The 69,546-nt window shown below is 47.0% G+C and overlaps 4 protein-coding genes and 2 long non-coding RNA genes across 7 annotated transcripts; 2 read left to right on the plus strand and 4 right to left on the minus strand.

Moving 5' to 3' along the window:
* The first annotated feature begins 2,029 nt into the window (after positions 1-2,029).
* Positions 2,030-6,640, plus strand: LOC146889287 (rhox homeobox family member 1-like). Its single transcript, XM_085684356.2, has 4 exons — positions 2,030-2,125; positions 2,798-3,163; positions 5,044-5,089; positions 6,387-6,640. The coding sequence occupies exons 1-4, from the start codon at positions 2,100-2,102 to the stop codon at positions 6,501-6,503; spliced, it is 555 nt and encodes a 184-aa protein (XP_085540482.2). The 5' UTR covers positions 2,030-2,099; the 3' UTR covers positions 6,504-6,640.
* A 16,489-nt stretch (positions 6,641-23,129) lies between these two features.
* Positions 23,130-29,463, plus strand: LOC125410674 (homeobox protein orthopedia B-like). 2 transcript variants are annotated; one of them, XM_048450307.3, is made up of 4 exons: positions 23,136-23,385; positions 23,544-23,898; positions 25,356-25,401; positions 29,232-29,463. In XM_048450307.3, the coding sequence occupies exons 1-4, from the start codon at positions 23,319-23,321 to the stop codon at positions 29,280-29,282; spliced, it is 519 nt and encodes a 172-aa protein (XP_048306264.2). In that variant the 5' UTR covers positions 23,136-23,318; the 3' UTR covers positions 29,283-29,463. The 2 variants fall into 2 exon arrangements, with proteins under 2 accessions (XP_085540512.2, XP_048306264.2); XM_085684386.2 differs by lacking the exon at positions 25,356-25,401 and having other exon boundaries at positions 23,130-23,385.
* A 6,477-nt stretch (positions 29,464-35,940) lies between these two features.
* Positions 35,941-41,490, minus strand: LOC146889289 (uncharacterized). Its single transcript, XR_015000205.1, has 3 exons — positions 41,309-41,490; positions 38,640-38,855; positions 35,941-36,181 (listed from the first exon to the last, which is right to left on the minus strand). It is a non-coding gene; the product is annotated as an uncharacterized LOC146889289 (long non-coding RNA).
* Positions 41,491-53,449: 11,959 nt separating this feature from the next.
* On the minus strand, positions 53,450-54,925 carry LOC146889288 (uncharacterized). The gene is made up of 3 exons (XR_015000187.2): positions 54,781-54,925; positions 54,558-54,592; positions 53,450-53,582 (listed from the first exon to the last, which is right to left on the minus strand). It is a non-coding gene; the product is annotated as an uncharacterized LOC146889288 (long non-coding RNA).
* Positions 54,926-56,878: 1,953 nt separating this feature from the next.
* On the minus strand, positions 56,879-61,243 carry LOC148117243 (rhox homeobox family member 1-like). The gene is made up of 3 exons (XM_087902829.1): positions 60,357-61,243; positions 58,430-58,475; positions 56,879-57,132 (listed from the first exon to the last, which is right to left on the minus strand). Exons 1-3 carry the CDS (start codon positions 60,743-60,745, stop codon positions 57,016-57,018), a joined length of 552 nt encoding a protein of 183 aa, XP_087758955.1. The 5' UTR covers positions 60,746-61,243; the 3' UTR covers positions 56,879-57,015.
* Positions 61,244-63,899: 2,656 nt separating this feature from the next.
* Positions 63,900-67,456, minus strand: LOC148117244 (uncharacterized). Its single transcript, XM_087902619.1, has 4 exons — positions 66,653-67,456; positions 66,016-66,475; positions 65,414-65,459; positions 63,900-64,147 (listed from the first exon to the last, which is right to left on the minus strand). Exons 1-4 carry the CDS (start codon positions 66,732-66,734, stop codon positions 64,052-64,054), a joined length of 684 nt encoding a protein of 227 aa, XP_087758745.1. The 5' UTR covers positions 66,735-67,456; the 3' UTR covers positions 63,900-64,051.
* Positions 67,457-69,546: the final 2,090 nt, after the last annotated feature.

Below are 69,546 nucleotides of genomic sequence, written 5' to 3' on the forward strand. Positions count from 1 at the left end.
ACACTGTGTGTGCTTTCCCTCCCTCTCTGCGCCTTCGGGGCAATAGGAGGCACACTGCCCAGAGTCCTGCTGCTTGAAAGAGAGAGGCAAAGCCATCCACCCAGGCAGAGGGAGGATTCTGTCTCCGTTCTTCCATTCCGGCTCAGGGAACATATCCTCCCAGCCTGACCTGCGCTCAGAGACCTTGACTGTTGTGGCTTCTGCTGCATTTTGTCACCTGCCTCGGAGAACCCTCGGTACTCAAGATTTAGGAGTCTTTTCTTCCTAGCAGCCCTATGATATTAGTAAACAAGGTTGAACCCCTAGCCGTGCGTCAGCACATGAGGAAGGAACACGCCTTCTTTCCCTATGTGAACCTGCAGGTCCAAATAAACCAAGTTCAACTTAGTGACATGCAGAGGTATGGCCTAGGCTACTAATTCAAACTTGCTGCATGGCGGGGTCCCAATGCCTGGTCTCCTGTCCTGTTTTCTCTGTTTTCTCTGGATTTCTTTGAGTGCACCAGGGAACTCGTCTGCTGCAGATTTGTGCTATGTAGCTTCTGGGTCTCAAAGATGCCTCCCGGTGTGATGATCTGAGAACCCTTCTTGTAGTAGCAGGTATCAGTTACACTAGGGGTGGGCCCACAGCCCTAACCTGAGGTCTCCCCGTTTCACATCTAGGAAATACTATTTTTGCACAGGTAGACACTGGTCCTGGCTCTAAGACTATTCCAGCAGTCTTCCTCACATCCCTATGCCTGTGACAAAGGGGTAGAACAGAGATGTCACATTTAGACCTGTCTGCTCCCCAATGTCTTCCGGGCTGCCCCACGTTGGCCAACTGGGTGAGCAGCTACTCACCGTCACCTACTGCGATGAGCTGAGCAGGGGACATGATGGCCACGGTGCTGTACAAAGCTGGCAGGCACAGCTGCCTTGGATCCCCTGTTTGTCTTTGCTCAGGAAGAGGGGGCAGGGACTCTAGGAGGAATGGAGCCAGAGCACAGCTCCTGCCCCCAGGCTGTGCAGGGCTCCTTTTGCTCACTGCTCATCCTATAGTGCCTGGGGAATTGGAAAGAACTGAAAGCACTGTCAGCCTTTTAAGGGAGGATTGGAAGCAGGGGTTACCTGGGGCTTCCTTCATACTGTCTCTGGAGAGCTGAGCTCCCAGCTCCTTCCAACTTCAACTGTTTCTCCATAGGAAGTAGAGTTCCAACACTAGTGAGGAGTTCTCCTCCTCCTTCCTGATCCCTCCCCCACCCTGTCACCCCACTGTGGCAGCTGCCACTACCACCAGGGCCCCTTCTCCTAGCTGACTTCATGATGGTATTTTGTAATCATTTTTATCTTGGGATAATCAGCAAGAACTTATGGTGGGGACCAACCTGGGAAAGCACAAAGAGAGAAACAGAGCAAGAGAGACAGAGACAGACAGAAAAAGATAGAGAGACAGAGACAGAGAGACAGAGAGACGAGGGGGGTTCACTGAGGACCTGGGAGACATAATGGATGTCCCAGCAAAAGATTATTTTCTTGAGATTCATTTGGGTACTTGACACCAGTGTTCCAGGTACCACATATTTTCTGCGGACCTGCCCGAGAGCCTGGCTGCCACACCCAATGGCATTTCACCAGGGACTGATGCTCCCTGAACTGAATCTATAGATGGCCGCTTCTGCCTCAGCCGATTTCAGATTCTCTTCCTATAGTCCTCAGTGTGACACTGAGGTTTGCTGCTGACGCGCTTCCCGGGGAGACAGGAGGAAACCCCGACTGAACAAACCCCTACTGCGCCCTGCTGAAGCTGCCTAACCTTTTACTCCTTGTGTCTTAACCATCTCTCCTGGATTCTGGACTGTTTCACCTCCATCTGGAATGTCTAATATCTCCAGGAGGTTTCCTCCCACATGGAACGCCTTATCTTGGAGGAAATTGTCACACACGTGTATCCAGCAGCAGGGGCAGAGCCTATTGAGACATGCTTCAGGTGACCACATGCCGGCCTCAGGTTCTGACTGGCCTGCCTATCAATTAGATGTGGTGCCACTCTTCTGTAGCTTGCGGTGCTGCGCAAGGGACCGGGTCAAGTGGGTCTGTGAGAGCGCGCCTTTACCAAACATGGGCAGAGATTGGGGGATGTCTGGGTAAGCACGTGTTCAGAAGGGTTCCGAGTCTCCCACCCACGGACTGCACGTGGATGGCTGGGATCTGTGTCTAAGGGAACGAGCTCTCATTGATACTTTAGAAGAAAAGGCTTTCTGCTGTTCACTGAGGAAATCCTGTAAACAGCTTCTCCAAGCTATCCAAACTTGAAATAGCACTCCCTCCTGAAGGCACCATGCTGTGTTTCTAGTGACTTCCCTTGGGTATTTGGACTCACTAATGCCAGAGTCCCCACTCTCGGGGGCTCCTTGTGAGTTTTTCCCTCTTCCGCACTCCCCAGGCTAAAATCAGCTTGCAATCTCCAGTAGCCCTTTCCCCTGGTCTTCTGTAGGGTCTACGAGCAGTGGCCTGGGATGCGGACAGATCAAAGCAGATATCCTAGGGGTAAAATTCAGCTTCTGCACATTCCCTTTCTCCCCCTACCCCATCCTCGGGACCACGCCCTAGCCCATTCTCACCACACAGGCACACCCACTGGGGTAGGATTCAGCTAGAAAGCCAATAGTGGTCTTGCAGGAGGAGCACCTGAGCCTTTGTAGCCCCATCCTGCTGAAAGCCCCCAGGGCAAGGCTGCTGCCAAAGGCTCCAGCAAGGTGCAAGTGTCTAGGCTTCTGTAGTGCAGCAGCGGCCATGGCGCACCTCTATAATTACAGTGACCGCTTCTACTCTCACATGGAGGACTATGAAGAGGACGGCAGCCCCCACCCTGAACAGGGGGCAGCAGCTGAAGTGGGGGGCAGCTTCTGTGAAGGAGCTCTGAGCCTGGACCACAGTGAGAACCAACAGGAAAACCTGACCCAGGGGGACCACATGAGCCCTTACGATAACCTGGGTCCCGAAGGTGACCAGAACAGCCAGGAGCCCATGGAGGTGGATCCAGAGGAGCCAGCCCTCGAGCTGACTGAGGTTCCAAGGCGCCGGCGCAGCCGACCCCGAATCCAGTTCCACTTCACACAGTGGCAGGTGCGGGAAATGGAGACTGTTTTCCAAGAAACCCAGTACCCGGATGTACTCACAAGGTATGTGCTGACACCAGGAGGCACCCTGACCTTCAGGGGCTAATGTTTATGTTGACCTGGCCTTTACCCCTTCTTGGCCCTGTTGTCCCCGTTCATTTCCAAACCACAGGTAGCTTCTCCCCCATGACTGGAGTGGGGAAGTTCTTTGTGGTGGTGACCGGAAACAGGTGTGCTTACTGCTTCTGACATTCTTGCTCTTCATTTTCAACCGGGGAGTGACATGGATGAATGAAAACGTGTTGGAATGAAACTGTTCTGATGCTTTAGAATTCTGCAGAGTCAAGAATTTTTTTGGTTTGTCTCACAGGGCTCTAGAAGTCTGTTCCTCTTGACAAACTGTATCAAAATTCCCCCTTTCTTCCCCTGCAGACCTGGATATCTTCTTCCTTGTGAAACAGGAGAACTCTAAAGGCTCCTGGGATTGAGCTCAATGTCCTTTTCTGCCTCATTCGTCACAGCTTTCTGGCGTTTCAGATGTAGTTTCTACTGTTGCTCAGATCCCTTCGGGTCCCAGTGTCACCCCAATTGAATCAGCACACCCCACCATTGCCTTAGAATCTCCCCTCTTAGGAGTTCAGGGTTGCTTTTGCCTCCTGGCGATTGGGTGGGGTTGTTGTTCCCTGGGGTGACAAAAACCTCTTTCCCCTCTGGTCCTCTGTCCCTGCTACGTAAACTCTGAAATGGACTTACTGAACTGCTACGTAAACTCTGAAATGGAGCTACAGGACTGCAGTGTCAAACTGGACTGCTACGTAAACTCTGAAACGGAGTTACTGGACTGGGTGTTTTTTCTAATCAGTTCTTTCATTACCTAGGACATGAAGTGATATTCCCACCCACACTCTAGAAGCTTCCCTTTTCTCTCGCTCCTCAACAGCATTGGTTATTCGCCTCTTGATTTTTTTAGTTGCCCCACTGGGTAGCAGAATGTGGTCTTGTTTTTTCAAACATTTTATATACCGTGGTTGTCTTTCTCACTTTTTTCCTCATTTGTCGGTGGTGAGGGCTGAAGCCACTTGTATGATCCACAAGAAGTCCATTAAATCTTTGTTCCCCGCCACCATCTCATGACTGATTTTAAGTGGGCATTTGGGTTTCATTAATGGACTGTCTTTGGTGTCCTGGCTGAAATAAAATGCAGAATACAAACAAAGCTAACCGGGATCTTGAGGTCATCCTCTCTCTGGTCTTAAAGTACCAGGAATACAAATCTGAGGCCAGTTGCCCTGGCTACCAGCCTCCTCTTACTGATTGAGATAGGGTCTCTCTAATGTCCTTAAGGAGGCCTTGAATTTAACTAGAGCCCAGTCAGGCCTTTTATTGTGACCCTTCTGCCTCAGTTTCCCAATTAGCAGGACTTGCAGGTCGCCACCATTAGTTCTGGCTACACAGTCTTGATTGTGCCCCGTGATACCTGGAAGATTATATTTTTGATGCTCTCTATTTTATTCCATGCTCTCCCCCTCCCCTCTCCTGCCTGGTGTTTGCATTTGGAACTATAGGAAATTTACAAAAAAACAAAAAAACAGAGCGAGAATAAGAAAGATCCTGTTGTCATGTAGGCTTTGACATAATTCCTACATATTACTCTCTTTAAAATTTGCATAACATAGTGTATAGAATTCTGCCCTGGATGTTCATTTAAATTACAGCATTAAAATGATTTGTGTAAGCTAGTAAATGTTGTCTTGACCACCAATGTACAGCACAATATTTTAAATGCCTTGATGAGTGAATACTTTCAAAAATGTGCCTGGATTGCGTGCGAGGAGACCTTGAGTTGAGCAGGGAAATCAAGTCCAACAAAAGGACACACTGTTTCCAGTCTGTGACTTTTCTCAAAACCTTGATTACTGATCTCTGTGGCTTTCTCTCCACAGAGCGGTGCTTGCCAGAAACATGAATGTGCCTGAAGCCAAAGTGCAGGTCAGTAAATTCGAGAAAGCATGGGGCAAGGCCGTCCACCTAGAGCATGCTTCAATCCCGGACCAGCTGTCGTGGGTCTTTGTCAGTAGGTGAAAGTTTTCTGTCATTCTTATGACGGCAGGCCCTGCCTTCATCACTGAATGCTGAAGGAACTGCAGGCCACCTAGTGTTTCTTGCCCGTTCCTGGAAGGAAAGTGATTCCTGGTGGAGTCAGAAAAGCAAGGCAGACTTATGCTGCTCACACTCTGTGTGCAAAGCCCATATGCAGCTCGTATCCTGTGTGCTAAACCAATATGCAGCCGATTCTCTGTGTGCAAAGCTCAGATCTTTAAACAGCATGGATTCTGTAATCATATACATGTAGACTATATACCTACCGGTGAGGTCATAGATATTTTCCCAATACTTCCTGTTTAATTCCTTCACCATCATTGACCTTTTCATGGAGATTCTGTGGAGTCATGCCGGGGCTGAGGGTGCTCTTGTAATATTCAAGACGATGCAAGATCAAATAGGGCTCTCCAAGGGTTCAGTCGTATTAACTGTCTGAACGTTAGTCGTGCACACTTAGGTAAAGGAAAAGCTACTAGTTATCTGGACGAGAAAATAGTTTGCCCATAGCAGCTACACTCGGACCACCCGATGCAGGTTGTGGTAAGATTGGTGTGGAAATAGAGCATCATAGCCCGAGCGGTTGGACCTCTGCCTCTGTCAGTCTGCAGGAGACAGCAGCACTCAGTTTTAACTTGGGGGATTGCTTTCAATACACTTGTGCCTTCACCTGAACACCTTGCCAAAACGGTCCCAACAGCAGGAAAAGGGGGCAAGGGTTAACACCCTTGATATCTAGTCTAAGGAATGAAGCCTTCAATGGAAGCGATATGGAAACAGTTTGAGATGAGCCAGCATTGGTGAATAAGGTACCAATAAAAGTCCACCTTGGGAGTCACGTTAAGGGTGAACCTGTCTTGTGCCGAGTCTGTTCCAGAACGTGGCAGAGGGCTGCTCCTCTCCCTGTGTGATCCGAAGGAGCAGGCATGCTGTTACTTTCATAAAGTCATGGTTCCTGCCGCTCTTTTCCGTTTCCTGTGAAGAAGGTCTGGTTCCAGAGACCCTAGCCATGTCATCCAACACCAAACACACCTTCGTGCTTCTGCCCTGCGGGGCCGAGCATTTTGAAAGCAGCTCCTTCTGCTGTGTGGTTAGAACGGCAGTGACATTTAATGTGTCCCGATGAAGTGTCCCTTTCCATACAAGTACTCAGCTCGCTGACATGCTTCCTGTCCTCTGTTTTCAGGCTTGGTTTAACAACAGGCGAGCCAAACAGAGGGCCCGGGAGAAGAAAGCAATGCGCAGGAGTGCACCACGTGGGATCCAGGACCACATCTGCATGATGGATGTGGAGGAGCCCTAGAGTGCCATCCTTGCCCAGGAGACACATGGAGATGGGCTGTTTGGTGTCACCCCTTGCTTAGACATGGGAGAAAACCATGTTTCCCTGTACCTGTGACACGGGTATGACAATAACAATAAAGTCAAATTGTCCCTGTTTCTTCTTTCTGCTTTGTAGACTGTAGATGCCGAGTGTTCTCGCTATGTACGATTCAAACAGATTGGCACAGCCGACGTTCCTGAGGTGGCATGCCTTGTCCCCTGCAGTGGCCCCGGCAGTCACCGTCATATCCCTGGCCTCACTGGGTTTGCACAGAATGTGTATGGGTCCCTGTGTCTCACTGATGCTCCCCTCGCCCCATTGCGACCACTTAGGAGCAGAAACATGTTCAAGGGTCCTCATTGTCCACAGTAGGTGGCCAGGGCATTTTCAGACTGTACTGCCTGCTGACCACACTGGAGTCTAGTTCCAACCAGAATTTTCCAAAGGTAAATTACCGGTTTCAGAGGAGTAGGGAAGTGAGCGCTCATCTTCACTGTTGGGGTTCTGCTCACCCAAACTCACCATCTGTGGGGCACTCGTGGTAGTAGTACATTATATGCAGAAAGTTTTTTGTTGCTTCAAAAGAAACCAGAGACTCCAGGCATTCCTGGCTGGAGGGAGGCTTCCTCTTCTCCTAACCATGAGCCAACAAAATATATTTGCATGTAATTTTGAAACAAATATTGCTGAAATTTATCATTTGAATTAGGTCCATTGCTCACTGATTTTTAAGAAAATTGAGACATCAGAACGGGTTAATTGAAATGAATACGTTTTTTTGTTTGTTTGTTTACTTAAGGGTGTGTGCTTTGAAAAAGGCTGTCCTCAAACTCATCTCAGGAAGGATGAAGGAAGTGCTGATCTTGCATCTAACACCTTTGTGGTCAGATAACAGGCGTCACAGAAAGGGATTTCCACTCAGATGTAGGCAGTTCTAGGGATCTAACCGAGGGCTTAGAGTGGGCAAGGTTAACTGTCTGCTGTTGGAAATACATCCCCATCCCCAACACGATTATCTTTGCACAACTGGTCAGAATTATAAAGAAATCCTCAGCTCCTGGTAGACCTTGTCAAGGGTTGTTTCAAGTTATACCACAAAAACAAAGGGCTGGAAATAGACTTGTGCAGATTTAGAAGAGAGGCAGTAACCAGAAGTGTGAGGTAAGACATTGGATAGAACGGAAACCCCTCATAGGCACCAGGACCCCCAGATATTTCCACACCATGAAAAGGAATCGTCTTGCCATATGATAATTCTTTAATGCATTTCTAATCTCAGAATGACAAGGACATGCTGGGAAAACGTGGCTGCCATGGGATCAGACCGGCCACATACCAGTGAAGGTCTTGCTAGGGTACAGTTCTGGGATAGGGAACGGGACAAAGATTCCTCCTCTTGACACTTGGGCTATTCTGAGAGATCAGGAGAGAGAGAGAGAGAGAGAGAGAGAGAGAGAGAGAGAGAGAGAGAGAGAGAGAGAGAGAGATAACACAGGAGAAAGAATTTTTAAGGAACCTCAACACAGGCATACGATTCTCACAGCTTGCATCAGCACTCTTGAAGGCTGAACAGGCAAGATGAGCCCCACCGAGCAGCCTCAGAAGAGCCTCCCAGATTAACACATTACTTAATATCTGTTCTCGGCCAGGTACCAGGGACCCAGTGTTGGGCCCTAGACTAAGAGAGATTGTCCTCATATTTCCATAAGACCTCCAGAGCTACTGGCGGATCTTTTCTTCCTTCCCGCAAATGCCTTCACGAGGTGGACAGTCATTCTTGCCCTAGGAAGATAGTTCACCAGGGCAAATGGACTCATGGAGTAGCGAATTGGAAGGCCCCTTCTACACTTTACTTTTCCAAGGGTCATATCTTCCCTGTAAAGGCATCCTGTTCACTGAAGGATCAAACTGCTCTTCTTTAAGCACCTCAGGGGCTCAACCCATAGCAACCGTCAGTCATCCAAGAAATCCAGAAAGGAAAGCCTCTGATTGGATAAGACAACCCGAGTGGTCCCGCCTTAGAACCAGAAGGAAAAGAACCCTTCCTGGGTGAGATGCTCTCCCACCGGAACTGTAGGGCACTCCCTTCAAGAACCTGAAGAGGCAAAGTTCCAGCGACTTCGACAGCATTCCTGTCATGAAGCATGGGGACATCAACTACCTGCCTGACGAGGGACCTGATATGAAAAAATGGAAGTGTCAGTACATGCTAGGAGTGATGAGGCGGCCATGTCCGTGAGGGGATGTTGTCCTTCAGAGGCGGCTGGATAGGAGCTGCTCACTAGCGTGCGCACGGGCGTGCGTGGGCGTCGAACGTCTTGACAGCATGACTACTATGCACAACCCTGGAACCTGCCGCCTCATCTTGCTCTTTCCCCACTTTCAGGTGCTGAGGCACCCATGGTCTTGCCGGCTCGAGAGGTAAGAAATGAGGAAGAGAGTGGAAGCAGCCAGCCTGGGGCTGGAGCCCCAACAACAGAATTGGGAGGAGAGGAAGAACTAAGAAAGATGGGGAAGAGTGGAGAAGGTCCCTCTGTTGCTGTAGCTTCCGGACTCACAGATGAAGGGAAGCAAGAGGGTACTAGCCACATTAGCCAGGAGAGGGAGCATTCACCTCAGAAGCCAGTCCCCAAGAGCATAGGGGGCCCCAAGGCTGTACAGCCTGTGCCAGTGTTAGTGCCCCGTGTGAAGCATATGTCGCATATGCTGCCTCGAGCACAGTGTATATCAGTAAAAGTACTTGGTGTACAGCCTGTGCCCATTTCTGTACGCCTTGTAGAACCTATGGCGTTCACTGTGCCCCAGGTACGGCCTATGCCTGTCACTGTGCCCCATTTACAGCCTGTGCCCATTTCTCTACCCCGTGCAGAGCAAATGCCAATCACTGGGCCCCAGGTACAGCCTATGGCTGCTACCATGCCCCACATACAACCTGTGCCAATCAGTGAGCTGCAGACATGGCCTATGCCCATTACTGAGCCCCACGTACAGCCTAATACATTCAGTGTGACCCAGGTTCAGCCTATGCCTGTTCCTGTGCCTCATATACAGTTTATGCCAATCCCTGTGCCCCAGGTACTTCCTATGCCTGTGACACTGTCCCATGTACAGCCTATACCAGTCACTATGCCACACATACACCCTAAGCCTGTTGTATAAAAGTTACTGGGCCCCACGTCTGTTTTATAAAAGTTACTGTGCCCAAGGTCCAACATATACCAATTAAGATACCTAACATAGCACATATGCCAGTGCCTGAGGCACAGCCTATGCCTGTGAGGGTGGCCTGCACACAGCCCGTACCCATGAAAGTGCCCAGTGCCCAGTCTATACCAGGTAGAGAACCCAGTATCCAACCTATGCCAGTTGTGACACCCGATATACGGCCTGAACCAGTTCCAGATGTTGACGTCCATCCTGTGCCAGTGCTGGTGCCCCATCGCCGCCTCCATGACAGGTTCACATGGCTGCAGCTGCAGGAGTTGGAACGCATTTTCCAGAGAAATCATTATCTAAATGCTGAAGAAGGGTAAGCAGGTTGTGCGGCCTCAAGTCCTTTGAGGGGGAACAACCTGGTACATAGGGGCCTCTGGCTCGCTGTCACCTGTCCTTATTTTCATTTATTGAAGATTATTTGAAGATTTAGTCTTTGTCTTGGTGTCGGGGTGGGGGGAGCTGTGTCTCACATTTGGAGGTCAAAGGACAGACAGCTTGAAGGACTTGGTTCCTTCCTTCGAGGATGTGGGTCCGGGGCTCAAAATCAGTTCCTCATCCTGGCTGGCAAGCGGGCTTATCTGCTGAGCCATTTTGTCTGCCTCCTTTTTGTCCTCTGGAATGGAAATCCACCCACCCATTCAGGCCTGCAGGAGCCCTGCCTTGCTGTCCTAGGGTTCTGTGATGGGCGTGGGGCTCTTCTCAGGTAGTATTTAGCGGACCCAACACAAATGTTTACCAGTGCCTGTTGATCTAAGGAGGTCAGGACGGGACTGCCTGGAAAGCCTGAGATGTGGCTGGCACAACACAGGAAACACTCTGCCATTGTTGGACATCACATATGTTTGGACATCACATATGTTTGGACATCACATATGTTTGTCTTTCGCTGACTCACGGTAAACACATCGACACATTTCCCTTAATTGCTGTTTTTTGCATTTTCTGAAAATTTCTGCGCCCTCCCAAAAAATTTTCCTTAAAGATAAGCTTCAGTGCAAGTCGGTGGCAGCGCGTGCTTTTAGTCCCAGCGACTGGGAGGCAGAGGCAGGCAGATCTCCGTGAGCTCCAGGCCAGCCTGGGCTACAGGGTGAGTTCCAGGACAGCCAGGGCATTTACCCTGTGTGGAAAAGGAGGGAGAAAGGTATAAGCTTCAGTGTTGATCATGGTGATTTCTGCATTTCTCATCACTGAAAAAACCAGTGCAGTCTCTTGCTTCCTAGAAAACTATCTCAGCACCGGGAAAATCCACTGTGTTTATCAAACCAGTGTGTCTGTAGCCCCAGCATTTGAGAAGGACACTAGGTCACACACTCAAGGTCATCCTCAGTTACGTGCAGCCCAGTACCCAAGAGACCCTCTTTGTTGGTGGTTTAGGCCTGGGTTTTACTTTTTCTTTTCTTATCTTCTGGTTTTCTTATGCAGGGTCTCACTCTGTAGCCCAGAATGGACTCTAACTTTCAGGATGGCTCTAATTTCAGTCTTCCTCATGCCGGGAATCCAGGACTGTGTGGCCGTCAATGAACACTTTCGAGACATGTGTTTTGTGCCTGACATGATTTTAACATTTTGTTTCCCTGGCATGGGAGATGGTTCTGACCTGAGACCCAGAGAGAACCAAGTCCAGGTAGCTATGCTCTGATTCCCCATGTACACTGTGACCACGGTGATACAGAAACATTCATTCTCTCTCTCTCTCTCTCTCTCTCTCTCTCTCTCTCTCTCTCTCTCTCTCTCTCACACACACACACACACACACACACACACACACACACACAGATACACATACACACACACACACACACACCCTCTCACACACACACACACACACAGACACACATACACACACACACACACACACACACACTATATGACGCGAATGTAACAGGCCATGTCCTGATGGGCTACGTGTTGGACAGCTTTACATGTTAACAGAACATCAGGAATCGTCAGGCAATTTCCAAGAGGCCATCTTCTTTTGTGCTATCCTTCCAGGGCGGCAAAGGCCCTCACCCAGGAATTTCCTGTGAGCATTTGTTTTTGGAGCTCTTGCTTTGCACTGTGACATTTTTGAGGCAGTTTTATGCTCCACACAACCAGTGTTCAGGGCATCTCTCGGAGGTATTCTCGGTCTCTATTGTTGGTTTTCTATTGCTGACTAGCTCTGGACCTAGGTCTTTGACTATGGATAGCCCTTTCTGCTGAATTAAAGTCACCTGTACAAACTGGCCGTCCTAGAGGGCGGGCACTGAGACAAGTATTTTAATAAATGTAGAGTCTGTAACATGCTTTATTTCATCTGTGCGTCCAAATACTGACCTCCTGCTATTTTTGCTCTCAGAAAACAGTTGGCAAGATGGATGTGCGTGACGGAAGGCAAAGTGCAAGTGAGTAGTCTACAAAAGGCCACTGGACCCAGCACAGCCATTCGAGAATTTCCCTCGGGGCTGGGATATGCTTGTCCTGTCCCCAAAGTTGGAGTGCTGTTCTGACCTCACTGTGTCTCAAAACGACATTGAAAAGGTTCCTTTTAAAGTGTGTGTGTGTGTGTGTGTGTGTGTGTGTGCACGCGTGTGTGTGCGTGCGGGTGTGTTCCCACTTGTCACATGTATGTGAATGAGTGCCTATGGCAGTCACTAGAGGATATTGGGAGCCCTCTAGCTGAAGTTACAAAGGATTGCTAGCCAGCAGAGAGGGGAGCTGGGAACTGAATTCAGGCCCTCAAGAGCAGCAAGTGTCTTTCTCCTTGGGCCATTGCTACAGCCACATTGAAGTAATATTCAAACTTTGTGGTCTTTGTGGGTAGAAAATTAAACCACAAGCCTCACTGTACAGAACCAGCCCATTTTAATTCGAACCCAACTTCCTAATGGGACACTGATTAGAACAAAGCTACGTTCTCTCTTAAACATATATGTATTACACACACAAGTGTCCTGTGCTTAAATTATGAACACGTGTTCCGTAACTTACAAAATATGTAAATGTTCTATGTGTCTGTAGCTGTATTTGTAAGTTTCAAACCTGGGGCAGATGGCTAAGTGTCTATGTAGCATATCAAAGCCCACCTGGCCTCCAGGTTCTCCCTGCAGCCAAGCTCCCTACCTGCAAAAGGCCATTCTGGCTTGCACATCTTCCCTCCCTCCCTTTCTCCCTCCCTCCCTCCTTCTCTCCCTCCCTCCCTCTCTCCCTCTTTCCCTCCCTCCCTCCCTCCCTCCCTCCCTCCCTTCCTCCCTTCCTTCCTAAACCTCACCAGCTCAAGCTAGGTTCCCTTCCCAATATAACTGAATCTTTTTGGTTACCCGTCATTATGTCTTCTCTCCTTGGTTCTCTTGGATGCTGCACCTGTTTCCCCGTCTTTGTTCTACATCCCCTCACCCACTCTCTTCACATGGGACAGTTCAGTCTGGTCATGTCCCCTCTGGACTTCCACACATGTCCAGCCTCTCCCAATGCTCTCTGTATATCAGTAATAACCCTTCTTCATCATACCCAGGACCAGTCATTCTCCTTCCCTTTTAATTTCTTTTTTCCATTTGTCTGGCAGTGAACCTGGGACCAGTCATGTTCCTTCCCTTTTTATTTTATTTATTTATTGTTTATTTATCTGGTGCTGACACCACGGAGAGGCATAAATGAGCTTCCTGCTAGGGAACTCAGCCCTTCTTAGTCAAGCATCTGCTCTGACTCTTCTCAGTATGTGTGGATCATTTGATTCTGCAGACTTGTGCCACCCACAACATTTGATTCCACAGCCTAGGGTCTCTCCTTCAGCTGCTGCTCCCCTCTGCCTGCTTTCTAACTGCTGCTCTCATCTCTCTGGTGTCTGGCCTGCTATGTCCTCCATGTGGGCACTCTATACTCTATCCACGTCTCTATGGCTCCTTCAGCTGCTGCTCCCCTCTGCCTGCTTTCTAACTGCTGCTCTCATATCTCTGGTGTCTGGCCTGTTATGTCCTCCATGTGGGCACTCTATACTCTATCCACGTCTCTATGGCTCCTTCAGCCGGCTGCTCCTCTGGCCTGCTACACCCACGGGGACATCTCTCTTATTCTCCTGCTCTCTCCCCTCCTCTTCTTACTGGGTAAGTGTTACTCCAAGCTGCCTGCTAGTCTACTGTTACTATAAAAGCCACCATTCTATACCAGGAAGTTCCTCTTACGTCCACTGGGCTCCAATCACAAGGGCAAGGGACACCTTTCCACTGTGACTTGGAGCATGTTTGTCTCTGACAGGTGTCCCATTCCACTTGGGATGCCCTGGATAGATATTCTTCTCACTGAGCATCTTACCCATGTCAGTTACTGGCATTTCTGGACTCTGGCCTGCTACCCCAACTTGGATCTCTCTCCTACTGGTTCCCTTTCTCCTGTCTCCTCCCTTCTCCTCTCCCCACATGCCGCAGTTCAGTCTGGGCACACACTCTGAACTCTCCCAGATGTCCCTGCTTTCCCACGTATCTATTATAGACTTTGTCCTCCACCGAACCTAGGTGCAAGTCATAGTCCTACTGTGTTGCCTTCTTTCATTCAGTATTAACAATACGTTTATAAATAGGTTAACATGCACTCAAGTCCTTTAATGCTGGTATCCTTTAGATAGCGTTTCTCTGTGAACACTTCCTGGGATTATGACATATAAAGGATTCAAATCAGTGTAGCTAGGGGCACCACAATTCTGCACTATTTGAAACACTAAAAATTAAACATAGATTCTATTCTTACAGGGGTAACTTGGGTGAGAATAATTCACAGGGTGATCCCAGCACTCATAATGCGGATGTAAACTTGGTTAAAGAGAGGCTGATGGGAATGGGGGAAGCATAGAGTCCAAATGCCCTGTCCTCCTCCTGCTGTTTGAAGCGCCCGGTGAAGCCACACAGATTAGGGCACCCAGCATTATGATTGTCTGAAGCACACTGGTGCATCTGCCTGAAAATACTGCTAACATCCTCCAGTGGATTACTGTAGAGAGGGAGAAAGACATGCGACATCTGGACACTTGTCCAGGGACAATTTTGCAGTGCTGGGGTGGAAACCAGGGCCTCCCACATTCTAGGCAAGCACTGGACCCGGCGCCTGCCCCTCAGCCCCTCACAGAATCAGGGGCTGTGAGACAGCAGGTTCTTCTGTGCGGTATAAAATATAGGGCCTGCTAACGCCCCATGGTGTGTTTTCTGGTTATGTCCTGATTACTCTACTGAACAAATCCCTCTTCCCTCTCATTGTAGAGATGGTTCAAGAAGAGGAGAGAGCAGTTCTGGAGAGGGCAGAACCTGTCGGGGTCGAGCAGGGCTCCTCCTAGGCCCCAGTCCACTTCTCTGAAGACAGTGCACAAGCCATAATGTGCCACCCTTGACCTGGAACCACTTGTGGTCGCATTTGGTCTCCCACTCACGTTATTCCATCTTTCCTCCCTAAGAACTTGTACTTGAAATAAATACCTTGTCAGCTCATCTGCTTCATGTGTCTTCTGCATAAGGATGGTATGCGGGCCAGTTATCAAGGACATTTGTCCAGGAACAAATGCCAATTAAATGCCATTTAAAACAAGTGCCAAAGGTCTCCTTCTGTGGGGTGACATCGCTGAGTGAGCATCAGTAGGCCTTTTATATCCTACATGCTTGTTAAGTGGTATAGCATGTTCCCATTGATGCATCCATTCCTTTACGTCCTCTATCACGATGTTTGCATCCTCACCCTGACCACATTGCACCAGAGATGTGCAAGAGGGACATGAGGAGCAGGGCAGTAAGCAACATCTCTTCAGGACTTCTGCCTCACGTCCTGCCTCAGTTCCTAGGCCGGCTTCCTCAATGATAGACTGGAAGCTCTAAGAGGAAATCAAACCATCCCTCCCTAGTTTGCTTTTCTACGTGTATTTTAACATAGAAGAAGAAAGCAAACTAATCTGGGCCCAAATAAAAGAAATGGACTGAAATCCAATCAAAGATTTATTGTTTGTTTGGGGGTTGTTTTTTTTCTTTTCTTTATTTTTCAAATTTAACACAATTTCTTCAATGAATCGTTGGTAATTTCACAACATATATCCCAATTCGTCTCGCCTCCGAGACTCTCCACATCCTCCCTTCACCCATGCAGTACCCCCAAAACAAAATTTTAGAAAATTAAACTAATCCAAAGAAAATAAGTAAACAAACAAACAAAAAACTGAAAACAAACAAAACGGCCCCTCCTGTTCCTCCATCTCTCCTGCCTCTCTTCGTTCTTCCTGGACACAGTGGAAACCTTACTGTGTCACACCGTAGACTTTTTTTGTCCCATCAGCTTTATGGTTCACGGCCTCTGGTCTCTGGCAAACCATCATCACTGGCCCCTCACTGCAACTCCTCTGGGACATCTCGTGACCTCCCCGCACCACGGAGGTTCTGTATCTTCTCACGGGTACAGTCCCTTCACTTTCTACAGCAGGTCCTGGGTGGTTTAGATGTTAGGGTGTGCCAACGCCAGGCCTGGTTCTAACCCTGGGTGGTAGTTGAAGCGGTGAGTTCGGGCCAATGTGGTCATCTCCCTGCAGTGAGGGCTGGAGCCTGCTTCACTATGCCCATCACCCGTTCCCCCTTGTCTGTGGTGAAGGGTGGGGCCAGCTCTCCCATGAGTGTGGGGCCAGCTCTCTTGCTATACTTCCAGCAATTAGTAGGATCTGGTCTGCATGGCCCTTGGATTTCATCACGCACGGTTCCTCTGCCCCCTGAGGGGACATGGGCCACAGACATCAACACAGACCCCAGCTGCCACGGGATCGTAGACCTAGACGTGACAGGAACTCATCCACTGATTTGTAATGTTCAATTACCATGTAAGGATGGCCAACTTGCTGATTATTAGAAACATTAAATATCCATTAATTTATATTCTTACTTGTTTTGTTTCTGAATGAAAAAGACACGAAAAGGAAAGGCACAGGTGGGTGGTCACGGATTTCACAACAGGTTGAATGAAAAAAATAAAGAAATAGAAGGCAAGGACATGACTGATGCTAGGTACGGTGGGCCAGAAGGCTCATTGTAGATAAAAGGGAGAGTATAGCCAGAGGAGGGGCATCTGGAAAGTCCAGAGTGGACATGACCCTAGCTTGTGACGCGGGGGAAGATGGGACAGCAGCTGCTGAACAAGAGGGGCAGGCTGGGCTGAGAGACGGGCCAAGAGAATAGAGAAAGACTGGGTACCAAAATGCTGGGTAGAGGGGAGGCCAGGTGGGGAAAGGCAGCCCAGGACCTGAGCTGGGGAAGTTTAGGGAAGGGAAAGGGGTGCCAGTCAGGAGGGCCCTGTAACAGGGAGGGATTGAGGGATGCAGGAAGGAGCTGGCAGCCATTCTCCACTTTAATGTGTTAGATTGTCACTGCATCCTTTCCTCCTTGTTTGAGACCTAACAGTTTAGACACACACACACACACACACACACACACACACACACACACAGAGAGAGAGAGAGAGAGAGAGAGAGAGAGAGAGAGAGAGAGAGAGAGAGAGAGCTACATGCAAAAAGAAAAATAGAACCTAGGCCTGAAATCCCAGTATAAAGAGTCCCATGAAGACAAGCCGGGGTATGACTTTGTGTTTCTGACCTACCTGCCTCCACTTCCCAAGGATCGTGATTTCACATGTGCACCAGTATAAGCTGCTAGTTTTCACAGTTTTTAAATTTTATTTTTGAGACAAGGTTTCTCTGTGCATCTTTATGGTCCTGGAATTGACTCTGTAACCCAGACTGGTCTCGAACTCAGAGATTCACCTACTTCTGCCTCCTAAGTGTTGAGATTAAAGAAATGCACCACCATTGCAAAGCTGAAAACAGTATAAGACACATTTGATAATTTCTTTGAAAATATCAATATATTTTGAATATATCAATATATTTTTTCTTTTCATCTCTCTCTCTCCCTGAGACAACTCTGATCCCGGATATCAGTCCTCACATTCTGCCTTGTTTAAGACAGGATCCCCTTGTTTACTTTCTGCTACACACAACTATCTAGCTGTCCTGTGATCTTCCCAGCATTCTTTCATCTTCCGCTCCCATCTCGCCATAGTAATGTTGGGATTACAGATTCTTTCTACCCACTTTTAATGGGTTGTGGGGATTTGAATTCAGGTCTTCATGTCTGTGTGGCAAGCATTTACCCCTGAACCTTGCCCCTCGCCTCCCCACACTGTTCTTTCTGTGTGTGAGAATCTGCTGGGGCCACCACTTGCTACTGGCTAGCTGCTCCTGACAGATTCATGCCTAACAGGGAGGGGAGGCGCCTATTAGGATCTCCCAAGACCTCAAAATAGACTCATGAAATTACAAATAATCAAAAATATACAGTAGAATATTCTTGTTCTTCTTTTCAAAAAAAAAATTTCAGCAAAAAATTCCACCTCAATCTTAAAGTCAATTAACAATCTAAATGTGTATACTGTCAAAATATAACCAGTACCACCATACCTGCTGGGGAGCGCTTATCCAGCTATCAAACTGGGCTGCTCTGATGCCACCATGTCCTTTCTTCTGCTAAATTTCTGACTTTTATTCCTTTATGTTTCTAGCATAGCCTGCTCCCCTGAAAGTAGGCAAGAAAAGGCCACTCTGAGACACCATGATTAAACCTGTTGTCAACACAGAAAACAACAAGGAAGGCAACACAAGATTGCCTCCACATAAGTTAGGAATGTCATCTGCTTTAACAAAACCCAATATGTTTGGTTAGTCATGGCTTAGTATATAGCACCAGCTACAATCTTTAAAGCTTGTTTTTTTGACCAATCTTATGACCTTGCCATCAACCAGAGAAAGAGTTCCCCACAGATCCAAGATGGAATTGGCCAGTTCAGGCTTGTAATTGCAAAGTAGCTGGTACCAAGAGTTTCAAACAGCCCTGACTGAGTCTTGCCTTCAGGAGATGGGGCTATCAGATACGGTCTTTTGTAATTGTATCAAGATGTCTGTAGAATGTTTGAGAGTGCTGGTGTAGGCATTAGGATAATCTGGGTGGATGTTGAACCCGTCGTCCCTGTGCTCCAGGCAGCTTGGATAGCAAAATAGTGTCTGGTAACTGCTAATTAAGAAGTCAAATTGCCTGAGTCTCACTCTCCCTGATTAGTTCAGAAAACTGACTACCAGGAAGAATATTCACAAAGAGAAACCTAACAATTCTCTCAAACTAACAGCAACTGTAACACAGTTTAACACCTGCTTACTCAGATGGAGAGCCTGTTCTACTTCATTCCCCTAATCAGAACCTCTGTTAGGGATATGTTATCCTGTCCAGTGCTGGACCTGGGTTTGCAGTTTGCCATAGTCTTACAGAGTGTCTGGGAGCAAGTAAACCACCAGGGAATGCAGATTGCCCAAGGCTGAGAGCGCATCCTGCCGACCAGTGTGGCTGGGTTGACTCCAAGCTGGTTAAGGTAGTGCAACAGGTAAGAATGCCAACTTTACAGTATCTACAGCTACCTAAGGAGATAGGTCTCTGGGAATGCCTGTGGAGGGAGCTCAGAAGACAACTCTGAACCCGTATATCAGTTCTCACATTCTGCCTTGTTTAAGACAGGATCCCTTTGTTTATTTTCTGCTGCACACACAGGACTAGCTGTCCTGTGATCTTCCCAGCATTCTTTCGTCTTCCTCTCCCATCTCGCCATAGTAATGTTGGGATTACAGATTCTTTCTACCCACTCTTAATGGGTTGTGGGGATTTGAATTCAGGTCTTCATGTCTGTGTGGCAAGCATTCTACTCCTGAACCATATCCCTCGCCTCCCCACACTGTTCGTTCTTTGTGTGAGAATCTGCTGGGGCCACCACTTGCTACTGGCTAGCTGCTCCTAACAGCTTCATGCCTAACAGGGAGGGGAGGCGCCTATTAGGATCTCCCAAGACCTCGAAATAAGCTCATGAAATTACAAACAACCAAATATACACAGCAGAATGTTCTTTTTCCAAAAAAATAAAATTCACAGCAAAAAATTCCACTGGTCCTAAGAACCCCAGATGCCAGGCCAGATCTAGGAACCCCAGCACCAGCAGCTGTACTGGAGGCCAGGCTGGTCCTACATACACCAGAAGTCAGACCTGATCTATGGATCCCAGTCTTTACTCCCTCCCATGACTTTCATGTTCTGGTTAACAACTTCTGAAGACTTCAGCTTTACCAGAGGTCAGGCTGGATCTAATGACCCTTATGCCACCAAAACCCCAGAGGTGACACCCTATTAAGCTTGAAAGCATGCCACTCACCAGAACTCTGAGGCCTCGACTTTGCAAACTCTGTTTTAAAGCTTCATCTTAAGCCATGTAATGTTCGGGATCAGATCTCAGCTCCAGAAATGTGTTGCAATAGCAGAATCTGAATGGATACGCTGAAAATAGCCAGTTAAGGAGCTAGGAAATGGCCATAAAATTTAACAAGGTCCAGATATTCCTAGGAGGCATTCTGTCCTTGGAGATAACTTGTCAGTAATTTATAGCTCTTTGTCAGTGTTTCATGCTCCAAAATTGACCAGTGTTTTCAAAAACTACCTTCCCCTATGCCCTCCTTACCTAATCCCAAACGACAGAACATGAACTCTCCTGAATACAGCATTTCCCCCTTAAAAGTTCTGTCCTCCCTGGGCTTGCAGACACACACTTTCCTCACCCACTGCACCTAGGTGCTGGAAAGGGATGGTCCAAACTCGGGTTTGCAAAATAAAGACCCTCATGTAATTTCATCAGAAACCAGGCTCCATAAATTCATTTGAGGATTAGTAATTTAGGTATAATGGAACCCTTGTCCATTTAGGCCAAAAGACCAGAGAAGAAACAGATATCAAGAAACAAATCCCCCATCTAACAAAGACAAATGCAGGAATCAACACCTAGACCTATAATCACCCCAAATCCAGAAGCCTTAGTGTCAGCATTAAGAATGCAATCAATAACAGACGGGCAATATGGCATCACCAGAGCCCAGCTACCCCTAGAACAGCAAAACCTAAACAATCCAATGCAGCTAAAGCACAAGAAATTGCCCTTAAATAATTGCTGTATCTTCATAGAACTTGATAGAGTTCCTTGAGGAGAACTTGAACAAAGCCCTTAAAGAAATTGAGGAAAAGACAAACAAAAAGTAAGATGAAATTAATAAATTTTCATAAGAATACCAAGAAACAAACATTATAATCTATGTTTAACCTTAAAATATATTTTTAATTTTAATTTAATTTTTGAATCATTCAAAATATTTTCTGTCATTTTGAATAAAAGTTTTATTTTTATTGTCCACTACATTCATTACATAGATTTATAGAAAGTTTTGGAAACAAAAGTTATGCTACCTGCACATAACTTTTCATAAACTGCAAAGTATCCAAATGTACCTCTTACCTCTTAATGGCGCTTTGTAAAATAAAAATTGTTCTCTCTCTCTGTCTCTCTCTCTGTCTCTCTCTCTCTCTCTCTCTGTGTGTGTGTGTGTGTGTGTCTAACTCTCTGCATGTCTGTCTCTCCCTGCTTTTTTGCAGCTAATGTTGGTGGTAGTGACTGGGATTTGTATGTTTATGTGGTATTTTTTTTTCCGAGACAGGGCCTCATATAGTCCAGGCTAGACTGAAACTGCTTATGTGCCTAAAGATGATTTTGAAATAATGATCTTCCTGTCTTCACAATCTGGGTGTTGGGTTTCTCTGGGTGCACCACCTTGCTAGGCTCCAAACCTTTTAAGTAGTGGCAGTTTCTGGCACATCACTCCTGGTCACAAGTATAACCAACACCTGGCTTATAAAGAATCATCTTAACTAAAACATAAATAGTTCTTTTACTTTCTGTTCCTGTTTTACATGCCAGCTGTTACTGCCCGGTGTCCTCCAGGCATAGCATAGCTGATACCTCCTTGAAATCAGAGCAGATGTGTTTGTACAAAGAGACCCTCACAAGATTATATCCACTGATATTCCCTCCTTGAGGGTTGGAGAGCTTCTGAGACAGCACAGGAATGAGTGTACGGGAAGACTGTAGGCCACTAAGCAGGGAGTGATCAACCCTCCACTCATCCCAAAGCATGGTATATGCAGTTAATGCATGCTTCAGGGGAAAGAGACTTTTGTTGGGTGGTTTAGTTGCCCATAACTTGCCCGGGCAACTGTAAGTAAACTCCCGCCTACGCTCCTTCGCATACACCACTCCAATTAAACCAATGGGTTCATCGAGCTAGTTTGAGTAGGATTACATAGGGTCTAGCCATATACTCCAATACTCAACACGCCCTGCCTGCATCTGCTCAAGGGCCCTACCTGCATCTGCTCAAGGGCCCTGCCTGCATCTACTCGAAATGTCTGAACATATAGGAAACAGCTTCTACTATGTGGTTTAGAATGCTCTCCATAAGGGTATCTGTGCCCAGTGTGCAACAGTCCTATTTCTTCTGAGACCCTGCTGCACCCAAAGAATGATGGCAAAGTGTCCCAAACTGCCTGCTACCGTGTGGGAAGGACAAGGCAGGCTGAGGAGATAGCTCATTTGGCAAAGTGTTCAAGCAAGAGGCCCTGAGCTACATTCCCATACCCACGTAGAAATGCATGCATGCTCACTCTCATTTGTAATCTCAGCACTGATGGGTAAGTTCCCAGGACTTGTTGACCAGTGTGATTTTAACCTAATTTGTGACCTCCAGGCAAAAGAGAAACTCTGTCTCAAAGGGGATGGTCTGAGTTCCTGAAGATGTGCCTGCATTTACACATGTGCACACACATAGATGCATACATAGACACACTTTTAAAAGACCATATAGATAAAGGGCAACTCTTAACACATTCACTAAGTGTTATAAAGTCTTATTAAAGATTTTACAGCAAAAAGAAAAAAAAACCTAAGGGAAACTCAGTGCACAACAGATAATTCCAATAGGCTGTAACCAGTCTTAACATTATTTAGCAATGGTAAACAATGTAAATTGCCCCGGCACCCCCAGGGAGATGTGGGCCCCTGTGATAGGTCTGCTGAGCCTTCAGCAGCCTCTGTATATGCTTTTCAATATCCTGCAACTAGACACCCTGGAAGCGTGTCAGGCTCTAACTTCTGTCTTGGTGAAGGTTCAGAGGCAGTGGCCTTCTGCATGGTCAGACTTGCTTTATTTATCGCAGCTCTCAGATGCCGAATTCTAGGGCAAGGGGTGTTCGCCGACATTTCTCTCCAGACTCCAGAGCTACCAGGAGAACTGGCCTTACTCCCTGCCCAGTTGAGCATGTCTCCTTCCCTGGGAAGATACCTCACCAAGGACAAAGTAATCAGCAGGCCTGCATCTTAGAAGCCTCGATGTACACCCCCACATTCCCACGGGCTGTGTCCTTCTTGCAAGCACACTCTGCTCACTGCAACCCCAAGCTGCCGTTACTGTTTGTATCTGAAGAGGCTCAACCCACAGCAAATGGCATTGAGAAGGCATGCATTACAATAAATCTGTGACTGACTAGATACATTGTAATCTGGACCAAGCCAGAAGAGCAGGCTTTCGGGTAATGGGTCAGTGTTTTCCTTCCCATCCAAACGCTTGGGCTTAGACCCTGCAGGAGCCTGAACACCATCAACAGCATTCGGGGTATGGAACGTCAAGGCATCATGCAATTGCCTCAGCTGGGAGCTGGTGAGGCTGGAGAACAAAGAAATGGTCAGTATCTGGATGGGCCAGGTGCTCTAATCATCTGTTTCTTTGCAGATGAAAGTGGACAGACACTTGTCCTCGGTCTGCAGCCCTTCCCTGTGCCCCCCGCCATTCACCCTGGACTCTGATTCCCCAATCATTCTCTTTTTGTCTCCTCCTTCCAGGAGTAAGTTTATGGATAATCTTTCAGAATGTGAATGGAAGTCAGGGGAAAGAGGGTGGACAGGGCAGCCCCATATTGGGAGCCACAGCAGCGGGAGAAGGTGCGAAAGAAGTGAGAGACGAAGCTCCTGCTGACGATGCAGTCTTCATGGATGACAGGAATCCCGGTGGCGTTACCAGCAGCAATAGCCAAGATGAGGGCCAACAAGAGGAGGTGATCCCTGGGAGCACAAAAGGCGCTTGGGCTCTACCAGGACCACCAGGCAGGCAGCAGCTCCGCCATAAGTTCACAGAGTTCCAGCTGCAGGAGCTGGAGCGCTTTTTTGAGCGCAATCACTACCCTAGTGCTGAAACAAGGTAAGAAGATTGTCTGGCTTGTGCTGGGAGCATGAAGGGTTTCAAGGAGGCCTCTGGATCTTTCCCAGGCCCTTCTCTAACCCGTCTTAAAATAAAATCTGTCTGCCGACTCCAGGCTACCAGACCCGGTTCTTGGGTTCTGAGGTGAAGACGAGAGGCAAATAGCAATGAAGCTACTTTCATGAAGTATTTAAATGACTCAAAGTAAGGCTAGAAACAGGGCTGAAAAATCTGAGGGTGGTGGAGGAAATATAGCTTGGTCTTTGTTTCAAAGTTCCCTAAACTATGCGTTATGCACTTGTTTCTTCATTAAGTTATAGTTTTATAAGTGCTTTGGACCATTCTCCTTAAATCGCTGATTTCATTGTTATTTTTGCATAGTTTGCAGTGTGGGGGAGGGAGTACTCTTCTCCTTTAAATTTCTACTCAAGAAAAAAAGCGAGATAAAGTGCTGACTTCCAGTCCCAGCAACACAGCTGAGGTGAGAGGCTCCTGCACATTCCAGGACATCTCAGGCTCTAGCCTGAAATGTGATCTCAAGCAATGTATCAAGCAAAGCCTTGGTGGTAACCCTTGTTTGTAAGCCCTGCTCTTGGGCACTTGGGAGGGGACAGAGTGAGGGTAAAGTTCAAGGTTCTCCTCAGCTGCCCGGCTCCAGTAGGCCTGTGCCAGGAGACAAACAAAAGCGCCCCGCCCCACCCACCACAAGAGCTGGGATTCCAGAAGTGCAGCCCCCCAGCCTGACTATTCCTCTCTCCTCTCCCAACCCCCCTCCCTTTTCTCCCCTATTCCACTCACCTATCTCCTCTCCTTCCAAGCCCTCTCCTCTTCTCCCTGTCCTCCTGTTTTGCTGACACAGGAGCTCACTCAACAGCCCAGGCTGGCCTGGGACTTGCAGAGAGCTTCTTTCAGTGCCCACATTCTGCTAGCACAAAATTGTGCTGCTCCCATTGTGAGACTTGTAAACGGGGTTTTGGACATGTTGTGGTAACTGAACATTAGAAATTCCATTTTTTTTTAGAAATTCCATTTTTATGAATCCATTTTCCTTTATTTGAATTTATTTTCTCAGTCTGACAAAGGTCCTAAACCTTTTCCTCTGCATCTTTGTTAGCAGTTTTTGTTGTTGTTTTCCTTTTGTAGGTGGGGCCCCGCCTGGCGTCTGCACATCCTGATGTCAGGGACATTTCTTATGGAGTTTTGTTTCCTATTTTAGTGATTTTCAAATTGTGTCTGGGTGTCTTAGGACCTATTTAGTTTTCCACATTCCTATCAATAACACATAGAAAATAAAAGAAAAATCGTTGGTAGAAATACTTTTTAAATGCCTCGAAGTCCTCCAGGTGACTATCGCCGGAAAGTGAGGCTAAGCGTTAAATGCAGATATGAAATGCCTTTCACATTTTTTGTTTCAACCATGGTGCCAAATGCTAAACATCTGCAACTTTTGCCCACAGAAGGGAGCTCGCAAAATTGATAGGTGTGACGGAATCCAGAGTGCAGGTCAGTAACTAGACAAAAGACAACCATTCCAGAACTTGCTTCAAGTTCTGGATATCTTTGTCCAAGAGGTGAAGATGCTGTGCTGTTTTTCACTTCTGTCTATTTGGGAAATGAGGGTTTTGCTTTTGAGGCAGAGTCTCTCTACATAGCCCTGGCTGTTGTGACTGGCTTCCTTCACAGAGATCCAATTGCCTCTGCCAACAAAGTCATGGGTTAAAGGCATGCACCACAATGCCCACCTGGGAAATGAGTTTTGGTCTTTGCCGGTTTTAGACATGAGACATGAAAGCAGAAAGTTCCACAATACCAAAATGGCTCATTTTCAGTGAGAACCATGGCTTCCTAAATGAAAATAAAAAATACTATTGAACTGTTATGGAGTTCGTAACCCCACCCCTGGGGGAAAAACACAGACTCAATCAGGATTATAATTAGTTAAATGCCTTAAAGCTGCTAGCGGACAGCAATGTCTGAGTCAAGCTTTAGTTTGCCATGTGAAGGGGGTGAGGGAAGGATTTTGAAGGTGAAGCCACAAGAAGACTCTGAGCACAAATAAGCCAGGCGCGCGCTTCTGCGGTGCTAGGATTAGGTAGTCAAATCCACCCCCAGCTAGTCCTTGACTATCTACATACGCAGGCTACAAAAGTCAAAGAGCAGCTTGTCATACCCTAACAAGTAGGTGGTCATGGCTGCTGTACGCTTCTGTGTGTGGAGTCACTATGTCAGGCTTACTGGGAACTTTACCCAGGGACTGCAGTCAGCGACAAACAGCCAATGGGTCCCAAGATGTATGCCTAGCATAAAACTGAGTTTCTTTAGCCTTCACTGAACCAGTTTTTTTTCCTTAAGCATAAGAAGACTCTACATTATATGTATTTATGAATAAATTATTAATATGTGTTCTAGATTACAAAAATGCACATTCATTATATGTACAAAGAATTGTACAAATTATGAAGAGATGTATAGGATATAGGTACTTATAAAGATATGCTAGCTCCAATTCTGGAGTCCTTTTAGGTAGCATTTCTGTGTAGAGTCATATTAAGGTTAACATACAAGTCATTCAAATTAGTGCAGTTTAGGGACTATTGACAAAGAATTATTTTAAATATCAAGCTATATTAACACACTGTATGTATGGAGGGAATGCATAGACATTCAGGCATTGGTATGCAGAATCACTTACTTAAATAGACTGGTGGGAAGGAAGAAAGCCTCAAGTCCCAGAGCTTACTTAGCTTTTCCCGCTGTTATGTCTAAGTTCCTGGAAAAGGACTCGTGGACTTTAATGCTCAGAACCACACTTATGTGGTCTGAAAATACCACTCACAAAGTAGGTTGTGCATTATAGTAGAGATTGACGAAGGTGAGCAATCCTTGAAAATCTGTCCAAAAAGCTAAGCAACTGAAAAGAAACAAATCTGGACGATTTTCAGCAGATCTGCGAAAAGCGGAAATGGTAGGGAGGAATGACGTGCAAATGCATGCCTTGCTCACACTGCACGCTGTGTAAGAATGCATTCTGTTGAGTTTGTTGAGGGTAGAAAATGGTTGTCACATGTGGTAACCTAAAGACTTATTCGCTCAGGCAGTGCAATTACGAACTAATTGTGATACGTTTAGCATGTGACTGCATAGGAAAGCACAAGCTGTAAAATATGTACCAGCAAAATGCAAAGAGAAAGACAGGAAATAGAAACACGACCATGTCCTTAGCTTTGTTGCTCCAAGCACTGCCCGCCCCTCGTGGTGCAGTGTAGGAAATGGTCCGCAGATCAAATTATGATGTTTCTAGAATGTCAAAGCGATACAGAAGACCCCTGAAGCTATTTCCCAAGGCGATAGGCCATGATCATAACTAGGTCTGGCTCAGGTACAGTTTTTGAGTGAGGGACCAGCTGGCAAGTTAAGAAACAGACGCTTACTCCACTGTTTCATCCCTCCCTCAGTTTACCTAGTGTGCTCTCAATGACATTCTGAGGGCCAAGTGACCCGACCACCATGAGTAAGAGGAAGGACCTTTCAATGTATCTCCAACAAGCTTGCCGTGAACCTCTAGTCACTCTGGTTTGGTTTATCCTCTTTCAAGTTGGGTTGTGAAATCCATAATGTAAATAGCTAGTATACATGATATCCGGTATGCAACCCCAAAGGTGTCGCGGCTCACATGTTGAGAACCACTGAGTTAGAGGGTAGCAATGGACAGAATGCATAAACGTTGCCACCACCACAGGGGAGGCAAATGGTAGACTTTTTGTCCTGTTCTCTCTCTCTCTTTCTCTTTCTCTGTCTTCCTCTGTCTCCCTCTGTCTCGTTGTCTCTGTCTCTCTCTGTCTCTCTCTCTGTGTGTGTGTGTGTGTGTGTGTGTGTGTGTGTGTGTATGTGTTGGGAACCGAACGCAGGACTTGTGCTTGTTAGGTAAGCCCTCTACCAATGGAGCGGAATGTCCCACCCTTACAGAATTCCTAATTCTCAGACCATGAAAAACAAAAGTTTTGTTTTTTTTTTTTTTGAGACAGGGTTTCTCTGTGTAACATCCCTAACTGTTCTGGAACTAGCTCTGTAGACCAAATTGACCTCGAACTCACAGAGATCCGCCTTTCTCTGTCTCCCAAGTGTTGGGATTAAAGACATGTACTGCCACCACTCAGCTTAAAAAAAATAAATGCATTTCTACGGCATGTTGTTGCCTACCGGGGGAGCTGACAGGCCAGAACTAAGTTATTTTCGTTTCTCTGGCCTCTTCATGTAGATGCACAAGTAAATAAAAGGAACCTGGAGTCAACTTGCTCAAGATCCTCCTTAGTGTGCAGATTATCAGTTCTCAACCTGTGGATCGCGACCCTTCTGGGGGCCGCATATCAGAGATTCTATATATCAGATATTTACTTTATGATTCCCAACAGTAGCTAATTAAAGTTATAAAGCAGTCATGAAATAATGTGATGGCTAGGGGTCCCCACAACATGAAGAACTGTGTTAAAGGGTCCCAGCATTGTAGGCGGAGAAGCACGGCTCTAACTCATCACATTCCTCTGTACTTTGTAGATTGTAAAGACTAAGGGGAAGGACTCCAGATAATATGATGGGTGGCCAGGAAAGAGGCGGCAAACAGGGAAAAGAGTTTTTGACTCACAATTCAAAGCTTGGGAACATTCAAAAGGTTAATGCAGTGGAACCCCCATACAGGAAGGTAGTGAGAGGCAGGAGCGGGGAACTTTTGCCTTTTCACAGTTCACTAGAATTTAGAGACTAACTTTTCTTTGACACCGTATCACAGAAATTACCAACAGTAACTCAAAAGTTGCATCCGCTTCTTCTTCTTGAAGAAGGCATTGAAATATAATTGGAGCCAGGTGGCGGTGGCGAGCATCTTTAATCTCAACACTCAGAGGAAAGGGCAAGTGGATCTCCATGCGTATGAGGTCGGTCTGGTCTAAAGCGAGTTCCCAGGACAGCCAGGGCTACATGGAGAAACGCTGCCTCAAAAAACAAATATGTGTAATTTGAGAAGAGAGTCAGACTCCAAAACTTTGTCACAGGGCTGGTGCTATGGAGAATTTGCTGAAGGATGGGATGTGGGGTTTTCTGTTATGGGGGATTTATCAGGGTTCCTTTCTGCAGTACTGAGGGTCAAGTCCAGGGCCTCACCATTCCCTAGGCTACATCCCCAGTCTCCCATGGAACTAGAGTTAGAGCAAGAAGAAAGAAGGTTCTTTTGTGGAATGCAAAAATCTCACTGGCATACACACCGGCACCATATGTTCTTCAGTTATGAGCTGACTATTTAGTGCACTAAGACAACCTCTTTCTCTCTCTCGTTGTAGAACTGGTTTAAGAGCAGGAGAGTCAAATACAGGAAAGGCCTGAGGATGTAAGTGCTCCGCTGTGCTCCTAGTGGTGCTCACTGCACCATGCCCCGAAGACTGTGGAGGAACCCTGGAGAGCCGCCCTTGCCCAGGGGACAGCTACCTATGCATCATTTTGCCCTCCCACTCTTGTCTGTCTCACCCTTATCTCCTCAGCACTTTTATTTTCAATAAAGGGGTGAAATCGCAATAGATTTGCTTCATGAGTCTCTTGGGATTAGTATGGCATGTGTGCAAATTATCAATAAAATACCATTTAAACAGAAAAGCAAAGTGCTTTCCCACGAGATGACACTGCTGAGAATATCGGAGGAGCATCCCAAATGCCAGAGACCACATATTCTTTTACTACCCACCCCTGTAATAGAATCATTGGAAAAGACAATGTTTCCTTTCTCCCAGTATTCTGTTTTAGTGTGTGTATGCAGGTATTTTACTTTCGGGTATCACACACACACACACACACACACACACACACACACAACAACAACAACAATTAAGCCAACATTCTTTGAGGTTGCACTGAAGAAGAGAAAAACATCACCTACTGAATGCCATCTAATTGTTTTGAATGTGAGGTTTCAACATAAAAGTTTCCTTGTTAATGAGTAAGGATGGGAACATTCACATAAATCCTTCAGTAAACTGTGCATGTGTATGTGGGAGAGTGTGTGAGTGCATGCACGTGTGCGTGTATGTGTGTATCAAAGAACAACCTTAAGTGCTGTTGCTCAAGTGTCGTCCACTTGGTCTTTTTGTTTGTTTGCTTGTTTGTTTGTTTTGTTTTTCGAGACAGGGTTTCTCTGTAGCTTTTGGAGCCTGTCCTGGAACTAGCTCTTGTAGACCAGGCTGGCCTCGAACTCACAGAGATCCGCCTGCCTTTGTCGCCCGAGTGCTGGGATTAAAGGCATGCGCCACCGACGCCAGTCCAGTTGGTCTTTAGAGACAAGGTCTTTCGCTGAACTGGAACTCACCAAGTAAGCTAGACTGGGTGGCCCACAACATCCAGGAAGCAGCCTACTCTGGTCCCTCCCACAGCGCTGTGGTTACAACAACTAGCTATCACTTTTGACTTTTAAGCATGGCTTTTGGGGGGCTGAACTCATGTTCCTGTGTGTCCCCATGCTTGTAAGACAAACACTTTACCAGCTGAACTGTCTTCTTAGCCTCAGCAGACATGATCACATGTGAGAGAGAGTGGTTCTTACTCATCAATTCTTACAGAGAGATGACGAAAAGGGGAGTCATTTACCGGTGTCCGTTTACATTAATCCTAAGCAGCAAGGTCCCTGTGCCTGCGCCTGCTTCCTCTGTCTGTCAAGGTGTTGAAGTATGCCAGGTGCCATTTGATGAGCCACAAGAACAGGAGCCATCAGTAGCCCTAGTGAGAGGAAATTAACTGTCTGTTGCCAGCATTGGAAGTATCACCTGCTCCTGTTGGAATTCAGTCGCCCTGGGCACCTGCTGGTCTCCCTGGCATGGAGGTTCCTCTGCTGTCTAAGGAACTACTAGAATCTGTCAGCATGAAACCTTGATTTTTTTCCTGCTTTCCTATAAATGCTTTTTGAGGGTGGAGTTTTATGGCTGCCTATGAATATGATTTAGTATCAAAGTAGTGCTTTGATAATGTGGGTCCCAGGATTGTACCTAATTGTCTGCTTACTCACGTTACCTTTTATAACCCAGTCCTATAATAACACATCCTTGGCCCCTATGGTGAGTTACAGTGAGACCGTATCAAAATAAAAATTTTTATGTTATACTTAGAAGAAGAAAGGGACTGTTTTAACATATTAAACAGAGTCATAATCAAAGAACACATCTGATAACTTTGTATGTCAGTAATCCTTTAGGTTGCACAGAACATTTCTCATTGATTTAATTGTGTGAAGGGATGAAGCTGTAGATCAGGAACACAGTGATGTCTAGAACTCATATTCTGTTCCTAGCACTGCAAAAAGATCCCTGAACAACCTATTTATAGGATGTAAGACCACATGATCATCTTCACAAACCCTCCGTGAGCACTGATTTTGTGTCAGGCACTACAGTAGAACCAACCCTTTTCCATATTCACAGAAGAGTGAAAATAGAATAGGCCTACATGGCCATCAACAGATGGTTTGGTGATGTAAATGCATGATATTTTCCAGTTTTCTTTTTGTTGCTGTGATAAGCTACTCTGATCAAAAGCAACTTAGAGGAGGCCAAGGTTGATTTCAGGTTACAGGTTACAATTTGTCATTAAGGGAAGTTGAGGAAGGAACTCAAGTAGGAACTTGGAGGCAGGGGTCATGGAACAGCACTGTTTCCTGACTCCCTCACAGGTTCATGCTTAGCTAGCATCCTAACACTGCCCAGGACCACCTGCTCAGGGGATGAATGGTGCAGTCCACAGTGGGCTGGACTCTATTATCTCAATTAACAATCAAGACAAGACAATCTCCTATAAATATGCCCAATAGGTAGTCTAATCTGGGAAATCTCTCAATTGAGACATTCCCTAGTTGAGTCTGCATGGGCCCTGTCAAGTTGATCATTAAAACTAACTAGGGAAATATATATATATATATATATATATATATATATATAAAATCATCTATAATAAAAAACAAAATTATGAAAGTTTCAGGAAACCAGATGAAACTGGAAACACATATTGAGTGAGGAAGCTTATAAAGACTAATGTCACATGTTCTTTCACATATACAGATCTTAGCTTCTCATTTTATCCATGTATATTTATGTGAGGGGGAATGTATGTAGATGCCAGGAAATAGAAAGGCACCCATGAGATGAGTAAAAAAAAATCTTTAAAGGGGGGGTTTATGGAAGTTAATAGCACACATGTGATATGAAAATGGAAAGAGACATGCCAAAGGTAGAAGAGTTTAAGCAGGGATGGGAGTCAGGGAGATGGAGAAAGGGGGTGAAAAAAGGAAAGGAGTATGTTTTGGAGAAGGTCTTCCCAGCTCTAGTGCCTGAAGATTTGTAAATTCCTTCTATATGCATAGAATTGAAGCTTGGATTTTCCTACTGAAAACAAGTTACTATCCTAGAGCTCCTAGCAACATTTCTATGTCATACATAATCCTAACACAGCTCATACATAGAACTGATAGGACATTGTTCTAGCAATCAAACATTTTATTAAGTTTCGTATATGTGTTGTTTTATATGTATATACATGTATGAGATATAACATATTTGTAATTTTGTCTGACATTTCTTCTGACTCAAGGCAATCTTTTAATTGTAAGTGTCTGTAAAATAAAAAAAAAATCAGGTCATATACTTCCAACATACAATGGTACAGAACATATTATCATTCCAAAAAGGAGAAATGTGGCCTCCCTTTCTGTTTGAAAGAATACTGGAGCAAAGCAATGCCGAAACACAGTGGGACAAACCTCAAATCCCATTCCTTCATGCCTTCTATCAAAGGGCTTAAATAGGTCCATCTCCTCAGCTTTGCTGCCTGCCTCTCCCTTGGGCTGGTTCTGTTCCCTGTTTGCAGGTCTTCTTGCAGATTTCCTATAACTCTGGCATCTCCAACATCTTGGGATGTTCAATGTAACTCAAAGATTTCACTTCCACAGCTTCATAAAATTGCCCCATGGAACTTCCATACAGGGACTTTCCTGCTACATGCCTGGCCTCGGTGTCTTTCTAAAATCACAAAGGATGATCCCATGACCCTTTTACTCGTGTATACTTCATGACTCCAAAAAACAGCACAGTATAGATGACCACAAAGCTCAGCTGCCCTCTTGGGATGGACCTTGGCCCCTTTGAATCACATTTGCAGTACCTTTTCTTTCTTGTTCTTTCCTAGTAGCAGAAAACACCAGAGGCCTTTGCCTTCCACAAGCTGAAAGCCTAGTTGGGTGGAGTCTTGTCCTGTGGTCACCCTTCCCTTTATTCTACAGCAGATAAGGCTTCACCTTGATCCCCTTACGTCTTTCAGTACGTGCCTGTGGCTCAGTATTACGCTTTCTGCTGCTCTTTTTCCTCTTCAGACTGTACATTTTGTATTTCCTTTTGTCCCACTTGATCTTCTTTTAATTGTGGGTCTTGTCCTGTGGTCACCCTTCCCTTTATTCTACAGCAGATAAGGCTTCACCTTGGTCCCCTTACGTCTTTCGGTACGTGCCTGTGGTTTAACATTAAGCTGCTGTTCTTTTTCTCTTCAAACTGTACATTTTGAATTTCTTTTTGTCCCACTTGATCTTTTAAAATTGTAAACCTTCATAATAAGCACAGTCTTGAACTCTCCTTTGACAAAGAAATCAGTCCATTATTTTTTTTTCAGTCCCAGGCAAGTTTTTAGAATGAGGGGAGAAAGCAGCCACACTCTTTCACAAAATATTGCAAGAACAACAAAAACTGTCTCTAGTCCAGTTGCTAATATTGTTTTTCTTTGATTTCTCTTGAATTGGGCCTCTACAGTCCACATAGCTCTCAGCATTACCATCTTCTATGCTCTTACTAGGTGGGCCCATTAAAAACTTTGCTTACAGCATTTCTTTCATAGCCGAAAGTTCCAAAGTATTTCACATTCAAAGCAAACAAACAAAAAACACATAGTCAGGTTCTTCACAGCAATACCCCACTCATGGTACCAACTTTTGTCTTAGTTAGGGTTTCTATTGCTGTAATAAAACATCATGACCAAAGCAACTTATAGAAGAAAAATTCATTTGGAGCTTACAGTTCCAGAGGGTTAGGGTCCATAATGAGAGGGACAGCAGGCAGCAGACTTGATGGCTAGATCTGGAAGTTGAGAGATGAGTACTCATGCCTCAAACTGCAAACAAAAAGCAGAAAAAGAAAACTTAAAATGGTAAAGCCGTTACACTCTCAAGACCCACCCCCAGTAATAAGCCTGCTCAAGTAGGGTTACCAACAGGAAATGGAGCGTTCAAATGCCAGAGATTATGGGGAGACATTTATCATTCTCCTTGGGGTAGACTTCCTCTTCCGACACCAGACCTTCAGGGGATTTTCATAATAAGCATGGAATTGCCTGTGGAAACACTAATCCAATCAGGTCCTACTACACTCTGAATGAAAATTAAACTGTACAAAACAGGTCTCCTTTCATAGTGTGCTCCCACAAGCCACCATTAAAGGGCACAGTGGCCTAGAGCTTCCAGCCCATGGCCCCCAGGCATAAAGGCCTGCTCTTGACACTTCTTACCAATCACAGAAAGCATTAGAAGGGCGGATCCAAGGGTGGCTCTTTAGGGCTCCTCCATGCCCATCAAGAAAATGTGGTCTGGGACTCAGCTGTTGTAGCCATGAGCATTGGTTTCCTCTATTTTACCCACACTCCATGGTGCTCCTATTGCTAAACCATGTCTGAAAACACAGGGCTAGAAGGGTTTATTTCACCCTTTGAATAACAAATATCACCATGGAGAAAATAAGCAAGCATTCAGGTGCCACTGGGACTTGAAGTTGTGGTGTAGAAGCTCATGGATCAAATACTTTATGGAGTTATTAATGGTAGATGGCTCCACCCCAGAGCCACAGAAAAAGAAGGCATTAAGAATGTCTACCACCACGTGCCTCTGATTCACCCAAAGTGAGACTGGTTGTGTGTCGGGATAGACAGGAAGCTGAGTCCATTGCCTGACCCTTACAATTGTAATGGTTCTGACGGTTCCTTCCAGGATTGAATGACATGCCTAGGGTATGAAGGGCTCCAAGTCCTTGATGCTGTCCCAGTGCCCTGGACGAGGACAATACAAAGTTTACAATATGGCTAGGGTTTCATTTTTTTCAATATGCTGTTTGCTTTGCTTTGTATGTCAAAATAATCCCCACCACCATACATATGAATGTTTATGAAGAATAAAAGAGATTATCCAAGATGCACACAGTTATTGTAAAAAAAATGCAAAGTGTACATACTAATATTTGACCACCAGGTGTGCAGCTGCCCCTTGCTACTCTTGGTAAGTGTTCATTTATATTAAGGAGAATACTAAAGTCACAGAATATACTCCTACTTTAGGGTCATATGCAAAAGCAAAGAGCCTTCTTTGAAGAGCTCACCTTCATTATGGAGTCAGTGATGAGCAAGAAGGAACCCTTGAGATTTTTAGACAACAGGGTGTCTCCTAGAGTTCATAAGCAAGGGGTGTACATTAGGCTAGGCTTCCACCCTCCCTGCTCCCACTCTAGGCTGTTTCCCTTCCCTGGGGGACTAACACCAAATAGCTAGTCCCTCCCTGCAGTCCCCCCTGTTCTAATTCCACATTTTCTTCCGGTCAGAGCTGCAGTTTTATCTGGAATGGCTGTTTCTTAGACACATACCACCATTGCTGCTTCCTGAGCCAAGAGTTCATCTTCATGACCTACTAGTCCTGTTCACATTTCCCCTCTGCCACAGAACCAGTTCCTACACAGGAACCAGGTAGGGAGTCAGCAGGCTAGGACACTGACCACAGAAGTCATAGGAAAGGTGGTGACAGAAAGCCCAGAGGCTGCAGCAGAATGAGGAGAGAGGGGAACACTAACCATAAAGACTAAGGGACTCCATCTTCCCTTGTTCTTCCGGCCATTATGTGTTCCAGTCCTTGCTCCTGATATAATTTGCCTTTTGTAATAATTTTAATAAAAACACTTTCTTTTCTGTGAAGGAAAAGGACACACAAAAGAGTATATTGAAAATTCTCCATGTTATTGTTAGTATAAGGAAAAAAATAAGGTTGTTGTAGCCAGCATGGGTAACCATGTTGCTGGGGACACCAGAAGAACCCATCTCCAACTTGCTCCAGGACCACATTATCGTCTCCATCAGATGCTTCATGGATAGGTTGTCTTGGGTGGTAGATAGGTGCTCATTTTTTTAACACCTTCTGGGGTTTCCTAAATTTGACTCTGCTGTTGTTGAACCAATCCTGAAATCAGAGTGAAAAGGGGAACAGATTAACATATAAAGTCATTGTTGCAATGATGGAGAAATACATCTCTCAGTGTCATCTCCTTAGACACTAGATGGCAAGATACATGAACTGGTCAAAGCCAGCTGTAGGTCACTAATTTGTGGAGCAGCGATTCTAATGCTTGGTGCAGGTCTTGGGAATATTTGTCCCACAGAATCTGAAGGTAGTGCATTTATGTCACCTTTTCCATGTTTAAACAATTGCATGAGGAAGGGAAGAAACTAGGTGAGAGGTAGGAGCTTCAGTCTGAGACTCATTTTGCCTTGATGTGTCAGACATTTTGCATCATTAAGAAGCACAATGATCAACATTCAAAACTTCCATGCTCAGACAGGTAACCAAGTGATAGAAGCAAGCAGAGTGGATATTGAAGCATCTGGGAAAGAGTATGCCCCTTCCCAAGGGCACAGCCAATGCCTATGGCCAGTTCCAAGTTCCTCAATATAAGTGTTGGGCCATTGCTTCCAGATGTTTCCATTTTAAAAAACTTAACTCCAAATCAGAGTGTTTGTATGAAACATTTGACAAGTTCTAACGTATTTCCTAGAGAATTGTCAGCCATTTAAATAAGTTCAGTAAAATGGAAGCCACAGTCATTCAACCTCTGCTGGTGAAGTCAGTTTTAAGCTATCTTTATTCTTGAAAACAGAAAAATGTTCTTGAAAGTATCTCAAAACCCAACAAGCTGCCAAGTAGTGGTGGTGCACACCTTTAATCCCAGCACTTGGGAAGCAGAGACAGGCAGATCTCTGTGAGTTCAAGGCCAGCCTGCTTTACATCCTGAGTTCCAGAACAGCCAGGGCTAAACAGAGAAACTCTGTCTCAAAAACAAACAAACAAACAAACAAACCAAATAAAAAGCCAACAAAAAGCCAAAAACTATAACATGCTCTTGTTCTGTCCTGATAGTCTTCACTGTCAGCCCTCCTCCCATATGCTCTCTATCCTCCATCCCTGCATAAAGGATCTTTAATAGAGTTTTTCTTTCCTAATGTATGCTTGTGAATGCTAACCACAAAGGCTCCACATACAAGTGTACAAGGCAGAAAGCATCAAAGGAAAGAACTTGCCACCATCTGGCTATATCTTTCTTCCTAGGATGAGGGATGAAATTCACTTTTTTCCAAAAACTTATACAAGGCTTTACACTATGAGACGAGTCAAGGAGGCTCAGGTATCACTGTCACCTTTGACTACACTTCTGTCTGCAAGTCCCTAATAAACAACTCTTCACGAAATTCTGGGTCTGTGTTCTTCTTTGTATGACTTCTGCCCATTGTTTCCTTCAGACTCCAGAGGCCCAGGTCCTCAATCAAGTTCTTCGTAATATGGGGCTCTGTGGTCTTTATAACATGGCCATCCAGGGTTTTTCGGAAAATGTAAATGGCATGGGATGGTTCCAGGCTACTCCAGGTCTCCAGTCTCTGGGACCCTGGGTGTCATGTTTTCCCCTGATTCTGTACTATGAGAGGAATCCTACCTGTAGATCAGCCATTCCTGACATTGTTACTCAGGGCTTCATCCGTGCATGTCCATCAAAACCACCCTGCCCTATGCTATATCCTGCTCATCTGAGCTGTGTGGCTTTTGCCTATTCAGTAGGTACCTTCAAGCGGTGGGAAATGGGCATGTAGGTGTACACTGCTCCGTGGTATGGTGGAGGAAAGAATTCTTATTGTAGACATGAGACAGAAAGAACAGCCAGAGGCATCTACAAGAGTCCAGAGCAAAGAGAGAAAGAAGGAGGCTAAACATGGTCAGCAGACTTGACATGGCCAGGGCTCTTTGTGAGAGAGGGAAGGGTAGCAGGGGACAGAGACTAGAGGAAACATAGTGAGAGAAGCAGGGCAGAGTGGAGAGAAAATGTGGGGAGAGTAACAGGCTTATAAAGAGTTGAAAGGAGAAAAGTCCATGAACTAGAGGGAGTTTCGAAGACGGGAGGATGTGAGAAGGACTGGGATGTTAGCATGGACTTTGAACTGTGGAACAGGCCCCTTGTGATATTGAGAGAGCCTGGAAGCCAGCATGAACTTTGATATGCTGAGAGGCGCCCATACCTTTAACCCATACCTTCCGCCAGAGGTAAGGGAAATGACTCATTTTGGCAGATGGAAAACAGTTTCTAAGTTTCTAAGGATCACTGGCTTGGATCAAAATGTCAGAAATGGCTTGTAGTTCAGGGGTAGCTAATTTCCGAATAGTTTGACTGACTTTTGGAGTTGGGGAATTGGAGTTTCCTCTGGAGCTGGCAGTAGAGCAGCAGCCTTGGAGTCCCTAGGAACGTGGGGGAAAGCGGCGATGAGAACCGTGGAGGAAAGCAGCTGGACTGGAAGACTCTAGCCATTCTTCGCTACACGGCATTTCTACCTCTGACCGAAAGACAATTTAATGCTATGGTTACAACCATCAGTACCTGAGTGATGAGCGTCGCAGCAAGGATCACTAGGGTAAAGAAGAAATGACATATGGCTCAGAAGCTGAGGAGTCATTCTCCACCACCCTAATCCTTATCGCCCGTGGAATGACACCTACTTCACTTCATCCACGGCTAGAACAGTGTCAGTAAGCTTCACTGAGTGTGCCAGCCCTGAGACCAAGCGTCCGGAAGGATGTGGGATCACCTATGAGACTGGAGAAGGAAAGGGCAATGTGTCAAACAACCAAATGGGTGCATCCCATTCCTGAGTCCACACAGGCAACTCACAGAGATGTCATGATGGCTTCTGAGGGACAGGAGTGCTTAGGATTATACGATGTGGAACCCCGGATATCTTTAATTCCTCAACTTCATCATGTGCTAGAAGTAAATACTTACACTAATATATGTCTCCTAAAAATATCAGGGACCTGAATATGACTCTGAAACTTGTTTCAAGGAAATTGTTCCCTTAAAAAGAGAAAGAATTAGAGGATTCTGCCTCTGTCTGAATCACAAAGGTCTCTGGTATATCTCAGAAGCCCTGGGAGGCTGCGTCCCTATGTGTGCTGTCTGCAATTTGGGGTCCTGCTTCCCAACCAAAGACAAATATGAGCAGACAAGGAAGAGGGGCTTTTACTGGGTTTAAGTCACAGCAGCACAAGAAGCAGTAAAGGAATGGGTCTCACTGTAGATATACTAATAGCCTAAGAAGTCCGCTAACGCTATCTGAAAAAGAAGTATTTGCGCTAATTTCACAACTTTGTGAAGCGAACCTTGTATCTTAGCACCAATCGCAGCCATGGAAGCTTGTGTTTAGATCAATCCCAGTTTTGTATCTGAAGACTGCCTGAACCCCCAGTCAAAGCAGTCGTTCTTCTAGGCCTTCAGGGGAAGTCCTCCCCCTCTGTCTAGGTAAAAATACTTTCAGGGTGATCTGGAGTTTGAGGTTAGAAGCACGAAGTATTTTTCAAACAACCCTGGATAAGCCATGCCTATAGAAGCTAGAGTAATCAGCTGTAATCTTTTTGTGGTTGTGTCTAGAAGTCCCTAGAGTGTTCTAAGCTGCTGGTATTGACATGCAGGCTGGCTGATTGGCTGATCATCAGTGCCTTGCTCATGGCAGCTGGGACATCACGGCCGAATCCAGCATCCACTACTTAAGAAGTCAGGTTGCCTCATTTATCTTTGCTTAAGCGAAAGAGACATCAATAGAGATTTAAAGAATTTGTTTTTAGCATTACTAGTCATCTCTCAGTAGATTTCAACAATGCTCAGCAGTGCTTGACATGTGCCCAGGGCCATGGGGAGCTGTGGGGTTTTCCTTCTCTGTCGTGTGCACCAAGTCCTTGTTCTCTTCTTCACCTGCTGTAGGAGGTTCCTCTCCATCCCTCATCAGTCTGGATTCTGAATCTATGTCTAGCTCAGGGAATTGTTGCTTCTTGGGAAATTTTATCCCAATGAAGTAGTCTCCATGGAACCATAGGCGATGGGAGGTGTCCAGATGGGTCCTCGGTATCATCGGGCTTGGGAATAATTAAGGGACATTCAACTCACCGTCAGAATGCTTCATGGAAGGGGGATAATAAAAACGCACCCTGGGAATAGAAACAGATTCTGAGCCAAGCATCCTATATAGCTACAAACACTACACATGTCTGACATCGTAGACTTGGATATTCAATGGTCCTGAACTCCTCGCCTCCACCTAGCTTCTGCTTAGGAGCTATAAATAAGCACTGGGTGGACTCTAGCACAGCCGTGGGACTAACCCATGCATGTGTTAAGTCAGGTCAGTAACCAGGTCAGGAAGAAGTTGGTGAAAATTATCCAATCCCATTGTGGGTCTAGAGAGGTAGCCTAAACAAGTCCCAGGTCATGAAGCAGATGGTTCTGGACTGGAACAACAGAATATACCTTTGAGCATGCTATCCTGGAGCTTGTAGAGGTTGGCGGTCGTGGGTAAGCTTGGTAGTCAACTAGACTACATGTAGAATCAACTAAAATCCAAGCAGCTGACTAGACTTATGAGGGATTTTCTTGATTGGCTCATTTGAGATGGGAAGACCCACCCTAAATCTGGACCACAACTTCTGGTATCATCCTCCACAAAAAGACATCGAAGAAGGAAGCTTTGTATTTTGATTGCTTGCCTTCACTCTCAGTGGCAAGTGCATCTATCCTGCTGCTGAGACACTCCTTGGAAGCTACGTCTTCCGAACTCTAATACAGACTGGGGACCAGCTGCTCTCTAGGAATCCTCCCAGATGCTAGCATCTGGGTGCTATGACAAAATACCCTGACAAAAGCAACCTGAAGAAGGGTTTACTTTGGGCCACATTTCCAAGAGTCGGGACTTCAAGGAGAGAGATCATGATGGGAGGCAGTGAATGACGTTGCATCCATAGTCAGGAAGAAAAGCTTGATGGAATTTGTGAGTTCAGTTTACCCTCTTCTTGAGTTTAAGACCCCCCAAGCCATGGAATTTTACCACCCACAGTCAAGGTGGGTCTTCCCACATCAGCTAACTTCATTTAGGCAATCCCTGGGGTAGTTTGAGTGATAAATGTCCTTGTAGTCTAGGGAATTTGAATACTTGGTCCCCAGTTGGTGGAAGAAGAATGTCACTGGGGTTGGGCAAAAAGTAAAAAGTAAAAAGTACTCACCTGCTTCTACTTTGCGCTCTCTGCTTTCATACTTGAACTTTGAAGATGTGAGCTTCCTGCTCCAGCAACCATTTCTCTGCTCTGCCATCAAGGACTCTTATCTAGAGCTAGAATCCACTAGGCGCTGACTGCCGCGCCCAGTGCTGTCTGGTTGCAGAGACTGGCGGCGACGGCAGGGGGGAGGGAGGGGGGAGGGGGGAGGGGGGTGGGGGTAGTGGTGGCGCCAGGATTGAGTTGCTGAGGCTTCTTTTCAGGTGGAAGAACAGCAACCTTTATTCTGCCCCAGCCAAAGCCTTTTAAACCTCTACTGCTTCTGTGGAAAACCACAGGCCAGAAAGAACCCAAACATCCTTGTCAATTACAGACCACAAGGAAGTTCCCCTGTTGGTCAGGGGGAGTGAGGGCAGCTGGATCACAACAGGTGACAAAGTCCTGAGTGAATGTGTATTATTGACATGAGAATATCAAGGATCCCAATGCCCAAACCCATGGGAAATGGCAAGATTTTCCTCTAGTATGGATGTTGAGAGTGTATAGAGAGGTATCAATCATAGCTTCCTCCCCGCATTAGACTGAAGCCTGAGACTATTCCCCTGCAAAGATCCCACACTGAGATTTGTCCTCCCACCATCTCATACAGCTGCTGAGTTTCCCTGTTGGCAACTGGTGGTGTGTCTCCATCAGAGTGTACAGCCCACTCAATTCCAGGTTTTCCAAGCCAGCCATTTTTCACTCCCTATCACACAAAGCCATGCAGGTCACAGCATAAACCAAAATAAATTCTTTTTAAAGTTTCTTTGGTCATGATGTTTTGCCATGACAATAAAAAAATAGCCAATTTATATGCTTACAGGCATTCCCAGAGACCTATCTCCTTAGATAGCTGTAGATACTGTAAATTTGGCATTCTTACCTGTTGCACTACCTTAACCAGCTTGGAGTCAACCCAGCCACACTGGTCGGCAGGATGCGCTCTCAGCCTTGGGCAATCTGCATTCCCTGGTGGTTTACTTGCTCCCAGACACTCTGTAAGACTATGGCAAACTGCAAACCCAGGTCCAGCACTGGACAGGATAACATATCCCTAACAGAGGTTCTGGTTAGGGGAATGAAGTAGAGCAGGCTCTCCATCTGAGTAAGCAGGTGTTAAACTGTGTTACAGTTGCTGTTAGTTTGAGTGAATTGTTAGGTTTCTCTTTGTGAATATTCTTCCTGGTAGTCAGTTTTCTGAACTAATCAGGGAGAGTGAGACTCAGGCAATTTGACTCCTTAATTAGCAGTTACCAGACACTCTCTTGCTATCCAAGCTGCCTGGAGCACAGGGACGATGGGTTCAACATCCACCCAGATTATCCTAATGCCTACACCAGCACTCTCAACATTCTACAAACATCTGGATACAATTACAAAAGACCGTATCTGATAGCCCCATCTCCTGAAGGCAAGACTCAGTCAGGGCTGTTTGAAACTCTTGGTACCAGCTACTTTGCAATTACAAGCCTGAAATGGCCAATTCCATCTTGGATCTGTGGGGAACTCTTTCTCTGGTTGATGGCAAGGTCATAAGATTGGTCAAAAAACAAGCTTTAAAGATTGTAGCTGGTGCTATATACTAAGCCATGACTAACCAAACACATTGGGTTTTGTTAAAGCAGATTACATTCCTAACTTATGTGGAGGCAATCTTGTGTTGCCTTCCTTTGTTGACAACAGGTTTAATCATGGTGTCTCAGAGTGGCCTTTTCTTGCCTACTTTCAGGGGAGCAGGCTATGCTAGAAACATAAAGGAATAAAAGTCAGAAATTTAGCAGAAGAAAGGACATGGTGGCATCAGAGCAGCCCAGTTTGATAGCTGGATAAGCGCTCCCCAGCAGGTATGGTGGTACTGGTTATATTTTGACAGTATACACATTTAGATTGTTAATTGACTTTAAGATTGAGGTGGAATTTTTTGCTGAAATTTTTTTTGAAAAGAAGAACAAGAATATTCTGCTGTATATTTTTGATTATTTGTAATTTCATGAGTCTATTTTGAGGTCTTGGGAGATCCTAATAGGCGCCTCCCCTCCCTGTTAGGCATGAAGCTGTCAGGAGCAGCTAGCCAGTAGCAAGTGGTGGCCCCAGCAGATTCTCACACACAGAACGAACAGTGTGGGGAGGCGAGGGGCATGGTTCAGGGGTAAATGCTTGCCACACAGACATGAAGACCTGAATTCAAATCCCCACAACCCATTAAAAGTGGGTAGAAAGAATCTGTAATCCCAACATTACTATGGCGAGATGGAAGAGGAAGACGAAAGAATGCTGGGAAGATCACAGGACAGCTAGATAGTTGTGTGTAGCAGAAAATAAACAAGGGGATCCTGTCTTAAACAAGGCAGAATGTGAGGACTGATATCCGGGATCAGAGTTGTCTTCTGAACCCCCTACACATCCACACCTTACCATATGTGTACCTGCACACACAAATTCACGAGCATTCACACACAAACATGTACACTAATCACATGTGTACTTCTAATCGCACACACAAACACAAGAACAATGTTGATGAGCGTCTCTCCGAGCATGAGCCCTGTGGAGCATGACCACCTGTCTCCCTGTCTGCATGGCCTTGCGCAGGTGGTGAAACAAGGAGGGAGTGTTCTGGGCCCTAAGTGGAATTGTGTAGCTACTACATGGAACTCTTGGTCTGGACTTCCCATTATGCCAATAAACATGCCTCGGCTTGAGGCATGAAAAGTCATCTTATGGTGGGCGTGGCCTCTACTGTGTCACTCTCACAAGCACAAAGAACAGATTGAAGGCATCTTCCCATTAGCGTGTAGAATGGATGTATATATGTGCACATAGGATTTTCTCATATTATTAGTCATTACAGACAATATACTTTCATCACATGAGCTGCCCTCTCCACTTCCTCGCAGATCTACAACAACCAACATTGCATCTTGTTTTATTTTAAAGCACAGATGATGTTGCCCGTACACTCTTGGGTGTGTGGCCTGTGATGGAGGGCTGAGATAGAAAGGGCAGGTGGGTAAAAAGTCTGTCTATAACTAAGATAATATTGTCAGTTGATGGCTGATTGGGAAAGACAGTACGTTTTCCATTAACATCTTGTCACAGACAATCCTCACCTTGTATTAAGAATTTTTGACGGTCACTTTGGGCCCATATGACTTTGCTATTTTTCTTGTTACAATTTCTGAATAAAAGAAGGAATAAAAAAGAAAGGGCATGACTGGCCCCGGGTTTCGGCACCAGATGAATGAAAAGAAAGGAAATATAAAAAAGGAAGGACATGCCTGCTCTTAGATATGGTGGAGAAGAACATTTATTATAAATAAAAGGGAGAACATGGCCAGAAGCAGGGACATCTGGAGGAGTCCAGAGAGGACATGAGCAGACCAAGCTGGCCCATGCGAGGAAGGTGGGGGAGAGAAGAGAAGTAGGTGCAGCAGCCAGGAGGCCCAAATGGACGAAGAGGCCAGGTACCCGAAGTGATTGAATAAGATAAGGAAGAGCAGTCCAGCCCTCTGAACTAGAGAGTTTAGAGCAAGCACAGGTATGTCTGTGAAGAGGACCCTGTAACAGGCAGGGACTGAGGGAGGCCTAAAGAACATGGGGGCCTGTGTCTGCGTTGTGTTTCTTTAACACAGGTACCTCAGTCAGTTGTCCCAGGTTTGAAACCTCAAGGTTCTTCTTTGGGTCTCTCTCTCTCTCTCTCTCTCTCTCTCTCTCTCTCTCTCTCTCTCTCTCTCTGTGTGTGTGTGTGTGTGTGTGTGTGTGTTTCAATCTCTGTCTGTCTGTCTCTCTCTCTCTTGTGGGCTCTCTCTGTGTGTCTCTGTCTCTCTCTCTCTCTTGTGGGTACCTCCTGAAGTTTGGGAAAGCTTCCCCTTTCATGCCTACTCTTAGCATGAGTTTAAGCAGATTTGGACTCCTTCAGTCCATTCATAAGCTGAGCGGAAGGAATGAACAGGAGTGTCCAGGCCCTAGCCTAAGGAGTGTGAACCTCTTCACGCATCCTTATAAGGATTAGTCTGAGCAAGTGTTCCCACACCAGAATCTGTCTATTAGTAATGGGAATGGGCTCCCCTGAGATTCTACAAGGCTCAGCTTCTCTTTCTTACGGTGGCCATGGCTCACCAAACTGACCCAGGTTGGATAGTTACCATGCATATCTTGTGGACAGCCCACCTCCTGAATGACTGGAACTCTAGGGACCCTCATTTCTCTCTGCCCAGGCACCCTCCTCCTCTCCTGAAACAGGCTTTTGTCTCCTGAGCCACATCACTCATAGACACTGGAGATGAGCCATTGCAGCAACTCTCCCTTGTCTGTCCCCACCGCTACCTCCTGTTGGCTAGTAAAAGTCTCCATCTGTCCTCCAGGGCCCCCGCAGTTCACACTCCCATTCTCTCTCCTTAGCAAGAGCAGACACAGCATGAAAATCTTGCCTCAATATTATCAACCATTTGCCCCAAAATATGTGTGTGACAGCTCAATGGCGTGGATGAAGGTGCTACCTCGTTTAGTAATCTGGATTCTAACCTCATTCTCCAAGTAGGCTTTGTACACTTAGAGAGATCCAGGACATTAAGAAAACCTAGCTCACAAACCATGCTGGATGGTACCTGAGAAGTAATGCCTGAGGTTCACTGTTGACTTCTACATACCTAGGCACACAGACACACACACACACACACAGAGAGAGAGAGAGAGAGAGAGAGAGAGAGAGAGAGAGAGAGAGAGATGAAAAGAAAAAAATATATTGATATCAAAGAAACTACCAAATGTGTCTTATACTGTTTTCTGCTTTGCAATGGTGGTGCATTTCTTTAATCTCAACACTTAGGAGGTAGAAGTAGGTGAATCTCTGAGTTCAAGACCAGTCTGGGTTACAGAGTCAATTCCAGGACCATAAAGATGTACAGAGAAACCTTGTCTCAAAAATAAAATTTAAAAACTGTGAAAACTAGCAGGTTATAGTGGTGCACATGTGAAATCACGGTCCTTGGGAAGTGGAGGCAGGTAGGTCAGAAACACAAAGTCATACCCCGGCTTGTCTTCATGGGACTCTTTATACTGGGATTTCAGGCCTAGGTTCTATTTTTCTTTTTGCATGTAGCTCTCTCTCTCTCTCTCTCTCTCTCTCTCTGTGTGTGTGTGTGTGTGTGTGTGTGTGTGTGTGTGTGTGTGTGTCTAAACTGTTAGGTCTCAAACAAGGAGGAAAGGATGCAGTGACAATCTAACACATTAAAGTGGAGAATGGCTGCCAGCTCCTTCCTGCATCCCTCAATCCCTCCCTGTTACAGGGCCCTCCTGACTGGCACCCTTTTCCCTTCCCTAAACTTCCCCAGCTCAGGTCCTGGGCTGCCTTTCCCCACCTGGCCTCCCCTCTACCCAGCATTTTGGTACCCAGTCTTTCTCTATTCTCTTGGCCCGTCTCTCAGCCCAGCCTGCCCCTCTTGTTCAGCAGCTGCTGTCCCATCTTCCCCCGCGTCACAAGCTAGGGTCATGTCCACTCTGGACTTTCCAGATGCCCCTCCTCTGGCTATACTCTCCCTTTTATCTACAATGAGCCTTCTGGCCCACCGTACCTAGCATCAGTCATGTCCTTGCCTTCTATTTCTTTATTTTTTTCATTCAACCTGTTGTGAAATCCGTGACCACCCACCTGTGCCTTTCCTTTTCGTGTCTTTTTCATTCAGAAACAAAACAAGTAAGAATATAAATTAATGGATATTTAATGTTTCTAATAATCAGCAAGTTGGCCATCCTTACATGGTAATTGAACATTACAAATCAGTGGATGAGTTCCTGTCACGTCTAGGTCTACGATCCCGTGGCAGCTGGGGTCTGTGTTGATGTCTGTGGCCCATGTCCCCTCAAGGGGCAGAGGAACCGTGCGTGATGAAATCCAAGGGCCATGCAGACCAGGTCCTACTAATTGCTGGAAGTATAGCAAGAGAGCTGGCCCCACACTCATGGGAGAGCTGGCCCCACCCTTCACCACAGACAAGGGGGAACGGGTGATGGGCATAGTGAAGCAGGCTCCAGCCCTCACTGCAGGGAGATGACCACATTGGCCCGAACTCACCGCTTCAACTACCACCCAGGGTTAGAACCAGGCCTGGCGTTGGCACACCCTAACATCTAAACCACCCAGGACCTGCTGTAGAAAGTGAAGGGACTGTACCCGTGAGAAGATACAGAACCTCCGTGGTACGGGGAGGTCACGAGATGTCCCAGAGGAGTTGCAGTGAGGGGCCAGTGATGATGGTTTGCCAGAGACCAGAGGCCGTGAACCATAAAGCTGATGGGACAAAAAAAGTCTACGGTGTGACACAGTAAGGTTTCCACTGTGTCCAGGAAGAACGAAGAGAGGCAGGAGAGATGGAGGAACAGGAGGGGCCGTTTTGTTTGTTTTCAGTTTTTTGTTTGTTTGTTTACTTGTTTTCTTTGGATTAGTTTAATTTTCTAAAATTTTGTTTTGGGGGTACTGCATGCGTGAAGGGAGGATGTGGAGAGTCTCGGAGGCGAGACGAATTGGGATATATGTTGTGAAATTACCAACGATTCATTGAAGAAATTGTGTTAAATTTGAAAAATAAAGAAAAGAAAAAAACAACCCCCAAACAAACAATAAATCTTTGATTGGATTTCAGTCCATTTCTTTTATTTGGGCCCGGATTAGTTTGCTTTCTTCTTCCATGTTAAAATACACGTAGAAAAGCAAACTAGGGAGGGATGGTTTGATTTCCTCTTAGAGCTTCCAGTCTATCATTGAGGAAGCCGGCCTAGGAACTGAGGCAGGGCGTGAGGCAGAAGTCCTGAAGAGATGTTGCTTACTGCCCTGCTCCTCATGTCCCTCTTGTACATCTCTGGTGCAATGTGGTCAGGGTGAGGATGCAAACATCGTGATAGAGGACGTAAAGGAATGGATGCATCAATGGGAACATGCTACACCACTTAACAAGCATGTAGGATATAAAAGGCCTACTGATGCTCAGCAAAGTCACCCCACAGAAGGAGACCTTGGCACTTGTTTTAAATGGCATTTAATTGGCATTTGTTCCTGGACAAATGTCCTTGATAACTGGCCCCGCATACCATCCTTATGCAGAAGACACATGAAGCAGATGAGCTGACAAGGTATTTATTTCAAGTACAAGTTCTTAGGGAGGAAAGATGGAATAACGTGAGTGGGAGACCAAATGCGACCACAAGTGGTTCCAGGTCAAGGGTGGCACACTATGGCTTGTGCACTGTCTTCAGAGAAGTGGACTGAGGCCTAGGAGGAGCACTGCTCGGCCCCGACAGATTCTGCCCTCTCCAGAACTGCTCTCTCCTCTTCTTGAACCATCTCTACAATGAGAGGGAAGAGGGATTTGTTCAGTAGAGTAATCAGGACATAACCAGAAAACACACCATGGGGTGTTAGCAGGCCCTATATTTTATACCGCACAGAAGAACCTGCTGTCTCACTGCCCTAATTCTGTAAGGGGCTGAGGGGCTGGTGCTGGGTCCAGTGCTTGCCTAGAATGTGGGAGGCCCTGGTTTCCACCCCAGCACTGCAAAATCGTCCCTGGACAAGTGTCCAGATGACGCATGTCTTTCTCCCTCTCTACAGTAATCCACTGGAGGATGTTAGTAGCATTTTCAGGCAGATGCACTAGTGTGTTGCAGACAATCATAATGCTGGGTGCCCTAATCTGTGTGGCTTCACCGGGCGCTTCAAACAGCAGGAGGAGGACAGGGCATTTGGACTCTACGCTTCCCCCATTCCAATCAGCCTCTGTTTAACCAAGTTTACATCCGCATTATGAGTACAGGGTTCACTCTGTGAATTATTCTCACCCAAGTTACCCCTGTAAGGATAGAATCTATGCTTAGTTTTCAGTGTTCCAAATAGTGCAGAATCGTGGTGCCCCTAGCTACACTGATTTGAATCCTTTATATGTCATAATCCCAGGAAGTGTCCACAGAGAAACGCTATCTAAAGGATACCAGCATTAAAGGACTTGAGTGTATGTTAACCTATTTATAAATGTATTGTTAATACTGATAGAAAGAAGGCAACACAGTAGGACCATGACTTGCACCTAGGTTCGGTGGAGGACAAAGTCTATAATAGATACGTGGAAAAGCAGGGACATCTGGAAGAGTTCAGAGTGTGTGCCCAGACTGAACTGCGGCATGTGGGGAGAGGAGAAGGGAGGAGACAGGAGAAAGGAAACCAGCAGGAGAGAGATCCAAGTGGAGGTAGCAGGCCAGAGTCCAGAAATGCCAGTAACTGACATGGGTAAGATGCTCAGTAAGAAGAATATCTATCCACGGCATCCCAAGTGGAATGGGACACCTGTCAGAGACAAACATGCTCCAAGTCACAGTGGAAAGGTGTCCCTTGCCCTTATGATTGGAGCCCAGTGGACGTAAGAGGAACTTCCTGGTATAGAATGGTGGCTTTTATAGTAACAGTAGACTAGCAGGCAGCTTGGAGTAACACTTACCCAGTAAGAAGAGGAGGGGAGAGAGCAGGAGAATAAGAGAGATGTCTCCGTGGGTGTAGCAGGCCAGAGGAGCAGCCGGCTGAAGGAACCATAGAGACGTGGATAGAGTATAGAGTGCCCACATGGAGGACATAGCTGACCAGACACCAGAGAGATGAGAGCAGCAGTTAGAAAGCAGGCAGAGGGGAGCAGCAGCTGAAGGAGAGACCCTAGGCTGTGGAATCAAATGTTGTGGGTGGCACAAGTCTGCAGAATCAAATGATCCACACATACTGAGAAGAGTCAGAGCAGATGCTTGACTAAGAAGGGCTGAGTTCCCTAGCAGGAAGCTCATTTATGCCTCTCCGTGGTGTCAGCACCAGATAAATAAACAATAAATAAATAAAATAAAAAGGGAAGGAACATGACTGGTCCCAGGTTCACTGCCAGACAAATGGAAAAAAGAAATAAAAAGGGAAGGAGAATGACTGGTCCTGGGTATGATGAAGAAGGGTTATTACTGATATACAGAGAGCATTGGGAGAGGCGGGACATGTGTGGAAGTCCAGAGGGGACATGACCAGACTGAACTGTCCCATGTGAAGAGAGTGGGTGAGGGGATGTAGAACAAAGACGGGGAAACAGGTGCAGCATCCAAGAGAACCAAGGAGAGAAGACATAATGACGGGTAACCAAAAAGATTCAGTTATATTGGGAAGGGAACCTAGCTTGAGCTGGTGAGGTTTAGGAAGGAAGGGAGAAAGGGAGGGAGGGAGGGAGGGAGAGAGGGAGAGAGGGAGAGAGGGAGAGAGGGAGAGAGGGAGAGAAGAAGGGAGGGAGGGAGAAAGGGAGGGAGGGCGGATGTGCAAGCCAGAGTGGCCTTTTGCAGGTAGGGAGCTTGGCTGCAGGGAGAACCTGGAGGCCAGGTCGTCTTTGATATGCTACATAGACACTTAGCCTTCTGCCCCAGGTTTGAAACCTGACAAATACAGCTACAGACACATAGAATATTTACATATTTTGTAAGTTACGGAACATGTGTTCATAATTTAAGCACAGGACATTTTTGTGTGTAATACATATATGTTTAAGCGTGGCACAGGACACTTGTGTGTGCAATACATATATGTTTAAGAGAGAACGTAGCTTTGTTCTAATCAGTGTCCCATTAGGAAGTTGGGTTCGAATTAAAATGGGCTGGTTCTGTACAGTGAGGCTTCTGGTTTAATTTTCTACCCACAAAGACCACAAAGTTTGAATATTACTTCAATGTGGCTGTAGCAATGGCCCAAGGAGAAAGACACTTGCTGCTCTTGAGGGCCTGAATTCAGTTCCCAGCTCCCCTCTCTGCTGGCTAGCAATCCTTTGTAACTTCAGCTAGAGGGCTCCCAATATCCTCTAGTGACTGCCATAGGCACTCATTCACATACATGTGACAAGTGGGAACGCACGCACGCACGCACGCACGCACACACACACACACACTTTAAAAGGAACCTTTTCAATGTCGTTTTGAGACACAGTGAGGTCAAAACAACACTCCGACTTTGGGGACAGGACAAGCATATCCCAGTCCTGAGGGAAGTTCTCGAATGGCTGTGCTGGGTCCAGTGGCCTTTTGTTGACTACTCACTTGCACTTTGCCTTCCGTCACGCACATCCATCTTGCCAGCTGTTTTCTGAGAGCAAAAATAGCAGGAGGTCAGTATTTGGACGCACAGATGAAATGAAGCATGTTACAGACTCTACATTTATTAAAATACTTGTCTCAGTGCCCGCCCTCTAGGACGGCCAGTTTGTACAGGTGACTTTAATTCAGCAGAACGGGCTATCCATAGTCAAAGACCTAGGTCCAGAGCTAGTCAGCAATAGAAAACCAACAATAGAGACCGAGAATACCTCCGAGAGATGCCCCGAACACTGGGTGTGTGGAGCATAAAACTGCTTCAAAAATGTCACAGTGCAAAGCAAGAGCTCCAAAACCAAATGCTCACAGGAAATTCCTGGGTGAGGGCCTTTGCCACCATGGAAGGATAGCACAAAAGAAGATGGCCTCTTGGAAATTGCCTGACGATTCCTGATGTTCTGTTAACATGTAAAGCTGTCCAACACATAGCCCATCAAGACATGGCCTGTTACATTCGCTTCATATACTGTGTGTGTGTGTGTGTGTATGTGTGTGTGTGTATGTGTGTGTGTCTGTGTGTGTGAGAGAGAGGGTGTGTGTGTGTCTGTGTGTGTGTGTGTATGAGAGAGAGAGAGAGAGAGAGAGAGAGAGAGAGAGAGAATGAGAGAGAGAATATTTCTGTATCACAGTGGTCACAGTGTACATGGGGAATCAGAGCATGGCTACCTGGACTTGGTTCTCTCTGGGTCTCAGGTCAGAACCATCTCCCATGCCAGGGAAACAAAATGTTAAAATCATGTCAGGCACAAAACACATGTCTCAAAAGTGTTCATTGCTGGCCACACAGTGCTAGATTCCCGGCATGAGGAAGACTGAAATTAGAGCCATCCTGAAAGTTAGAGTCCATTCTGGGCTACAGAGTGAGACCCTGCATAAGAAAACCAGAAGATAAGAAAAGAAAAAGTAAAACCCAGGCCTAAACCACCAACAAAGAGGGTCTCTTGGGTACTGGGCTGCACGTAACTGAGGACGACCTTGAGTGTGTGACCTAGTGTCCTTCTCAAATGCTGGGGCTACAGACACACTGGTTTGATGAACACAGTGGATTTTCCCGGTGCTGAGATAGTTTTCTAGGAAGCAAGAGACTGCACTGGTTTTTTCAGTGATGAGAAATGCAGAAGTCACCATGACCAACACTGAAGCTTATACCTTTCTCCCTTTCTTCCTCCTTTTCCACACAGGGTAAATGCCCTGGCTGTCCTGGAACTCACTCTGTAGCCCAGGCTGGCCTGGAGCTCACGGAGATCTGCCTGCCTCTGCCTCCCAGTCGCTGGGACTAAAAGCACGCGCTGCCACCGACTTGCACTGAAGCTTATCTTTAAGGAAAATTTTTTGGGGAGGGCGCAGAAATTTTCAGAAAATGCAAAAAACAGCAATTAAGGGAAATGTGTCGATGTGTTTACCGTGAGTCAGCGAAAGACAAATATGTGATGTCCAACAAAGGCAGAGTGTTTCCTGTGTTGTGCCAGCCACATCTCAGGCTTTCCAGGCAGTCCCGTCCTGACCTCCTTAGATCAACAGGCACTGGTAAACATTTCTACTGGGTCCGCTAAATACTACCTGAGAAGAGCCCCACGCCCATCACAGAACCCTAGGACAGCAAGGCAGGGCTCCTGCAGGCCTGAATGGGTGGGTGGATTTCCGTTCCAGAGGACAAAAAGGAGGCATACAAAATGGCTCAGCAGATAAGCCCGCTTGCCAGCCAGGATGAGGAACTGATTTTAAGCCCCGGACCCACATCCTCGAAGGAAGGAACCAAGTCCTTCAAGCTGTCTGTCCTTTGACCTCCAAATGTGAGACACAGCTCCCCCGACCCCGACACCAAGACAAAGACTAAATCTTCAAAATGTAATGTAACTTTTCAATAAATGAAAATAAGGACAGGTGACAGCGAGCCAGAGGCCCCTATGTACCAGGTTGTTCCCCCTCAAAGGACTTGAGGCCGCACAACCTGCTTACCCTTCTTCAGCATTTAGATAATGATTTCTCTGGAAAATGCGTTCCAACTCCTGCAGCTGCAGCCATGTGAACCTGTCATGGAGGCGGCGATGGGGCACCAGCACTGGCACAGGATGGACGTCAACATCTGGAACTGGTTCAGGCCGTATATCGGGTGTCACAACTGGCATAGGTTGGATACTGGGTTCTCTACCTGGTATAGACTGGGCACTGGGCACTTTCATGGGTACGGGCTGTGTGCAGGCCACCCTCACAGGCATAGGCTGTGCCTCAGGCACTGGCATATGTGCTATGTTAGGTATCTTAATTGGTATATGTTGGACCTTGGGCACAGTAACTTTTATAAAACAGACGTGGGGCCCAGTAACTTTTATACAACAGGCTTAGGGTGTATGTGTGGCATAGTGACTGGTATAGGCTGTACATGGGACAGTGTCACAGGCATAGGAAGTACCTGGGGCACAGGGATTGGCATAAACTGTATATGAGGCACAGGAACAGGCATAGGCTGAACCTGGGTCACACTGAATGTATTAGGCTGTACGTGGGGCTCAGTAATGGGCATAGGCCATGTCTGCAGCTCACTGATTGGCACAGGTTGTATGTGGGGCATGGTAGCAGCCATAGGCTGTACCTGGGGCCCAGTGATTGGCATTTGCTCTGCACGGGGTAGAGAAATGGGCACAGGCTGTAAATGGGGCACAGTGACAGGCATAGGCCGTACCTGGGGCACAGTGAACGCCATAGGTTCTACAAGGCGTACAGAAATGGGCACAGGCTGTACACCAAGTACTTTTACTGATATACACTGTGCTCGAGGCAGCATATGCGACATATGCTTCACACGGGGCACTAACACTGGCACAGGCTGTACAGCCTTGGGGCCCCCTATGCTCTTGGGGACTGGCTTCTGAGGTGAATGCTCCCTCTCCTGGCTAATGTGGCTAGTACCCTCTTGCTTCCCTTCATCTGTGAGTCCGGAAGCTACAGCAACAGAGGGACCTTCTCCACTCTTCCCCATCTTTCTTAGTTCTTCCTCTCCTCCCAATTCTGTTGTTGGGGCTCCAGCCCCAGGCTGGCTGCTTCCACTCTCTTCCTCATTTCTTACCTCTCGAGCCGGCAAGACCATGGGTGCCTCAGCACCTGAAAGTGGGGAAAGAGCAAGATGAGGCGGCAGGTTCCAGGGTTGTGCATAGTAGTCATGCTGTCAAGACGTTCGACGCCCACGCACGCCCGTGCGCACGCTAGTGAGCAGCTCCTATCCAGCCGCCTCTGAAGGACAACATCCCCTCACGGACATGGCCGCCTCATCACTCCTAGCATGTACTGACACTTCCATTTTTTCATATCAGGTCCCTCGTCAGGCAGGTAGTTGATGTCCCCATGCTTCATGACAGGAATGCTGTCGAAGTCGCTGGAACTTTGCCTCTTCAGGTTCTTGAAGGGAGTGCCCTACAGTTCCGGTGGGAGAGCATCTCACCCAGGAAGGGTTCTTTTCCTTCTGGTTCTAAGGCGGGACCACTCGGGTTGTCTTATCCAATCAGAGGCTTTCCTTTCTGGATTTCTTGGATGACTGACGGTTGCTATGGGTTGAGCCCCTGAGGTGCTTAAAGAAGAGCAGTTTGATCCTTCAGTGAACAGGATGCCTTTACAGGGAAGATATGACCCTTGGAAAAGTAAAGTGTAGAAGGGGCCTTCCAATTCGCTACTCCATGAGTCCATTTGCCCTGGTGAACTATCTTCCTAGGGCAAGAATGACTGTCCACCTCGTGAAGGCATTTGCGGGAAGGAAGAAAAGATCCGCCAGTAGCTCTGGAGGTCTTATGGAAATATGAGGACAATCTCTCTTAGTCTAGGGCCCAACACTGGGTCCCTGGTACCTGGCCGAGAACAGATATTAAGTAATGTGTTAATCTGGGAGGCTCTTCTGAGGCTGCTCGGTGGGGCTCATCTTGCCTGTTCAGCCTTCAAGAGTGCTGATGCAAGCTGTGAGAATCGTATGCCTGTGTTGAGGTTCCTTAAAAATTCTTTCTCCTGTGTTCTCTCTCTCTCTCTCTCTCTCTCTCTCTCTCTCTCTCTCTCTCTCTCTCTCTCTCTCTCTCTCTCTCTCTCTCTCTCTCCTGATCTCTCAGAATAGCCCAAGTGTCAAGAGGAGGAATCTTTGTCCCGTTCCCTATCCCAGAACTGTACCCTAGCAAGACCTTCACTGGTATGTGGCCGGTCTGATCCCATGGCAGCCACGTTTTCCCAGCATGTCCTTGTCATTCTGAGATTAGAAATGCATTAAAGAATTATCATATGGCAAGACGATTCCTTTTCATGGTGTGGAAATATCTGGGGGTCCTGGTGCCTATGAGGGGTTTCCGTTCTATCCAATGTCTTACCTCACACTTCTGGTTACTGCCTCTCTTCTAAATCTGCACAAGTCTATTTCCAGCCCTTTGTTTTTGTGGTATAACTTGAAACAACCCTTGACAAGGTCTACCAGGAGCTGAGGATTTCTTTATAATTCTGACCAGTTGTGCAAAGATAATCGTGTTGGGGATGGGGATGTATTTCCAACAGCAGACAGTTAACCTTGCCCACTCTAAGCCCTCGGTTAGATCCCTAGAACTGCCTACATCTGAGTGGAAATCCCTTTCTGTGACGCCTGTTATCTGACCACAAAGGTGTTAGATGCAAGATCAGCACTTCCTTCATCCTTCCTGAGATGAGTTTGAGGACAGCCTTTTTCAAAGCACACACCCTTAAGTAAACAAACAAACAAAAAAACGTATTCATTTCAATTAACCCGTTCTGATGTCTCAATTTTCTTAAAAATCAGTGAGCAATGGACCTAATTCAAATGATAAATTTCAGCAATATTTGTTTCAAAATTACATGCAAATATATTTTGTTGGCTCATGGTTAGGAGAAGAGGAAGCCTCCCTCCAGCCAGGAATGCCTGGAGTCTCTGGTTTCTTTTGAAGCAACAAAAAACTTTCTGCATATAATGTACTACTACCACGAGTGCCCCACAGATGGTGAGTTTGGGTGAGCAGAACCCCAACAGTGAAGATGAGCGCTCACTTCCCTACTCCTCTGAAACCGGTAATTTACCTTTGGAAAATTCTGGTTGGAACTAGACTCCAGTGTGGTCAGCAGGCAGTACAGTCTGAAAATGCCCTGGCCACCTACTGTGGACAATGAGGACCCTTGAACATGTTTCTGCTCCTAAGTGGTCGCAATGGGGCGAGGGGAGCATCAGTGAGACACAGGGACCCATACACATTCTGTGCAAACCCAGTGAGGCCAGGGATATGACGGTGACTGCCGGGGCCACTGCAGGGGACAAGGCATGCCACCTCAGGAACGTCGGCTGTGCCAATCTGTTTGAATCGTACATAGCGAGAACACTCGGCATCTACAGTCTACAAAGCAGAAAGAAGAAACAGGGACAATTTGACTTTATTGTTATTGTCATACCCGTGTCACAGGTACAGGGAAACATGGTTTTCTCCCATGTCTAAGCAAGGGGTGACACCAAACAGCCCATCTCCATGTGTCTCCTGGGCAAGGATGGCACTCTAGGGCTCCTCCACATCCATCATGCAGATGTGGTCCTGGATCCCACGTGGTGCACTCCTGCGCATTGCTTTCTTCTCCCGGGCCCTCTGTTTGGCTCGCCTGTTGTTAAACCAAGCCTGAAAACAGAGGACAGGAAGCATGTCAGCGAGCTGAGTACTTGTATGGAAAGGGACACTTCATCGGGACACATTAAATGTCACTGCCGTTCTAACCACACAGCAGAAGGAGCTGCTTTCAAAATGCTCGGCCCCGCAGGGCAGAAGCACGAAGGTGTGTTTGGTGTTGGATGACATGGCTAGGGTCTCTGGAACCAGACCTTCTTCACAGGAAACGGAAAAGAGCGGCAGGAACCATGACTTTATGAAAGTAACAGCATGCCTGCTCCTTCGGATCACACAGGGAGAGGAGCAGCCCTCTGCCACGTTCTGGAACAGACTCGGCACAAGACAGGTTCACCCTTAACGTGACTCCCAAGGTGGACTTTTATTGGTACCTTATTCACCAATGCTGGCTCATCTCAAACTGTTTCCATATCGCTTCCATTGAAGGCTTCATTCCTTAGACTAGATATCAAGGGTGTTAACCCTTGCCCCCTTTTCCTGCTGTTGGGACCGTTTTGGCAAGGTGTTCAGGTGAAGGCACAAGTGTATTGAAAGCAATCCCCCAAGTTAAAACTGAGTGCTGCTGTCTCCTGCAGACTGACAGAGGCAGAGGTCCAACCGCTCGGGCTATGATGCTCTATTTCCACACCAATCTTACCACAACCTGCATCGGGTGGTCCGAGTGTAGCTGCTATGGGCAAACTATTTTCTCGTCCAGATAACTAGTAGCTTTTCCTTTACCTAAGTGTGCACGACTAACGTTCAGACAGTTAATACGACTGAACCCTTGGAGAGCCCTATTTGATCTTGCATCGTCTTGAATATTACAAGAGCACCCTCAGCCCCGGCATGACTCCACAGAATCTCCATGAAAAGGTCAATGATGGTGAAGGAATTAAACAGGAAGTATTGGGAAAATATCTATGACCTCACCGGTAGGTATATAGTCTACATGTATATGATTACAGAATCCATGCTGTTTAAAGATCTGAGCTTTGCACACAGAGAATCGGCTGCATATTGGTTTAGCACACAGGATACGAGCTGCATATGGGCTTTGCACACAGAGTGTGAGCAGCATAAGTCTGCCTTGCTTTTCTGACTCCACCAGGAATCACTTTCCTTCCAGGAACGGGCAAGAAACACTAGGTGGCCTGCAGTTCCTTCAGCATTCAGTGATGAAGGCAGGGCCTGCCGTCATAAGAATGACAGAAAACTTTCACCTACTGACAAAGACCCACGACAGCTGGTCCGGGATTGAAGCATGCTCTAGGTGGACGGCCTTGCCCCATGCTTTCTCGAATTTACTGACCTGCACTTTGGCTTCAGGCACATTCATGTTTCTGGCAAGCACCGCTCTGTGGAGAGAAAGCCACAGAGATCAGTAATCAAGGTTTTGAGAAAAGTCACAGACTGGAAACAGTGTGTCCTTTTGTTGGACTTGATTTCCCTGCTCAACTCAAGGTCTCCTCGCACGCAATCCAGGCACATTTTTGAAAGTATTCACTCATCAAGGCATTTAAAATATTGTGCTGTACATTGGTGGTCAAGACAACATTTACTAGCTTACACAAATCATTTTAATGCTGTAATTTAAATGAACATCCAGGGCAGAATTCTATACACTATGTTATGCAAATTTTAAAGAGAGTAATATGTAGGAATTATGTCAAAGCCTACATGACAACAGGATCTTTCTTATTCTCGCTCTGTTTTTTTGTTTTTTTGTAAATTTCCTATAGTTCCAAATGCAAACACCAGGCAGGAGAGGGGAGGGGGAGAGCATGGAATAAAATAGAGAGCATCAAAAATATAATCTTCCAGGTATCACGGGGCACAATCAAGACTGTGTAGCCAGAACTAATGGTGGCGACCTGCAAGTCCTGCTAATTGGGAAACTGAGGCAGAAGGGTCACAATAAAAGGCCTGACTGGGCTCTAGTTAAATTCAAGGCCTCCTTAAGGACATTAGAGAGACCCTATCTCAATCAGTAAGAGGAGGCTGGTAGCCAGGGCAACTGGCCTCAGATTTGTATTCCTGGTACTTTAAGACCAGAGAGAGGATGACCTCAAGATCCCGGTTAGCTTTGTTTGTATTCTGCATTTTATTTCAGCCAGGACACCAAAGACAGTCCATTAATGAAACCCAAATGCCCACTTAAAATCAGTCATGAGATGGTGGCGGGGAACAAAGATTTAATGGACTTCTTGTGGATCATACAAGTGGCTTCAGCCCTCACCACCGACAAATGAGGAAAAAAGTGAGAAAGACAACCACGGTATATAAAATGTTTGAAAAAAATAAGACCACATTCTGCTACCCAGTGGGGCAACTAAAAAAAATCAAGAGGCGAATAACCAGTGCTGTTGAGGAGCGAGAGAAAAGGGAAGCTTCTAGAGTGTGGGTGGGAATATCACTTCATGTCCTAGGTAATGAAGGAACTGATTAGAAAAAGAACCCAGTCCAGTAACTCCATTTCAGAGTTTACGTAGCAGTCCAGTTTTACACTGCAGTCCTGTAGCTCCATTTCAGAGTTTACATAGCAGTTCAGTAAGTCCATTTCAGAGTTTACTTAGAAGGGACAGAGGACCGGAGGGGAAAGAGGTTTTTGTCACCCCAGGGAACAACAACCCCACCCAATCGCCAGGAGGCAAAAGCAACCCTGAACTCCTAAGAGGGGAGATTCTAAGGCAATGGTGGCGTGTGCTGATTCAATGGGGTGACACTGGGACCCGAAGGGATCTGAGCAACAGTAGAAACTACATCTGAAACGCCAGAAAGCTGTGACAAATGAGGCAGAAAAGGACATTGAGCTCAATCCCAGGAGCCTTTAGAGTTCTCCTGTTTCACAAGGAAGAAGATATCCAGGTCTGCAGGGGAAGAAAGGGGGAATTTTGATACAGTTTGTCAAGAGGAACAGACTTCTAGAGCCCTGTGAGACAAACCAAAAAAATTCTTGACTCTGCAGAATTCTAAAGCATCAGAACAGTTTCATTCCAACACGTTTTCATTCATCCATGTCACTCCCCAGTTGAAAATGAAGAGCAAGAATGTCAGAAGCAGTAAGCACACCTGTTTCCGGTCACCACCACAAAGAACTTCCCCACTCCAGTCATGGGGGAGAAGCTACCTGTGGTTTGGAAATGAACGGGGACAACAGGGCCAAGAAGGGGTAAAGGCCAGGTCAACATAAACATTAGCCCCTGAAGGTCAGGGTGCCTCCTGGTGTCAGCACATACCTTGTGAGTACATCCGGGTACTGGGTTTCTTGGAAAACAGTCTCCATTTCCCACACCTGCCACTGTGTGAAGTGGAACTGGATTCGGGGTCGGCTGCGCCGGCGCCTTGGAACCTCAGTCAGCTCGAGGGCTGGCTCCTCTGGATCCACCTCCATGGGCTCCTGGCTGTTCTGGTCACCTTCGGGACCCAGGTTATCGTAAGGGCTCATGTGGTCCCCCTGGGTCAGGTTTTCCTGTTGGTTCTCACTGTGGTCCAGGCTCAGAGCTCCTTCACAGAAGCTGCCCCCCACTTCAACTGCTGCCCCCTGTTCAGGGCGGGGGCTGCCGTCCTCTTCATAGTCCTCCATGTGAGAGTAGAAGCGGTCACTGTAATTATAGAGGTGCGCCATGGCCGCTGCTGCACTACAGAAGCCTAGACACTTGCACCTTGCTGGAGCCTTTGGCAGCAGCCTTGCCCTGGGGGCTTTCAGCAGGATGGGGCTACAAAGGCTCAGGTGCTCCTCCTGCAAGACCACTATTGGCTTTCTAGCTGAATCCTACCCCAGTGGGTGTGCCTGTGTGGTGAGAATGGGCTAGGGCGTGGTCCCGAGGATGGGGTAGGGGGAGAAAGGGAATGTGCAGAAGCTGAATTTTACCCCTAGGATATCTGCTTTGATCTGTCTGCATCCCAGGCCACTGCTCGTAGACCCTACAGAAGACCAGGGGAAAGGGCTACTGGAGGTTGCAAGCTGATTTTAGCCTGGGGAGTGCGGAAGAGGGAAAAACTCACAAGGAGCCTCTGAGAGTGGGGGCTCTGGCATTAGTGAGTCCAAATACCCAAGGGTAGTCACTAGAAACACAGCATGGTGCCTTCAGGAGGGAGTGCGATTTCAAGTTTGGCTAGCTGGGAGAAGCTGTTTACAGGATTTCCTCAGTGAACAGCAGAAAGTCTTTTCTCCTAAAGTATCCATGAGAGCTCGTTCCCTTAGACACAGATCCCAGCCATCCACGTGCAGTCCGTGGGTGGGAGACTCGGAACCCTTCTGAACACGTGCTTACCCAGACATCCCCCAATCTCTGCCCATGTTTGGTAAAGGCGCGCTCTCACAGACCCACTTGACCCGGTCCCTTGCGCAGCACCGCGAGCTACAGAAGAGTGGCGCCACATCTAATTGATAGGCAGGCCAGTCAGAACCTGAGGCCGGCATGTGGTCACCTGGAGCATGTCTCAATAGGCTCTGTCCCTGCTGCTGGATACACGTGTGTGGCAATTTCCTCCAAGATAAGGCGTTCCATGTGGGAGGAAACCTCCTGGAGATATTAGACATTCCAGATGGAGGTGAAACAGTTCAGAATCCAGGAGAGATGGTTAAGACACAAGGAGTAAAAGGTTAGGCCGCTTCAGCAGGGCGCAGTAGGGGTTTGTTCAGTCGGGGTTTCCTCCTGTCTCCCCAGGAAGCGCGTCAGCAGCACACCTCAGTGTCACACTGAGGACTATAGGAAGAGAATCTGAAGTCGGCTAAGGCAGAAGCGGCCATCTGTAGATTCAGTTCAGGGAGCATCAGTCCCTGGTGAAATGCCACTGGGTGTGGCAGCAAGGCTCTCGGGCAGGTCCGCAGAAAATATGTGGTACCTGGAACACTGGTGTCAAGTACCCAAATGAATCTCAAGAAAATAACCTTTTGCTGGGACATCCATTATGTCTCCCAGGTCCTCGGTGAACCCCCTTCGTCTCTTTGTCTCTCTGTCTCTGTCTCTCTATCTTCTTCTGTCTGTCTCTGTCTGTCTCTGTCTCTCTTGCTCTGTTTCTCTCTTTGTGCTTTCCCAGGTTGGTCCCCACCATAAGTTCTTGCTGATTATCCCAAGATAAAAATGATTACAAAATACCATCATGAAGTCAGTTAGGAGAAGGGTCCTGGTGGTAGTGGCAGCTGCCACAGTGGGGTGACAGGGTGGGGGAGGGGTCAGGAAGAAGAAGGAGAACTCCTCACTAGTGTTGGAACTCTACTTCCTATGGAGAAACAGTTGAAGTTGGAAGGAGCTGGGAGCTCAGCTCTCCAGAGACAGTATGAAGGAAGCCCCAGGTAACCCCTGCTTCCACTCCTCCCTTAAAAGGCTGACAGTGCTTTCAGTTCTTTCCAATTCCCCAGGCACTACAGGATGAGCAGTGAGCAAAAGGAGCCCTGCACAGCCTGGGGGCAGGGGCTGTGCTCTGGCTCAATTCCTCCTCCTAGAGTCCCTGCCCCCTCTTCCTGAGCAAAGACAAACAGGGGATCCAAGGCAGCTGTGCCTGCCAGCTTTGTACAGCACCGTGGCCATCATGTCCCCTGCTCAGCTCATCGCAGGAGGTGACGGTGAATAGCTGCTCACCCAGTTGGCCAACATGGGGCAGCCCGGAAGACATTGGGGAGCAGACAGGTCTAAATGTGACATCTCTATTCTACCCCTTTGTCACAGGCATAGGGATGTGAGGAAGACTGCTGGAATAGTCTTAGAGCCAGGACCAGTGTCTACCTGTGCCAAAATAGTATTTCCTAGATGTGAAACGGGGAGACCTCAGGTTAGGGCTGTGGGCCCACCCCTAGTGTAACTGATACCTGCTACTACAAGAAGGGTTCTCAGATCATTACACCGGGCGGCATCTTAGAGACCCAAAAGCTACACAGCACAAATCTGCAGCAGAAGAGTTCCCTGGTGCACTCAAAGAAACCCAGAGAAAACAGAGAAAACAGGACAGGAGACCAGGCATTGGGACCCCGCCATGCAGCAAGTTTGGATTAGTAGCCTAGGCCATACCTCTGCATGTCGCTAAGTTGAACTTGGTTTATTGGGACCTGCAGGTTCACATAGGGAAAGAAGGCGTGTTCCTTCCTCATGTGCTGACGCACGGCTAGGGGTTCAACCTTGTTTACTAATATCATAGGACTGCTAGGAAGAAAAGACTCCTAAATCTTGAGTACCGAGGGTTCTCCGAGGCAGGTGACAAAATGCAGCAGAAGCCACAACAGTCAAGGTCTCTGAGCGCAGGTCTGGCTGGGAGGATATGTTCCCTGAGCCGGAATGGAAGAAAGGAGACAGAATCCTCCCTCTGCCTGGGTGGATGGCTTTGCCTCTCTCTTTCAAGCAGCAGGATTCTGGGCAGTGTGCCTCCTATTGCCCCGAAGGCACAGAGAGGGAGGGAAAGCACACACAGTGTTCTCATTCCCCCTGCAACCAACCTGGGAGACCTCTTTTGGAAGTTTCCAACAGAGCCCAAGGTGGGACTTACCAGAGTGTGGGTGGTAACAACCATGTCTAGAAACACAATGTCCTGCATTGGGGATTTGCCCTTTCTGCCCTTATAAAGAACTTGTCCTACAGTGATAAGGCCAGTTGACAAGTCCATGAAGCGGGGCAGAGAACCACGTAGGGTCAGCATGAAGCAGCCTGGCACCTGGAAGTCTTCCTCCCTTTGCAGCTTGCCCATGACACCCCGTGATTTAAATGCCATTTCTGGAATAGACTAGTATTGTTCAAATACTCATACCCCCAGTTTGGTAACCTCAGAAAACAATGGAGCCAACGTGCTGAGAATACACCTCTTTATTGCTGAAATAAATGCAGGGAAGGAAAGGTTGTCATGGCCATGGTGGGTGGCTCAGACATTAGGGGCAGGGGTAGGCTCCAGGAAATCTTGCTCCAGGACAGGGATGGCACTCAGTGCTACTCCGGAATCTTCAGGCATCGTTGTTCTCGGGTCCAGGGAATGTATCACACAGCACCAGCAGTCTAGTATTCCTCCGGTAAACGGCTCTCCTGTTCCTAAACCAATCCTGCAAGCAGAAGACAGGGCTGTTTTACTACACTGAACTGTATCATGGCTGAAGAGCGCATGCTGGAACTTCGTATACTGGCTCAACTTGGCTAACATTTTATGACATATTTGGAACCCGTCCCGGGCCTGGTGTACGCTAGGTGTGTCTCTAGCACCGAGCTAGTCTCCTAGCAAAGCTCCAAATCTTTGACTGCCTAGAAACTCCATGTTTATTATGTAACCCCAAGAAGGGCTGAAGAAGTACCTCAAGTGTATACTGACTGCTCAGAAGGCTGGAAACAACATGTTTCTTTCTCACTGAAACACTAAAAACACCCCCTGAGTATCCCGTGGGGACACACGTAAGCCACACCCAGACCTTCAACTAAGGAACAGACCAGGAATATTGCCGCTTCTCTCCATCAATTGATATTTTTTGGTTGTGGGCCTACCCTTTAAAGACCTACCTCTCTCTCCAGCCCACATCAATTGGTATTTTTAATGCATTCTTTCAGGAAAGGATGCATACCTAGCTTGTGGTTTCCTGATGGTCCCTGCAGGATCAAAAATTATTAAGAAGACTTCTCTTGGACCCCTGAGGATACATAAAGGCCTGAGGCAGTCTGTCAACGTTTCCACCACGCTAGCATTTGTTAGTTTCCAGAATGCAGATTTTATGAGACAAAGGGCACTTCTTCCGGCTCTGCTTCCGTCTTAGCCTCCCAGCACAGTGACTACTGGCCTTTTCCCTCGTGGGCATGTGGTCTGGAAAAGCCAGGGGTGCTTGGAATGCTGATCAGAGTGCACACGCATCACCAGCAAAGGCAGGCAAAGGTGCTAAGAGCAGTTTGAGGTCTCTGGGCCCAGTACTGGTTCAGAACTAAGCTAGGCCTCTGCCACTAGAGCCTAGAGCGAGGAGAAGTCTGAGAAAGGGGTTTCTGAGACATGCAGTGTGACAGAGCTGAAGGTGGGCAAGAACGTGGTCTCATCACTTAGGTGAGGCACGTGGGCTGCAGTCTCTAGAAGATCATGGAGAACACAGTCCGTCCGTGTTCTCCGCGGGGCAGACAAAGCACCTTGAAATCTCAGTGTTTCAGGTGTCCAGCTGGACATGTCCTACCTGAGAAAATGGAGGTCTGGTGTCTTCCTGAACCTAGCCTGGCTGTGTATTGCTCTGGCATCCTTGGGATGCAATTTCAGGGTCCCACTCTGCTCCTACCCATCTTCTAGGCAGAAACATCACAAGATATGAAGCCCTTCCAAAAGTATACTTTAGAATACTGACCTGCACGTCGGCTTCTGGCACACCCAGCCATCTTGCAAGATCCTTCCTGAAGTGAAAAGATTTCAACATTTAGGCTTTGGTTAGAAATGAAGGATATACGGACATGTGCCACGTGCTTTTTAAACGCTTAGGTCCACACTATTGTGTGTGCACATGTGTACACACACACTATTCTTCATACTTTCTTTGAGACTAGCTTTTAGCAACAACTTTCCTTCAGGGACCACAATTAAGGGTAATCCCCCAAACACAGATTCCTAGTCGATGTACTTAACATAGAAAACTGAAGGCAGAGCCTGTACGATGAAAAAGTCTTAGCAAAATCTTAAACTGAGATGGGATCCGTCCCACACATTTTCCCAGCCACACCTTCAGCTTCTTTCTCCTATTTAAAGACTCATTTAGGACAAACATTGATTAAATGTCCCACTCACGTGTCCCTTAAACGCGTAAAATGCACATCCCCCTACTCCAGAAACCAGTATCTCATGGAGGATCAGGGCAGGGTGGTTATATTTCTTGAGGACCCCAGAGAGCTAGGGAAAGCGTGGGCTAAGACACAGCGCCAAAAACCCAGCCGCCTAGCAGGACAAAGCGCTTACCTCATCCGCAAGCTGGGGTGGCGATTCTCTTGGAAAAGCCGCTCCAGATCCTGCAGCTGAGACAGGGTGAATCTGGTGCGGCGCTTGACAGGCAGCCTTTCCCCAGTCTGGGGACTCTGGGTGCCCTCAGGCATTGCCGCCGCCTCTTGCTGAGGCTGCTCTTGATCCACGCTGGCGCCATGGCCACCTTCCTCATGGACTGGGTTGTCCACGGGGCCAGCACTACCAGCGCCAGCCTGTCCTCCTCCCATTTCTTTTTCTTGGATTTCTCCCTCCTCTCCCTCTTCTGTGGCTTCCTGAGCAAGACTGCACTGAGCAGGCTCTTCTTGAGCAAGCTTGCCTTCAGCAAGTTCGCCCGGAGCAACTTCGCCCCCATCAAGCTCCCCCTGAGCGGGCCCGCTCTGCTCAAGCCCTTTCTCGCCTCTTTCCTCTCCAGCCTTCAAGACCATTGCATTCCCACCTGAAAGAGAGAAAAATCACAAAGATAAAGGTCTGAGCATCGCGGTCCAGGGACCATTGGAAGGCCTGGAGAGGAGCCACAGGCAGAGCTGGGTAACCGAAGCCCATGGCCACTGGCTTTTCCACCAGATTTCTTTCCTGGCCCCCGCCAGAATCCCGTCGGAACCAGTTTACTGACCATGCTGTTGTTCCTGGTCCCCATCAGCTCCCAGATCCTGCATCCCGTTGAAAATGTTGGAGCAGTCTTGGCGAGTCTCCATTCCGGGAATCTTTCGATCAGGCCGCAGTCCTGCAGACTCAAAAGCCGCCTCTCACAGGTCTGGCGCCAGACGAAATGAACTGCTCTGGCGCTTAACCCGGAAGGGCTGTCTTCTCGGGCCTCCACCAAATTACAGTGTGTCCAATCACACAATCTGTCCTGCCCAGGCTCAGTGGCGGTGGGTTTGTCCTCTGCCTAAGCAGAAGCGGTTTAGGGTTGCAAAGGACAGGAGGACATAAAAGGAAATACAGCGAGTCTCGGTGGCGGGGATGCAGAACCTGTGACTCCAAGTTGCCTCTGGACTTTAAATTCCGACACAGGGTGCAAGTAACACAGAGATCTTCTCATGTTCAGCATGTCTTTGAACCCGTCTAAATCTTTTTAGAAAATTATGCAAATGTCATTCAACCAAAATGACAAAGACGCATCCCTTAATAAAGTGGCACGAATTAGACTCCATCATTTATGTGCCAAACAGTGGGTTGGCCAGGTGTACACACTCATTTTGGTCCCTACCTCAGTCTAATGTGATGGCAAATATGTGGGAAGGCCAGGCAAGAGCCTCCCGAGAGACTGTGTTCTCAAAGGGCTGAGTTCCAGCAGTGTTCCAAGTTCGTTCTGATGGAGATCTTTCTCTACCTAGCTGGGCTTGTCCCAAGGGCCTATGGTTACCCAAAGACATCTCTGGGCACCGTAAATCGGCCTTGGTCTCTGGCTCCAAACTCGTCTCACTGCCATGAAGTTTACAGATGGGAGGAGCAAGCAATTCTGATGCAGTCTATACAAAGTAGCATTGCAGGAGACAGGGAAATTGGGAAAAAGTTAGAGAAACTCCCCAGATAGGTGACATTATCCAAATTTAAAAAGGCCACCGAGCTCTGTCATTTAGTGGATTTTGTTTTTAAAGGAATCACAGCGGCAGCGATAGGTGACATTCCCGAAATTTAAACAGCCACTGAGCTCTGTCATTTAGTGGATTCTGTTTTTAAAGGATCACGGCGGCAGTGTCTGGCGAGTGCCTGGGGTAATTGTTAGGAGGCGGCTTAGTTCTCTGGGAAAGCTTAGGCTGAGACACTGGATGCCCATGTCCGCATGGTCCGGCCCACACCGAGGAGATGATGTGCCTTGTTCATCTGGCTCTACCCCCCTCCCACCACATCCCCGCTGTTCATCCTTCACTTTGCCAGTTGTTGATCCTTGTCTGGTAGCCACCAGCCACTGGGTGCCCCTGCGCCCCCTGACATTTCCTACATCCCACATGCTTTTAATTTTCTTCTCTCTTCCTTCTCACAGCTCCCTAGAAGCAGCAGCAACTATTCCGCCTGCCCTGCTTTTCTTCCTGTTCTCTTGTCTCCAGCGTCTCTGTGAAAGGCTTTCCTGAAACACCGAAGAGGGAGGCTTTCTTAGAGACAGTGTTTACCTACTCTCTCAGTTAGCTGCTGTAGAAGCTAGGCTATATTAGGGGACAATAGTGCCACATGTGCTTGCTTGCTTTCTTTTCTTTTTTCTTTTTTTGACCCAAATTTGAAGTTATATTCATTAAATACTGACCAGGATGATAGACATTGTTCAGGCCTACACCTGAGATTCCCAGAGTATGGCGCAAAATTCCACCAGTCAGAGGGGTGCAGTGGCAAACCCCACTAGACGATGGGGGTCCACCTTTGTCCAATCAGGAGAAGCCTACTTCCCATTATCCTTCCCTGCGTATGAACCTCCCACCTACATGTGATCCAGACTTCCTGAGGAGTTAGGGCAACCAAACTTCCTCACAGAGGTAAAAACGCATAGCTTTTTATCTGACAGGAGCCCCCAGCATTCCAGCAGGTACTTTCTTGAAGGAATTGGTGCCTGGCTGGCCAGCCGACTCTCTGGCTGGGAGCCCTGCCCTTATCAGTGTGAGATAGTGTCGCTGTAGGACTGGGCTCCAGAGCCTCTCTTTCTCAATCTTAGTGCTCCTGATTTGGCTCTTTCAACCTCACCCTCCATCTTAGCCCTAACTTCGCTGCACCATATGCGAGCAACTTGCAAATGTGAACATGGGTGCTTTTTCTTCCCTACGGTCAGAAACCTAACTCGTGCCTCGATCCCAGCCTTGGATTCTGAGATTCATTCCCCAAGATGCTGCCCCCAGGGTTTGGGAGAAGCAGATAAGCAATCATGCATCCAGGGCGCCCCTGAGTCTGTTCATTTCATCCTCTTTCTGCAGAGTTCACAGGATCCCGGGTGTGTTCTTTTTTTCTGGTAGTTTTCTCCCAGGGCTTAGCAAAGGAGTGAGGTGGGTGGATTTCACTCTCTCAACCGGGAGTCAGCACCCTGAAAGATGGGTGCTTGCTGTGTAACCCAGAGCAGCTGCCTAGTGCACTGTTGAGGAATGTAGGCTAGGACAGAGGCGACTTGAGCCAGGTCCTCAAAAGCTCATCTGTATATTTGGGCCTTGGTAAAGGTTGGTCCCATTTAAGTGTTTGGAGGGAGGCTGTGTTTGGGAGATTAAATTGGATCCTTGGGTCAGTAGAAGGCCATAATGGGACTAAGAGACAACATCATCAAGGAAGCAGAATCTGGATGCTATCCATCTGTCACAACAGAGGGTGAGTGGTAGATATTCCCTAGACCTCATAACTGCTCAGGTGAGGAGGTATGGAGGTCTCAGAGGTCCACAACCATAGACACATTCCTGTACAAAGTTTAACTCTTGGAGGACTACACTTTCTGGGTCCCTTGAGGACAGGCCTTTGCACCCCCACTTGATCTGTTTTGCACTCTTGTGGTTGGTTGAAAACAGGAACAACCTGTTGTTTTCAGCAATGTTT

Source organism: Myodes glareolus, chromosome X (assembly GCF_982192425.1).
Source record: "Myodes glareolus chromosome X, mMyoGla1.1, whole genome shotgun sequence".
Lineage (NCBI taxonomy): Eukaryota > Metazoa > Chordata > Mammalia > Rodentia > Cricetidae > Myodes > Myodes glareolus.

Excerpts from the sequence above, each read along its gene's own strand:
- LOC146889287 (XM_085684356.2), top strand. The coding sequence starts at position 2,100 with ATGGGCAGAGATTGGGGGATGTCTGG. Across the intron at positions 3,164-5,043 it reads TACCCGGATGTACTCACAAG|AGCGGTGCTTGCCAGAAACA; the intron begins GTATGTGCTGAC and ends TTCTCTCCACAG. Across the intron at positions 5,090-6,386 it reads TGCCTGAAGCCAAAGTGCAG|GCTTGGTTTAACAACAGGCG; the intron begins GTCAGTAAATTC and ends CTCTGTTTTCAG.
- LOC125410674 (XM_048450307.3), top strand. The coding sequence starts at position 23,319 with ATGGAACGTCAAGGCATCATGCAATTGCCTCAGCTGGGAGCTGGTGAG. Across the intron at positions 23,386-23,543 it reads GGCTGGAGAACAAAGAAATG|GAGTAAGTTTATGGATAATC; the intron begins GTCAGTATCTGG and ends TCCTCCTTCCAG. Across the intron at positions 25,402-29,231 it reads TGACGGAATCCAGAGTGCAG|AACTGGTTTAAGAGCAGGAG; the intron begins GTCAGTAACTAG and ends CTCTCGTTGTAG.
- LOC148117243 (XM_087902829.1), bottom strand. The coding sequence starts at position 60,745 with ATGGCGCACCTCTATAATTACAGTGACCGCTTCTACTCTCACATGGAG. Across the intron at positions 58,476-60,356 it reads TACCCGGATGTACTCACAAG|AGCGGTGCTTGCCAGAAACA; the intron begins GTATGTGCTGAC and ends TTCTCTCCACAG. Across the intron at positions 57,133-58,429 it reads TGCCTGAAGCCAAAGTGCAG|GCTTGGTTTAACAACAGGCG; the intron begins GTCAGTAAATTC and ends CTCTGTTTTCAG.
- LOC148117244 (XM_087902619.1), bottom strand. The coding sequence starts at position 66,734 with ATGGAGACTCGCCAAGACTGCTCCAACATTTTCAACGGGATGCAGGAT. Across the intron at positions 66,476-66,652 it reads GGACCAGGAACAACAGCATG|GTGGGAATGCAATGGTCTTG; the intron begins GTCAGTAAACTG and ends TCTCTCTTTCAG. Across the intron at positions 65,460-66,015 it reads CACCCCAGCTTGCGGATGAG|GAAGGATCTTGCAAGATGGC; the intron begins GTAAGCGCTTTG and ends TTTTCACTTCAG.